The sequence below is a fragment of the Buteo buteo genome, chromosome 1 (assembly GCF_964188355.1).
Source record: "Buteo buteo chromosome 1, bButBut1.hap1.1, whole genome shotgun sequence".
NCBI lineage: Eukaryota > Metazoa > Chordata > Aves > Accipitriformes > Accipitridae > Buteo > Buteo buteo.
Window position 1 is genome coordinate 60,464,914 of NC_134171.1, and position 71,867 is coordinate 60,536,780.

Sequence of the window (71,867 nt, forward strand, 5' to 3'; positions counted from 1 at the left end):
TGATAATAGCATAGAAGGGATTAACCACAAACACATTTTAAAATAAGTCCTCCTCTTGGTTGGTTTTCCTTTTAAAGTTTTCATTTTCTTCATTTGACTTGCTCACCTGGTTTAACACTGCAGGAAGGTATGAAAGTAGCTCCTCTAGGAAGCATGATAATGTAGCTCTCACCATTACAACAACACTGTCCCAAGTTACATTTGCCCGGGGGTCTATCCCTTCATTTTCAGGAAGTCTGGCAACAAAACTGCAAATCTTTTCTTCTAAGCCTGATGAGCCCTGTGCATGTGTCAGGTGTCTGCCAGGTTGCTCCATTCAAGTCTGTAGGATTTGTAGTCTTCTCCAGAAAAATGATCTCACTTGTTCTGTCTGAGGTGCCTTTTACGCCCACGGTTGGAGTAGGTGTGCATGTGCAATCCCTGCAATTGTAACTGTCAAAGAAAAGAGCTGTTGGATGTGGGCCCAGCTTTTGAAAAGTTAGCTCTTCAGTAATTTGTGATTGCAACACTTATGATGGTCTGATGACTCTGCAGCCAGAGACCAGGTTGTGGCTACTGTATGCAGAAGTGAATGATGCAAGAAGACTCCATCGCCCCTGTCTGAGGCATTGAACAGTGCCTCCATGCAGTGGCAGTCCTCCAGAGCTTCAAAATCAAGCAGTGCTCCTCCCTTAAAGCATCAGTCCTCTATCAGCAAAATGAGTGGAGGTACAGAGGGACTAAGTAAAATGCAGAGAACAAATAAATGGTCCTGGGCATAGGGTCAGTCTCTATGTTACTGAATGAAACAGGTCAAGAAAGAGGAGACAGTAACAGCGGCTGGAGTCAGTGGTAGGAGGACAAGCAACAAAAAGGCACAAGGAGAGGGTGACAGGGAAGGGACACTAGCAGATATTGCGTCATGAAAGGACCACAAGGTCAGCAGGGCCAGTGGGGAGAAACACCAGCCATCTAGGAGACAGAGAAGAGTGATTTAGTGGAATAAGAGAGGAAATCCCAACCCTTTGAGAATGACAGACTGTTGGTGACAGAAGCACTTTTCCCGAGTGATTAGTTGATCCATTATGTAGCTTTACTGCAGCTTTTGTATAGACAGATGAAGCACTAGCTGAAAGTAAATCAGTTGCTGACAGAATCTGTGCCCTTCCTTAGATATTGGCAGACATAGGTGTGCCACAACAGGGAAGGGAACTTCATCAGCATTTGGATGAAGCCAGTGGCCACCTGCAACACATAGTTTCACTATCTGAGACCTTTTTTGGTTTCAGATATGGCCTTTATTCAGTTTTATTCCTGCCTCTTAAACTTTAATCCTTGCTCTTCCACTGGCCTGCTGGTTATCTTGGGCATTTTTTTTTTTTAATCTATGTACCTCAGTTTCTACATCTGTATAATAACCACAAAATGACTTCTCTAAGGGTGCTCTTATCAACCAATACGTGCGACCTCTGAACTTAGAAGAGAGAAAAAATATTTTAATTAGATTAAATTACCTTTTTAAAAATCAAAACATTCTTCTAATGCTTTTCCTTTCCATTTGAAATGCATGTTAACAAGTGTTGCATATAATTCGTTAGATGTGACTTGTCTCTTATCTACCTTATTTTAGTTTTTACTTTATTTGACTGCAGAACAATTTGAATAGAATCCAGAGAATACCAAACATTTGGTTCATCTGTCTCTGATATTGAACAGCCACATTACGGGGGTTGCGCCTAGCCAACTAGGAGATGTCTATAATAATGACAGGTCTTGACTCTTTCTGAAAAAACAGGTTTGCTTATCTGACACTAAAATCTCTGGCTCTGACACCCAAAATTGAGAAGCACACTGAATGTCTGAGAAGCATATGTTCCAAATCAGCTGTCATTAAGTGACCGAGCAAATGCATGAAACAACGTAGACATTCTTCACACATTGCAAATGCATAGACACTTTCTCTTATTTTTAACTTTTTCCTTTACGCTGATGTTCAAATGGAAACCTCTCCAAAAGCCAGGTACACAATGGGAAAATAGCAGTGGGAGTGATTGATTGCAAAAAATGGAAGATGTATTGTGTAATCATATGCCGGGAGAAGGAGCAGGCAACATGACTTGGTTTCCATTTCAAATAAATAGACAGTGGAACAATCAAGAAACTGCCAAAGTAAATGAATTCAGCATGGTTGGAACACCAGCACATTGCTGCTTCAGAGAAGGTTTCTGTCACAAGTTACAGCATCAATGGTGAAAGACACAGGTCTTCTGTTTTATTTTTCACTTCCTGAGCCACACTCTGCTCTCTGTTATTCTAACTGACATCTGGAGGAATGCCAGTGAGTTCACTGAAATTAGTCTGGTTTTAAATTATTGTAACACAGATCAGATTCCTGCCCACTGTCCTTGAACCCCTGAGATATGCAAAACATGTGATGGACTCTTTCTCATGGGGATTTATACAGTGATTTAGCTGTTCCCGACAGCTTCTTTACCACATTATGAGCTTTAGGGGAGAAGGAAAAAAATCTTTTAACTATGAAAAAGTGACAGAAATAAAGAAAAATTAGTTACTCTCCATGGAAATTGTAAGAGGTCCCTAGGCCATATCAGAGCACATTATTTAAATTCTTTTAGCTATCATCAGCAGTGCAGAACTTCTATTCCAACATGTCCGAATCTGCATTTGATCATGTAATTTGAGATATGTTAAATTAGAGGTTATCATACTCCTTTACTGTGAGATCTGTCTCAGGGCTTATTGTAAAAAGCTTTGATTTTTCATAAGCTGAATATAAACATTACAACATGCACACCCTTGACTTGCACTAAACACTGTACCTTGACAAACTTCAACGGTGTTGCGTATGTGTGTAAGCAAGGGTTTACCAAAATACTAGGTCATGCACAGCTTGTGGCAGAAGGACAGAGTGCTCAAACAGTATCATGATCTAATACCTGACATGCTTTATGTGAAAGCAGAGCACTCCTTCATTAGCTGAAGGTCATAGATTATAATAATGCTTGGCACTTAAAATCCTGAAGGTGTTGTACTCCATCTAATTAAAATTTGTGGATATGTAGGCTTTTATGCATAGGGAAAGTAAAGTAGAAATTTCCCTAAAGGCATAGACAGAAGAGGAAAGAAGTCATAGGCACAGAATCCTAATTCTAATTCAGTTCCTGGGCACCAGTCCTTCCTCAGATTCCTGGCCACACTTTCTAATAATAAGGGAAGAATTAGAATTTCATCCAAAAAAAACCCCAAATGAGCAATGCGTAATAAATCTATCATTCATGCTAAACCATGGCACAATATTTTGAATAACAAAGAGTTTTTTCAGGAGTATGCATAGACAAGAAAAGCATAACACCCACTGGTGTTATAATTTACAGGATTATTACAAGCCCAAAGTCATCCCTTATTTCCCTTGCTACTTCACATCTTCTTTCCCAGAGCAAAACTATAGACTATGTACCAGCAGCTTTAAAGAATATCACCCTGCTGCATATGAGAATGTGTAACACATTCATCTTATACGGACTTTGCATGTCAATGCATTTATTAAGCTGAAAACCATAACATTACTGTTTAGCTTACATTAACCACGAAAGTAGAAGGGAAAGCCAAATCTAACCAATTCCATTTTTATATTTTAAGAGTTTTTGTTCTCTTTCTACCAAGTTTTACTAATAAGTGCATACTCCATAATGAAATATTCAATACCTCAGAAATCACATGAAAGTATCTTCACTGGCAGTTGTGTGAAGCTCACTTCAGCTGGGAGTACAACTGCCTGTCATTCTTCATACTTGACTACGTGATGTGAGAGGCGTTCACAAAAGCCAGCTCCCTCGGCTCTCCCCATGCTCATTGAGGTTGGCTGTTACTAGTGTTTGGAGCAGCTATGGTCATATCCCTTGTATTGAGTCGCCAACGGAAAGGACGCATCTCCTTTGCTCAGAAAATTCCCTGATATCTGCAAAGTTAAAGAGAAATCAGGTTTACCTTCAGAAGCATTTTGGAATTTTTCTGCAAGCACAGATTCAGCTCTACCTGGCTGAGTTATGCCACTGGTGGTCAGCAAGACCCACTTGCAGTAGTAGGAGCAATGCCCAAGGACAAGTGTTCTCCGTGTTTGGGATGCAACCTTGCAGTGTATATTGAAGCAAAATGCCATGGAGCTTGGCTTAAGTAAGAATGTAGGTTAAGGCCTGTGTACCTTATTAATCAATAAAGAGAGAGGCTGTAGCCTGCAGAGTACACACAGTTGACTGGCTGTAGCTTGCAGTTTATAAAGTCTCCTTTCCTGTTATTCTGTAGGGCAACATCATTAACTAGAAATGTTTAAATAATCACATATATTTTAGTGTGTCTGCTTTTAAAATTGAATACACGCACAACTCTTCTAAAGAGAGTTGCTCCATTTCATTGTATACTAGCTTAGAGAAGGTCTTAGCACTTAATAAATACTATCAACTTTTCAAACCATACTTTGCACTCTTAAAACACTGTGCAAGCATTTGTCTAGTGACATCTGAAAAATATGCAGAGATCAACGTTCAGCAAAGTGCATTACATATGGTTTTTTACCCTTATTCAGTGGCCATAATTTCAATTCTTCTGGAGATAAGGAACAGACAGAGCAGACTGCCACCATCTCTGTTGTATTTTGTGGCTACCATCTTGATTTTTTTATGTCAAACTGGAGAAGTCAGGAAGGTCATTCTTAATAAAAGCAACAACTATAGATTAATTGTATCAAAAAATTAGTTTTTCAAGAAAGCAGAATATTCTCACACAGTGTCTTGCATTTCTCCTTGTGTTTTAAAACAGACCAATACACTGCAATAACTTTTAATAAGCTGTATTTGCTTTTGATAAATTGAAAACAGTGAAAATGATAGTGTGAAAAGCTGAGAAGTTTTTTCCTCAAAGCACTAGCTAGAGAAGATTTCATGTAAAAGTGTGGAAGACATTTTCAGGAGTTGAATAAACAGGCTCAGTTATTTATACTGAAAAATTCCAAAGATTAGGCTTCTGCTTTTTAATGTCTCAGCCCTAAAAGGTATATGATACATGTGTTCGGTTTGTTCTTTTTACATTTGCCCTTTAAGTGCAGAGTCCATTGATAGCCATTTAGAAAGCACCCAGGACTTGAGTGCCATGTGTTTTAGCAAAGCTAACAAGAGAGAGATTTTAGATATAAGGACTAGTGTTTAAAAAAACCTTGTGAAATTGCTGGTTTTTATACACTGCAGGGAATCATCCCAGGATAGTGGGGGGAGCAGGGAAGCTTCAGAGGAAGTCTTAAAGAAATGAGCTGTAGCCAACGCTGTCATCAATGTCAGTGAGAGGCAGACTGGCAGTTCAGTCCGGGTTAAACTAGTGTCTCGAATTTGGAAAGTCCTGACCACAAATCCTTAATGCCAGGGAGCTCTGTAGCTGACTGGCACTTCAGCCAGCCATACAGACATGGAGTGGCTATCCTGCTGCGGATGACATGTCTAAACTTTGGAGAGAGTAAGGGGTCAGATGTACACAGAGATGACAACTAGTTGCTTTTTTCATCCTGTCTCATGGGATGGTCAGAATCATACTTATCCTTCTCTAAGAGTGGATTCACACGTAATCTTTCATCCATCTTATGCCTGTAAGGAGTCATCCTTGCTGCTGAACAGGGCAGGATGCTGCAAAATTATTCAGTACTCCAGAGAGACATTTAAAATGCAAGCCACCAGGTTTAATGAGGGGACAGGCCTTTTCTAGCACTCAGCAGGTCTCCAGAACTTTTCCCTTACTTTCTCTGAAGCAGTCTGATTTTGTGTGGCCTTGCAAGAGACCTTTTTGGAGAGGGTTGTGTGTAACTCAAGAGTTTCTGGAAATGAGTGCAGAGTGTAAAATTTGACCCACTGCTGTGATTTTATTGCAGTATTCATGGCTGCTGAGGATGCCTGAAATGCCTGAAGATGTAGTCATCTTCTGTGTTATTATCTGAATTAGACTACCAAAGTCACGAAATTGAGGGTGGGATTCAGTGAGACTTGCCAGAGCCTCTGTCAGCTGCTGAAGAACAGAGGTCCAGAGGGATTGATGGGAATTGGTGAATCTAGGTGTTTCTCAGGATCAGACCTACAATCCTTTAGGAATAACTATTGCCCCATGTTTGATACGGCTTTCGTAAATTTAGAATATATTTGTACCTTTTTTTTTCTTTTTTTTTTTTTTTTTTTAATCTAAACTAAGATGAGAGCCTTAGTCTGGGGCACTTCAGTGACATGCGAAGTTGGCAAAAACTGGCGGTCTGGGGCACAAGCTTGGACCTCTGACTCCCATTAGTTCCAAGAAATGCCTAGTGATCAGTGTTGCTTAATTAATTTGTGGTGAACTGACAGGAAGATGTGGACCTATTTTCTCCTAATTGTGTTACTTTATAAATATGTCCTTTAAAAACCTTGTTCATATTATTCTTTAGACTTTCGACCTCCCATTCATCTTTCTCCTGCCATACAACAGATGGACTTGAATCTAGCATGAACGATGGCCAAGTCTTCATCTAGTAGGAGCTCTCACCAGGATTGTTCCTAGCTGCTCTGGCTTGCAGATACCCTGTTTCAACAGAAATGAGAAAAATGCCTTTATCCTCATTTGTCTGTGAAATACAATATATTTGGAAGATAAGCCTAGACCTTCATGTTAATCATAAATCAATTATGTTTATCCTTAATGTAGAAAGCATGAAAATTCCTTCTTTCCTTATTGCAAAATCCAGTAGGATATTCACAGTAATTATGCCACTTTTTATACAAATCATAAGCTCATATTGTAATCATTAGAGCTACAACTGAGTAGTTGTCTGTCTTAGAATATTTGAAGTGTCCATTTCAATTGCAGTGGAGGCTTGGGAATTTATTTATTTTTAATAGCTGAAGTAAATCCTTTTATTAACCAGATTTCCCCTTTTTATTCCTCATGTAGCTTTTTGAGTTTAGTCAGATTTTACACGTCAGAATTCTGCATGAAGTGAAAAGGGAACTACAAGGTTAAGCCTGTAAAATACTATCTTTGCCCAGTACTGTTAGCCATTGATTTGGCAGAGAAGCACCCTGCAAGATTGCTCCTTACACCTTGTGTCTGTAAATAGATTATGTCAGTCAAGCTGTCCCCACTGTTTGTTATTACTATTACTTGAACCATCCAATGTGTTTATCAGATGAAGACCTCCTCTGTGTTAAGGGATGTACAAGGACAGTGTAAACCTGAGAAAAGGTGGGATGAAAGAAATATCCTTAATTCTGCTATATACATAAGAAGCTGGGATACAGAGAAAGTAAAGATACTTCACTGTCTTCATGCTCCTAGATTTTTGTGGTTGGGTTTTTTGGTTTTGGGGTTTTGGGGGGGGGGGGGGGTATTTACAGTGCTGATCCTACTTAGAACACAGAGGTTCCAGCTTATACGACAATAGGATTGGGTTAATACACCATCTGTGGCTTGCAGATGCTATTCTATTCCCAACCATGTCTAAAAACTGGCTAGGTTTATCATGGGCTCTCAACTCCCTTAAACCAATTTACCCTGTGTGATGCTGAGGTTCTGGGTTTGGCTCACATTGTGACTAGCAGTGCTAGAAGAATAAATCCACTGCATCTTGCCTCACGGTTTAGTTGGCAAGATATCAAATAAGCACACTTCTTCTTATAAGAGTCCACATTTAATTGTCAATTTCTAGAAATCAAGCACCAGAAATACCCCATTATTCTGTGTGCATTATGAAGTAGGTGTCATGCACTCATTTCTCCTGTTCGTCTCGGACTCTGTGGAATGTAAGCATGATCTTATGGTCAGGCCCTGCTGCCCTTTCCACATTAAGTACTAAACTGTCAGAATGAGTGGAAACAGGTGTATGCAGAGAAAGAAAGATGGCTATATCTGAAAGAGTGATTTTGATTGTTGCAGCCATGGATGAAATTAAATCTGGCTGAGAAGTGCAACCGAAATTTTTCAGGCTCATTTGTGCACCATCATGGCTAGTGACATATGTGCCAGCAAGCATGTTAATAAAAGGGCACTTCAAAAATTCTCACCTCATGGCAATGCCCATTTCAGTTGCATGTTATTACTTCTTGAAGACTCTGAAATATTTTGGCTTTGTTATATCAAACTTTACACGTCTCTGTCCTCTAGTCTATAGTCTCTCATTTCTGCATTGCCCCCTTAATGGTCAGAAAGCATTTTTTTTTAAGATCAGAAAGCCTAATTTATGCTAGCAAAGGCATAAGTGGGAATAGCAACTAGCTTGCCATATTCAGTGGTACAGTAAATGCTAAAACATGCCCTTTGATTAACTGGCATCCTAACAAATGACAATGACGAATTAGAATAAATATTCCAAGTAGTACTCCTGTAAAATATCAAAGATGATAGTTCTGCCCCTGAGATTTCTTTTCTTAGTTCATATTCAGCTTTTTAAAACTATGTAAAGATGCATGAGCTCAGCCCACTTTTTTCGCTTTTAAGTGCAGAAATGACATCTTCCTAATGAGTAGGCCAAAAGATTTAAATGTACTTTTGTCTTTCTTTGACTTCCCTAAAAATATGTGACCAAAATCAGTCCCAGTCGGTTTGCAGGTAATTGCCAGTGCTGGAAAACAGGCATCTGAAGTATCCCCTCATTTCCCATGTGCTGTGAGATAGGCAAGGAGGTATCTGCTCTGCCCGGCTCCAGCTCTCTAGAGGTAAAGCGCACTTTGAGATCACCTACTCTTCCTACAGGCTGAGGCTATTACTACATCATGCATAAAAGCAGCTACTATTTGTGTCAAAGTGCAAGTATGGTAACGAATTTTACAGGATATACAGCGTAATGAAGAACTGAATTAATACAGAGGGGGTTAAATTGCCAGTTGTCTTTTGTCATCACTTTGGTGGGGAAAGGGGGACATCTGGTGGGAGGTCTTTGTAAAAATTGAGCAAGACAATTTCCTACTTGAAGCAGTAGGATATAAATCCCTATGGAAGTGGTATATTCTGAGTAACCGTTAGATTTTGCTTAATTTCTAACCAAGAGTGTTGATTAATTAAGGCATATCAAAATCCCACAGCAGAATGTTTTGCAGTGGTGCATGCTGTAAAGCCCTCACTTCCCTTTCATCAAGTTCACAAAGAAGTATAGCTAAGCCTGGATGAATGCCCCATACCCTCTTGTGAAGAGATTTTCACAAAAGGTCTGAGAGGGAAGGGGTGAGGGGAAGTCTGGTCCAGAAAAAGCACTTAATACTTTTTGCTGGGGGTTAGAAAATAAATATTAGAAATCTGTAAGCATTGCATGAGTACATAAGAAAGCAAGATGTTGTGGCATTCTCTAAGCCTTGAGTAGACATCTTCTCAGGGATTATAACCTGCTTAATCAAGCCTTGGAAATGCAACAAGGCAGGAGGCAAAACATACAGTAATACTTGAGCATGACACTTCAAAAAAAATTGCAGCAGATTAAAAAAAGACACAAGAATGTGGCACATCCAGGGTACAATGCCCAGTATACTTTGACCCATCATGTAAATAATAAGTAATGATTGCATTTATTGATAAAGAGGAGGGGAGCTACAAGTCTTTGTTGTTTCCATCTTCTCTGATCCTTTCCTAGCAACAGTCAGTCTGGAATATGGAGCTTTGTTTCTTCTGCTGACATTTCATAGCTTCTGTCCCATTTTGTGAATGATCCCCTTTAGAAAGCATCCTGCAAAGAGGCAGCACCAGGGTCAAAGCAGTCACGGGGTAAGAGCTTCGATATTGCTGTGGAAGCAGCAGTGCTACACAGGGCTTGAAGGAGAAGACAGCCAGCATGATGGGAGACATTGCCACTCACCCACTGCAACGTGGGTGAATTTCATTTCCATGAAATTCTGTGGCAAAGAGACACATTACTTTTCACCAAAGAGGGCACAAAAGATCTGTTGCAAGCTGAGAATTGAAGTGAATGTACTTCTTTTTCCCCTACTGCACTGCATGCCATATTTCACTTCTTTGTCTGAATCATCTTATATTCTGTGTCCCGTGGCAGCATAGTATACTTTTAGCTGATCATCGTTACAAACTTAGATTTTTTTTCCTATTTCTCTGTTCTCACTACAAGATTGTCTCTGAGCACATTCCAGATTTATCTGCAGTCTTTAAAGTGCAGTAAGGGACTATCAGTGCAGACAATTTATGCTTGCATTTGCATTTAAGTTATTGTTAGCATAAGGTCTTAAATCAGATTATGATTAGCTTGCTTTTGCAAAGCTAAAGCAGAACTTTCTAAGATAAACTGTATCTTGCTACTATCCAAAAAGTTATTTCCATATAAAGTATGTTTATTAAATGTGCTGCACTGTTATAAAGTTCCTTTAAATTTATGAAAAGACTAAGAAACTGCTTGGCAAGAATACTTGAAATGACAATATATATCATAAATGCCTTTCATACTATATAAAGAACAGCACGCAAAAAGAACAAGTAAAAAAGTTCAGCATGCTCACTTATGCTCTGAGTATAACATAAGCCAAGCTGACCTCATTTTATATGAGGCCATTTTATACTCAAATATACCACTAAGCTTTATTTTATCTGTTGTATTTTCATTATTTTTGGCCAAATCTGAAATGAGAGCATTGAGGCTTCTGAGCCGCCTGATAGAGAGGAATTTAAAAATGGAACAAGGTTCAGAACTGACTCCTCTGGTGGATACATAATTTATTTTAAAAGATAGCCTTCTAAGCTAGCACAAAGAAGCGATGCTAATGTTGTGGTCCTATCTGGAATGCACATTTTAATTGTCTGAACTTCTACTGCAGAGTTTCAATTCTCTCTTTCAAAAGTGAGTGATCTCATAGTTTGTTAATTTTGGCAATCAGTCTCTGGGTAGTTTAGTTTTGTAATGCACTACAAGCCATTAGGAAAATTATTAGAGCCAAGTGCCCTTTTACTGTCAAACAACGCAGCATAAGATTTCTTGCACTAAATCTTCAATTCCCATTGGTTCCTGTAGGGTTTTATATCAGTGATGCAAAGTCATTTTTAAAGGCAGGCTCTCACAGCTGATGGTGGATGATGGAGCAGCTCTGTGAAGCACCGTTACTCAACACAGTTATTGCACTGATGACTCTCCAGCAGCATACTAGTTGTTTGAATAACTTTTCTGTTTAGAGATGGGCCCAGACCAAAGTTCCGGATTTGAATGCCCATTAATTAAGGAATAAAGTTTTAGCACCTGAATCTGAATTTGTTTCTGCAGTTGATAGGTGGCAAAGGAAATGGTAGATCGTCTTCACCATTTGTGAGAAAATCTCAGTGAGATTGTTCTCATGGGGACTCCACTGGCTAAGCTGTATAACTAAATTTTCAAAAGCATTCACCAATCTAATTGCCTGTAATTAAAGATTTTAGCATGCTTAGAAAAGTAGTCAGGTTTCAGCATCAGTTTGGTATGTTCTTCTATTTCTACACCATATTCCTTCAATGGGATCTTCTACTTTTCTCTGGGACATTGAATATTTACTGCTTGCAAGTGAAAAATACCAGCCTTGATGGAAAAAATCATGTGATATGTTGTGGTAGGTCCTGCCTTCCCAAGAGCCATGGTAACTTAACAGCTAGGGTGAGTGCTTGCATTACCAAAAGGCCAGCTGGAGGGCCAGTTAATTCCCCGGGCATTGAGAGGCAAGGTATGCAAATGGCATCGTCCCTGAGGATTGCTGGGACTTTCCTTGCAGAGTCCAAAAATGAAAAGGTTTGCATGACTCTGTGTGTGTGTACACATACATATTTTTCAAAATACCTTCAGATCATTTTTGTGGAAGTGTAGCCATCTGTAAACCTGTTCCTTGTCTGACTTGAGCAATTTTAGCTGTCCCAGACTATCCAAGAAATAAACTGGTGACTGAGATGTAGTCACACTAGGGAAAAAATAGGTCCCTTGTAGTAATAGATGGCAGTGATCTTCAGCACAAAACAATAAGTGGCAAGTGTTTGCAATAGAAGCACATATATAAAAGAAATTGTTAATGATTTGGGTTAAAATGATACTAGAGTTAATGCTTGCCCATTCTCTTCTAAGGAACAGTGCAATGAAGATGTATCTATTTTTTAATTAGGGTTTTCTGTCAAATCTTATATAAACAAATCCGAACTCCATTGAACTATACAAATAGAATCCATGCCAGATTAATTTTGTACAGTTTAGGGTTGCTTTTGTACATCATACAACTGGACTTTCTATAGCAGACTGGCTCCCCAGCATAAGTCTGTTGACAACAACTTACATGACATGTGCGCAACGTATAGCCAGCTGAAGGTGTATAATACATGCATACATACTGTTTATTATGAACTCTGCATAGGGGTCTTCCATCTTCCTGGAAGGATAACGCTTTTGCTTTGGCTCCACAGAGGTAAGAGATACTCTGTGGGAGAATTCAGAAAAGGAAACATACATTTGAATTGAAAACACAGACAGGAAAATACATGACATTTATAGCACAACAGTTTATTTCTAAGGGATTAGCTGATGAGATTTTAGGAATAAATACAATGTACATTAGGTTTAGAAAAGGCTTTTCCCTAGATTACCATAAGAACATTATGCCATTGATTTCTGACACTGGATTTGTAAACTTAAAATGTAGTGCTGAATCAGTAAGCACAGCTTTTGTGGAAATTAAAAATCATCTCATGCAGTAATTGTTTCAGCTATAACTCACACTGGCAGAAGTGTGGGAAGTGTGATTTCTGTTCTAACTGTATGATGATTAGGCTGAACTTAGTAATTTCAATGTAATTCCATTGAATTAATGAAGCTACACTAGAAGAAAATTCTTTTCTGGTCTATTTTTCAACTAGGTCTTTTTATTTTTTTAACCAAAGATAATTGTGAGATAGCCATACTGGTTGCATCTGTAAATGCTCAAGCTAACTTTACACCTCTATCGTATCATGCAGTCCTTGTTTAGGTGATAGAAATATTTATAAGCAGGAGGAAAACTCAAAATACCTTTGAGATAGTCCTATGGTCATCATTTGTCAGAAAATAGGATTGACACATAAGATTGCTTGTGAGAATGGTGGCACAACCGTTTGTGAGAAACATCACTGAAACAAGTTCAGGATTAAAGCTGGGATAATTTTTTGCAAACAAGTCTGCTTATTTTAAGCTACCCTACTTGGCAGAAACCATCCCTGCTTGGTCTTTGTTCAGTTTTTTCCAATTTAATGAAAAGAACAGTCATTCTTACATCTTGCATGGAAGTAGCAGTAACAATTAAATATTTTCAGTAATACTAACAGCTAGGGAGATGCAGGAGTCATGTGTTGATACTAAAAACTCTCTAAGCTGCTTCTGCTTAGAGAGTGGCTAGTGGAAAGATAAGGTTGAAAGTAGCACAGAATTCTTCTGTGTGGAAATGCTAACACTCTTCTTACTGGCCTGTTTGTCAGGCTTACCTCGGTGTTGGAAGAATATCTAGGAAAAAGTGCTATTTAAAATCTTTGAACTCATTCAGTGAAACAAAAGCCTGATGTTTCCTGCTACCACAAAGTCTTCACTGTCATCAAGATGAAGTTCACCTTCAGTAAACCAGAAACTCATTTTTCATCATTCTTCTTCCTAATCCTTCTCCTTTTCCTTTGGCCATTGGAGAAACAGATATATATCTATATTTCTACATATGTAGATTTACATATTTTTATACATACATATATATGTTTAAATCTATGTATAAACATGTCTATATATAAGTAACCTTGCAAAACAAAACAATCATCAGTAACTAAAATTCACTTCTCTGGATCAACCGTGCTGAGTAACCATCAGGAACAAGAGAACCCCAAAGCACAGGAGAATTAACAGACTCTTCGAAGGCAACTCAGGCAAACCAGGCCATGTCCTCTCTCAGGACCAGCTCCCACGATACAGATAGAGAAAATGCTGAAGTGCCTGGGCCTGCCTCAGGACACTGCCAATGCTTTGAATCGTTCCAACTTACCACTATATTGTTAGGAGATATTTATATTACAGTAGAGCACAGGAGCATAACTCAAGATAAGGTGCTACTGTGCAAGGCTCTAAAGCGAACTTGGTAATAGCATACCGGCTGCCTAGGAAAGCTTGCAATGATTTAGAGACCCCTCAGCAAAGTCACTCCTGTAATAGAAATTACTCATCCTCCGAACACCAAATACCTCGTTAAGCTCCAAGATGTGCAGTAAGACACAGTAATCACATTTTGCCCTGAAGCGTTTTGGGAGTTAATAATACTTGTAGAGAAAATCTACCTCATTCAATTCTCAGAGGAACTCATTGTCCACACAGCCACCAGATCAGTCCAGTTTTCATCTGGAGATGTTGCTTCAAAGGGACAAAAAGTATTTCATGCTGTATGCTGGAATGTAATTCAGCATCACTAACTCATAAAAAGATAATGAGCAGCGATGTAAGTGGCAAGAACTGCAACAGCGATGGATAATACTTGGCCAGTAGAAGCTGATAAGCACGCGCGGGGTAACAGAGAAACACTGCTCAGGAGCTCAGGCTTTGCGGGGCACACTGGTCTCCATGTACACAACGCTGGGTCCCATATCTGGCACTCTCAGCTGCCCCCCGGGAGGACGAGCTGGGGGCTGCTCACATCTCCCACTCGCGTTGCTGCGAGCATGAAGTGCTTTCTCTCACATCCATGGCTCTGTAATGGTGTAAGCCTACTTGAAGGAAAGGGAAATCAGGCTTTTAGTGTCCCTGTAGGTCAGTTCCTCCTCTTTTAAAATATTGTGAAGGTTTATTTATTTAGTATTGTTTTAAAGTTCAGATGCCTTAGTGACAGAGGCCTTTTACACAAATATTTGGAAACTGTTCTTATGCGAGCTTTTAAAACTTATGTCCTCTGGAGTACTCCAGGGGTCTAGACAGATTTATTCCCTTCACATATGCTTTCTTTCTTTCTCTCTTTCTCTGTTCCTCCCTGTGCCCATGTTCTGTAAAACATATTAACTTCTTTGTCCTGAAAGGTATTTACTTTTAACTTATTCAAGAGATGGTCCTGAAACTCCAGAGCTACATGCATTAAACATTATCTAGTCTTTGGAGCTGCAAATGTTGCTATGTTACCTTGACTCTGTAAGTGGGTACAAAAAAGATGTTTTCCTCCTTTTCAGTGACTCATTAGGCATTATTCTGTATGAAATACCTCCATCCACTGACTTATATATTTTATCCATGGTTATAAATACCCTTTATGGGTATAAGCCAATCAAATAAATAAATACAGCTGATTCCTAGTTCTTGAATGAGATCAAAGACAACGATAATCAACCACATCAGAGCAAAAGTAAGTTTATGCAACTAACTTAAAATTTTAATCCAATATATTTTTAGAGGAGGAGGAAGTGCTTTTAATTCCTACCTTATGCTGCCCCAGAGTTGTAATTATTAATTATTGCACCCCTTCTTCATACTTAATCTTTTTATGATTTTTTTATATCTGCATGTATCTAGTTCATAAATTCCCAGACATTTTTTTCCCACTTTGGATAACTTTACCTCCTTCTGGAATGGCAGACCTCTGTACCATGGAAGTAAAAAATAAGCTGTTGCAGAAGAGACTGAAAGATTGATGAAGCACAGGAACTAATACATTACATGGAGTGAGCATATCCTGCACTTATTTCACATAATTCTTTAAAATTATTATGATGTAATGATTTTTTTTTTTGTTCCATAAAGAGGGCTTTTGGCAAGAACTTGTCCAGTGAACATATTCTAGCAATAACCCTACATCCACTTTTTTGTTTGTTTGTTTTTTCCCCTGACAGGAACTGGCCAAAAAAAGCCCTATAACTGGGAGTAGGTCTGCTGGAGGACACCACCACTGCCTGATCTGCATGCTCCTTTATTGGATTCATCCTCATTCAGGTAACCTGCATGCTGTCTAAGAAACCTGCCCCTGCAGAGTTGTGGTATTTAAGTAATTTCACTCAGGTGATTGTTTCGGAGCATTCATCTCAGTAACTTGGTATCTTTCAAGCACCAAACATCTGATTCTGACAAATCCAGTAACCGAAGTAAATGAAGCTGTACTAGAACAAAACTAGGGTAAGATCAAAAGTGGGTAGGAAAATTTCTTGTTTTCAGTCATGGAGTAATCTGTACTGGTAAGTTAAACTAAGAAAATTCAGTGCCATTAACAGGTACTGATTGGTGCTACAAATGGTAAGCAAACAGCAGTAGAAACTAAGGCTGACTGGGTTTGTTATTTTTGGTTGCAACTTGTGTAGCTGTAGATCCATAAACAGTCTCTCTGATTTCAGGAGAACTATCCAAATTCTTCTGTCAATCATGCATGCAGGGGCTTAGCATTTTTTCTGGTTAAAGCAGCTTCACGCATTGTGTCATAAATCTCACCTGTGAAGAAACAATGCATTTAAAGGCAGGCATGAAAGACCTCAACTGCAGAGCTCCAAACAAGACGTTTACATTGAATTAAGGGTGGAAATGGTTTGGGCCCTTCCAGAAGCACCATCTGTTTCTATGGCTGGTCATTGTTCGGATTATTTATGACCATGATTTTAAATTTACCTGGTTAACCTTTGGATAGCCTCCTAAAATAGCTATTGACTCTTTGAGCTTTCAAGGTAATACATTAAGATGTGAGGGATTAATATTATTCTTTTACAGAAAGAACCTCAAGCCTTTTTATGTAATATATCACTATCTACAAAACCAGGAAATAGCTATACTATCACACAGCAAAGGGAACTGCAGCGTCACATGTTTGTTGTTCACACCACAACCCATGCTAATTGAAATTTCTTCATGGGAAAAACAGAAAAGCAAAGGACAGCTTGTTGGTTTTTTTTTGAGACCTCCCCCCCACAGTACTTACCACAACATCTGTCTTCATGTTGTGGTTCAACAGAGAAAGAGAAATAGATGGGATGAAGCTCCTCCAAAAAGAATAGAAAATAAAAAGGAAAAGGGTCTTGAGGATTCATGACTTATATCAGACTTAAAATGGATGAAAGGAGATGGAAAAAAGACTTTTCCATATTAGCCTGTATGATCTCTTCCTGCACTATTAGAGGTGCTGGGAGTCTTTCCATTTTCCCTGAGGGATCAGGTCCCACAATTCAAAAATATTGTGCTAAAATAAAAATGGACAGAACCCTGGCTGGTTTTGCAAACATTCATCAAGGATGGTTCAAATTCAGGATGAAAATAAGCTAGTACAAATTAGTATTTGTGGGAAGGTTTTGTTAGACTGAGGTAGTTTTAGTTGGAGTATAATTACTCTTTTCATGCTTGCTAGCTTATGCATACCATATAGAATTCAGAATAAGGAGCATGAACTTTCATGAATTTGTTTGTATTTAAAGGGCAGTACTCCAGTCAAATGAGAACGTTTATAGGATTTATTCTTCAAAAAGGGTGAGCCCACACTCTCATGTAGCTTTTGGCTCCTCTCTGCATAACAGGCTAAAACAAACCCTGAAATTAAAACACCTTACTGTTTCATTTTGGACTTTATGGCCTGGTTTAAAATTCATTTTACAATACTCTGAATCCACACAGCACTCTACAAAATGCACATTGATAAGGATGTTGCCAACCATTAAGAAAACAAACTTCTGAAAAATATACTGCAAAGGAAAGTTAGTCTTTTCTTAGCAAAAGAAGTATAAATTGGGGAGAACTTTTTAATCTTCCTAATAATGTACTGTATTCCTCTTCCCACCAGAGAAAATATTCTTAAATGATGGAACTCTAAAAAAGGCTTTCTTCCTGGTGATCTCCCTGCATTCCCCCATCAATAAAAAATAAATCCAAGAGAGATACTGCAGTACAGTGCTACAGTAAACAATAGCCCCAGGTATTTTAGGAGGAACTATACATGCCTGGTAGAACAAAAGAACATTAGATGAGGATCTCAAAAAAAGCATGTATTCAGGTCTCCCAGGTGGTGCTGCAGAAAGACCTGATTGTTTCTTTTGCATGAAAAAGAGCCAAAATGCTTCATACCTATCCTTTTTGTTATCCAAATTCATTTTTGGCATAACATTTTTAGCACTCAATGAAGGCAATCAACTACATTATCACATGAGCGCTGAGAAATCAAACACAGCAGAGGAAGTGAACCAGGCTTACTCTATTACAGCTGGGAGCTTCCCAAAACGCACTCACTATTTCGTACTGTAGACATATAATCTTCCTTTTTATGCTTCTAACCCTATAAAATTAATTTGTCATATTAGACACAAATTGAAATTTCCATATTTATCTGAAACTCTAGCAAAAATGAAATTAAGAGACTTAGGAGGTTTTATCGATGTGTATAAAGAACTGATGGGAGGGAATAAAGAAGAGGGAGCCAGGCTTTTTTCAGTCATGCTCACTGACAGAAGAAGATGCAATGAGCACAGATTAAAAAACATGAAATCTGAACGCAAGAAAAACCTTTCTTACTCTGATGTTGGTCAAACACTGGCACAGGTTGCCCAGAGAGGTTGTGGAGTCTCCATCCTTGGAAGTATTCAAAACCCAGCTGGACATGGTCCTGGGCAACTCGCTCCAGGTGGCCGTGCTTGAGCAGGAGGCACAGACTAGATGACGACCAGAAGCATCTTCCAACCTCAGCCATTCAGTGATTCTGTGAAAAGAGGGACTTATCCAATATTTAGTCTATTGAGTTTAGCTCTGGTGTAAGACTGATGGCACACTGTGAAGAAGTTGATCATATTGTAGTTCTTTAATCTAAATAAGATTCCGCAATGGCTAAACTGCATTTTTTGAACCTTACTAATCACAAACATATAAGGTGAAGGAAAAAGACAGGGGGATTTTAGGTACCGTTTGTCCTTGTGGTTAATTGGCTTCAAATAATGCATTTAACCCACTGTGGAATCTTGTGAGACGTATTTTTCTTCCAAGTGTCTTCCTGATTTGATAAAGAAGCAAGAAAATGTTTTACAAAATTTCTTAGGGAGCGGGCATGTGTTTCAGAGTTTGCTACAAAATGAATACAAAACTACCTGTTATTTTTACATGAGTTAATCTTATACTACCGCCTAGTGGCTAAGATCTAAATGAGTCTCTGTACATCTTCATTATGCTTTATATATGGATACAGATATATAGTAGTTATGTATCTTATAGTATTATTTTCATTCATTTTTAGAAACCATATTACGTGTATTATATGTCCACACAGTAACAGTGTTGCCAAATATAGTGAAGACCAGAGAAGTTTCCATGCTGAAGGACACTAATACTCATGTTGAGCACTACTAGTGATTGAGTGCAGTCTTAATGTCAACAGGATCTCCCTTTTAATGTAGTTACGGTTTGAGATAGAATTACTTTTAAAATGAGCTCTAGAGAAAGACTTCAGCCATCATGTTTGAGATATCTTATCAGTTGTCATTGTTAGAAAGAAACATTCTTGGGGTAGATTGTGTTATAGATGTCCAGTGAGGAGTTTCTTGCATCTTCCTACAAAGCTCTTGTGGCCCAAACATTCATGGGCTTAGTGGTGAATAGAGTTTATCTTGCTCAGTGTAACAGATCCAGATACAATAAGCCCTCAGGCATTTACTTCCCATTGATTGCTGGTGTTCCTGTACCTGCCTAAGTTCACAAAATCAAGCCCATGAGTGTATTGAGCTTGAAGTGTAAATCATTCAGGAGTTCCAGGTTTTCCCATTTCCTCCCAACCCCATGCCATGGATCCTAGCAGCAATATACAAATTCGCAAAAAATCAGGCTCTTGCAGAAGCTTAGAGGAAAACACTAGCAGTAAAAACTACTTCTACAGCTGACAGTGATAACAGCTAGTTGGAGGAAAGGATTCCTCCTTAGGAAGATGAGTTTCCAGCTACTCACACTACATGACTTTTAATTCTTGGCATTTTGCATGCCTGCCACAGAAGATGCTCCTACTAGAACTGTCAGTATTCTTTGTGACAGCAGGAGTTACGGTAGCAAGGAACAATAGATGGGCACCTTGACTACTTCTAAATTTTTTTTTAAAACCGACGTATCTATAGGTAGAGCTAGATATAGGTAGAGAAATTTAAAATTAATTTATTTAGGTCTCTTCCCTAGAGGCTTCTATAGCTCAGGTCTTGCTGGAAGAACAACTTTTAGTATGCAGTTAGGTGTGGAACAGAAAAAAAACGTCATTTTGTCCACCAGGCGGCACTTTGTTATCGGCCTTCTGTGTTTAAAAAATCACCTGAAGGCAAAACAAACTAGGTTATGATTATACCAGGTGTGAAGTAGTATTGAGCAAGGATCTGACTGTTTCTGGAAATGCAGTCAGATCTCTTCTGGGGAGAGGATTTTGATCTTAATGAAGGGAATGGGATTTCTGTCATTGACTTAGAAGAAAAGCAATTTGGCCTCAATTAGGTGGAACCATTAGGGAAACAAAATCTATTTGCAGTTTGCAGGACAGACTATTTTTCTTCACTCTGATTTGTTAGAAGAGCTATATGAGTGATGGTGAGTGATTTATATCTAATGCAACAGAGAAGGGAAATGGAAAAGGGGACAGTCACTGACTAGCACAAACTCAGAATTTTGGACAACGAGTAAACCAAAGAGATAGTACTGCAAGTGTGCAGATTTACACATTCTGCAAGATCTTCCCACCCTGATGGAAAACATCCTAGTATAGAACTCATAAACCTTTATTTTGGTGCAGTTTTAGTCCAACACACACGGTGTCTGATGTTCCTTTTCCACCATACCAGCTGGAAGTTAGGCTGCAGACATTAGTACAGTGTAAAGATATTTGTACAGTGTAAATGAGGAAAAAAAAAATCTCTGGTGGGAGCAGCACAGTTTGAGTTTGGAAACTGTCTCTTTACCAGTCATCTGTGCAAAACCTGTAGTTTAATCTTGTTTAAAAATGTTTTATTCTATTCTGCACCGTTTGCATGATTATGTATATTTAGGTAAATGCAGGAATGTAAGGTGTAGGTGATGTGCAGTATACTGATGGGATCTGAAACTGTTTCCCCAGTGGAACAGATCCACCTCAAGTGGTAGCAGCCAGTGCACCCCAGTACCTGCAACCAATACACTCCCAGACAGACAACATCAGGCCTTACCTCTAGACCCTCTCAATCCTTTCCTCTCTTTCCGTAGCAGCTCTCTGACAGAGATGGCTTTCCCAGAAGCAACACGGTGAGATCACAGAGAGGATCTGCCAAGGCCTTTGTGCTACAACAGGTCTCTGACACTGTCTCAGCTGGTGATTAGGGAATATTGCATTGAAGACATGGAACTGGAGAAGAGTTTCATTTCCCAACTAGCCAGTTCACATTTTGGCCTTATATTTCTGTTCATTTTCATCAAGAGTGATTTAGAACCATTCGTGCTTTGCTTCTCCATTTACTTTCCAGGCTTCTCAGAGGCTGCTGAAAGCACTCTGTATACATAACTTCTCGTTAAAATAATGAAAGTTTCTGTCTCCTTAGTGCAATACATGTACAATTATTAATGTTTCCTGAACACTGGCTAGTGTTGTTCTGCTGAAAAAGCAGGGTTCAATATCAATAGCTTGTAAGTGAGCTGGAAAAAGGCTTCAAGTGGGCAAGTAATGATTGTAAGAGCACATACAAGAAAACAGTATCTAAAATATCTAGTTCTCTTTCTTGGAAACAATAAAAAGCTTCATCTTGTCAATGCACAAAACTGGCATAAAAATCCCATTTACTATGACCAATTTGTTTCTGTTAAGGACAACTGTTTCCAGGGCATTTGCTTAAATCAGCTTTTTCTACAAAGTGCAATTGTGTGCTAATCTACACTATGGGGTAAGAATCTGCCTGACCCTGTACCGTCACTGGAAGCAGACACTGAACTGGAAATGATAGGCCCAATTAGTTAACAGTTGTAGAAAATAAGCAGCTCAAGCAATTCCCAGAAACATAACAGCATCCTGGAATCATGCTGTTGCTATTTCTGATCTGAAACACTTTGCTAGTGTTCTCATGATAAGTTTTAGCTGAGTTGTTAAAAACAAATACTGAAATGAAAACTGACACTTGGGTCTTGCCTACAGAGATAGGCTACTTCGCTTAAAATTTGCTCTATCCGCTGTGCCTTAGATCCTCAAGATGTCGTTGTATTATTCTAATTATCCGGCCACAACGGAAGTGTTTGAGGGCCTCTGCACAGATCTTCATTGAACATCTCAGACGAACATCTTCTGATGTAAAACCTTTCTGCAAAGGAACAATTTCTAGCCTTCTCTTTGCTGTCATCTCCACCTCCTTTCACACCTCCAATCCTGCCAGTTCCACCCTACTTCTACTTCTCCCTCAACCTAGAATTAATATTGGAATGCTTTACAAAAGGAATTAAAGGGAAAAATTTCTTACCTTTACCAAATTCACTCCAAAAAGTACTACAGGAATGGTACTCTAAAACGGGAAATAAGACTATACTTTATCATTGTAGCCATGGTGATCAAAATTAGGGCAGTACCTTTTTTTTTTTCATTTTTCAGCCTGTACTTCTGTTATGCTAAAGAACTTGGTCCCTGGACGGGAGTCTGATTAACTGCAGAAAACCAAACAAATCTCTGAGCCATGAAAAAGAAAAGAAATTAAATGTTTGAGACTTTTATGATAGTATCTCCGAAGAGGAAAGAGAAAAAAGGGCAGGGGTGAGAATGTGCTCCTCCTAAGAAAGGAGAGAGAGGTCACAAAAGAGAGGAAGGAGGAGGTTAAGACATGGACATACAGAAACAACATTTTCAGTTGATGAGAAGCAGGCAGTCCCCTTAATGTTTTAGGATTCCTCCTAATGCCACCCAGTGCCAGACTCTTGACCCAGGATCTCAGAGGAACAACACTACTAAGGAGTCATAGACCAATTTCCTTGACATATTGTTCCAGGCACATATATTCCCTTTCCAGACCTCACTTCAAAGGAAAGAGATTGGTGAACACTTGGTTCCAACATCAGTCCTGGAGCTGCAGATGACAATATATTTTTTTCACATTCTCCACACGAAGGCAAGGACTAAAAGCAAAGTTTAAGCTTACACACATTTTTTACAAGACTAGAGATGTGTCAGTATTGCTCATCTGTGGACTCGATACACAAGTAAGTCTCATAATGGCTACATTTTTAGCTGCTTTGATCAGTAAAGGGTTTCTTATAGTGATATGCACTATTTGATTGCTATTTTAAAGGATTCAGTGGTGTTTCATAGAATCACACATATACCATAGCCATTACTAAACAATTGCATAAAACAATGAAAACCATAGTCAAAGTTCAGTGCAGCTTTTTAGCACACAACCTCATAATTTTATACTGTGGTTTGCAGAAATGCCTCTCTATAAAGTTCATCAAGTTACAAAATCTCTCAGCTGACATCAAGAAAAAAAAGCCAATCAGATAGGAAGGACAAGGAATGCTAATTGAAAAACTAAGGATCATATAACTTGATAAGAAATTCAAAATGAAGAAAAAAAGCAGGAAAGGCATTGAATTGAGCAAGTAATTTGAATTTAAATGGGGTTTAGCTTAATTTCACAGCACTTGCCTTTCCAAATGTAAAGATCAGAAGCTTTATTGGATAATATATTTAGGAACATTTCAGCATAACCGTTTCTTAAAATTTCTGACATTTTCTCCTTATAAAAATACTTCCAAAATAAAGGATTTTTTGCATTACGCAGTCAGGCTTTGCTGCTTTGGAGCAACACGAGTTCTCCTTATTCTTTTGCTTGGTCATACCCTCAGTCACATGACAGTGACAAAACTGACTGGGAGTTTCTATAGTGAGTGAAGTCAGGTTGAGGTTGCATGTGTAGTACTGCAGGTAAAGTAGCACTTTTCAAATAATCGGTTGCAGTATCAAAGGCACTGTAATTTCACGTTAAACTTGCGCCACATCTGTAGCTTTGTCCTGGTTTCAGCTGGGATAGAGTTAACTGTCTATCAGTTGGTACAGTGCTATGTTTTGAGTTCAGTATGCGAAGAATGTTGATAACACACTGATGTTTTCAGTTGTTGCTCAGTAGTGTTTAGACTATAGTCAAGGATTTTTCAGCTTCTCATGCCCAGCCAGCGAGAAAGCTGGAGGGGCACAAGAAGTTGGCACAGGACACAGCCAGGGCACCTGACCCAAACTGGCCAAAGGGGTATTCCATACCATGGGACGTCCCATCTAGTTTAGGAACTGGGAAGTGGGGGCGGGGGATCGCTGCTCAGGGACTAGCTGGGTGTTGATCGGCAGGTGGTGAGCAATTGCCCTGCGCATCATTTGTACATTCCAATCCTTCTGTTACTACTGTTGTCATTTTATTAGTGTTATCATTATCATTATTAGTTTCTTCTTTTCTGTTCTATTAAACCGTTCTTATCTCAACCCATGAGTTTTACTTCTTTTTCCCAATTTTCTCCCCCATCCCACTGGATGGGGTGGGGAGTGAGTGAGCAGCTGCATGGTGCTTAGTTGTTGGCTGGGGTTAAACCACGACAAGCTTTTAGCGTCAGTTCTCCTCTCTAACAACCATGCACCAAACATTTCCTTCAAGCCTCAAAATACGGTGCTGCTGCCTACTACTCCTCTGATTCCTATTGCTCTAGCCATGTTGAGCGTGAGCAGCACATTTCTGCCTGGCAGCTGGCTTTTGGGTGACACTGGCACCGCACTTAGAAGGAAAGGCTATGGGGTGCTAAATGTGCCCAAGGTCATAATACAGTTTAAACAAAACTTTGGATTAACAACAGGCATGGGTTCAACAGCTTGCCTCCTTCTTGACTAGGTGTCTTAATTTAATGAGCGTCTCTCTCTTAAAATCATTGCCCTGAGTTCATCTAAATTGAATAACTATTTTAGCATCTGTTAGATCAGCAAAGCTGGTCTGACGGGCTGGTGCCTGTGAGGTCGGACTGGAATAAGCTGTCTTACTACGAATGTTCCAGGATAGCTGTGCAGAGTGGAAACCCCATTAAAAATAAATAAAATAGCTTTACTCCACTAGTGTTATGTTCTGATATTTTTTAGAGTTAAAGACCTATGTAGTTTTAGTAATTAAAAAGGGAGGAATGAGGACACAAACAAGAATATGAAACAGCTTTTAGAAAAACTTTTCACTGACTTCCCTTTCCATTGTTTTCCCCCTTGGAATTAGTCATTTTCTTTCCTTTTTTTTAACAAGGAAAATAGACATGCAGTACTGAAACAGACTTACAGTTCTTTGGTGGTGATAACTTTGCTCCGTTCTGTTTGGATATCTCCCCTCAATATGAAGTACAAAAATAATCTGAAAAGGCAAAAATCCTAGGGTATTTTAAAAGTTAAAAGTCTTCAGTTAGTTTTTTTATGAACTACACCAGCTCTCCATAATTAGACGATAAGTCATCTAGGCATGGTAAGTCTTTTCATTCTGTCTAAGTACAACCTCCACTGAAGCCGAATCACAATCCCTGAGTGGCTTTAAAGACTTAATAGCTGTTTCTCTAATGTAAGTTCATAATAATCTTTTATATTAGCCCTCCAACACTGATGTGGAAGGAAAAACAAAGTTTAAAAAAATAATAGTCATTTCAAAGCAGAACTCATTCAGTATTCTCAGTATCTTAATAGATAATATTTAAGCCAATTTGCTTAGGAGATGAGGAACAGAAAGTTTGACAGACATGAAAAACTCAATTATTTGGGATGGGGGGGGTGTCCTTCATATTTCTGAGTTTCTCTTTTCCCATTTGCTATGTTTGTCTTTGTTGCCCCAAGGAGAAATTGTAGTAGCAATAGTAGCTTCTTTGCATTTCTTTAATTAAATTCTGAAAGTGCCAGATGTTTCCATTTGCAATCTCCCTTTCTCTTATTAAAGCACAGAGGAGTTAATCGTATAGTAGGCTTTAGTTTACTCTGAACCCAGGCTGGGGCAGTGTTAATTAAGTCTTGCCATTTAGTTAAAGTATAGCCTGTCATCACAACAGGTCTCTGCTGCATTGTTTTGTATTGTTTTTTCAATCTGGTAGAGAATTCTGAGATTTTAGCTCTCTGTAGTTTAAATTATTAAAGACTTGACCTGTAATCGTTTCTTCTTGTCCAAGAACTAAGTGTTACAATTTGGCCGTTAGGAAGTGCCTGGTTCAGTCATACTGAAAAGTAGATAGCTAGGGCTTGAAGAAAGAGCAGGAAAATTTCAAAGGGTGATGGTTCATATTACTTGTAACCAGATTTAAAGGTTATTCATGTCCCCAAAGGTACAAGTAGATGTTCCCTGGGATTTTCACAAACATCTCAGGCCACTTTTAAAAATCCAGCTGTGGCATTATGTGCATCCTTAGGTGTCTAAACACTCTGACTATGTTCTTGATTCTTGCATCCTCTTTCCGAGGCTACTACAGTCTTAAGCAAGGCAAATGTTAGGCGGCTATTTTGGCATATACCCCAGAAACAGCCAATGAGTTCACAGTCTTTACCTTTCATAATGGAAATTTTATCCAAATAAATAGTGCAGCTGGGATGCAGATCACTTCCCAGGGACATCCTCAGGCTGACAAGATGAGTTTTTTATCACTTTATCCACATCTGATTTCTCGGGGAAGGAAATGTGGGCGCATGAGCCAGAAGAGACGCGCGCAGCACTCCAAGTGGGTCCCCACCTGAGGGACTTGGGCACTCAGTAAACAAGAGACCCCAGTCAGGAAAACATATCCTGCTCTATCTTCCTGTCACACAAGATGACTGTCAGATATTCACAGAGATTTATTCATGGATGAGCTGCAGACCCAGAACTTTAGTTAAAGAAAAGAATAAATAATTTTTAATAACTAACACATTTGAGGAAAACTTGCTCTGCTTGGGGACAATTAGCAAAGAAGAGAGGTAAAATTCATTAGATAAATTATCCATTATGAATTATTCACATAATTTTATGGAAAACTTTAAATTAGTGCATGATAAAGACCATAATTTATTACTCCCTTCCCTGAAGCACAAGAGTATGTGAGAGCTTCAAGTAACTAGGCTCTGTTAAAAAAAAAAAATTAAAAAATGAAGTTTAAAGCATATCACTTAGGCCTTTCTGAGTCTTTAATAACTCACTTGGATGAACTTTATCAGATTTGTAGTTATGTTAAAATAATTACAGAAAATGAAACTGGAGCCACATAAACTGAAGTCATCACCAAGCATAGCCCTGACTCCTCAAGCCTGACTTGAGTCTTACACACATGCACACACACACGGAGCTTTCTCACAGGCTGCTATTGTCAGAAAATAAAATACTGTCTCTACTGCAGGCAAAAAAAAAAAAAAAAAAAAAGGCTCAGCCAGGCTGAAAACAATACATGAATTGTGTGTGGGTTTTGTCAGTCTTTCTCCCAATGTCTGTTCATCTGCCCTCTCTGGGGTGCCAGGAAGCCTTCTCAATGAAGTACTTTGAGTAAGGTCATTCATCTTCATTTTATCCTGTCTACTTTGTGCTCATATAAATTCATCGCTATTTCTTTGAGAATATCGGGTTACCGCAATCCCTTTTGCTTGCCTGGATGCTTGGGATTTTAATCAGGAATTAACGTAACCTTTCCCAATTTTAACAAAAAGACCTTTCCTGCTGCCACATATCTAGCATCTCTTTTGTTCTCTCTGTAGTTAAGTTTTATATACTCAGAATCACTTAAACCCATAATTCATTTGTCCACATGAGATTTAACACACATGCACACACAAACCCCCCATAGAGCACCCTGCCATTCTGGCCTGTCCTTACTTGCACTTGGACAAATGACAGCACAAGGTGCAACATTAAGGAAAGCGTGGGGTTTATTTTAGCCTAACAAATTTTACATTACAAGCTCATACTTGTTAAGGTGCCCATAGCCTGAATATCCTTGTTCTCAAAATAAAAAGAAAGAAAAAAAAAAACGCATTTTTTTTCATCTAAACACAGATTGTCGGTGGAGGAGAGGAAGCATAATTAAACGTTGGGGATGAGGCTATAGATCCATGATGTAAAGTGTTCAGCACCAGTGCCTTATTAAGGAGTTTCCCTCTCCCTTCTCTTTCTCGTGCCTCAAGCCATTTGTTTCTGTTCCTATGACTGAAAGCACCATCTTGCTTTAGTGGCAACAAAACTGTTCATGGGGCTAGGCTAGGAATGATCACGAGCCCTTTATAATACTTGGCCGATATATTTCTCTCCAGGCCCACAGCACGGACCCCTGTGCAGTCTGTGGGAACAGCTGTGGGAGGGCGATGGGCCACCAGCGTGGATGAGGAAGGGAGAGGCAGGGAGGGACTTGTGAAACTGGTATGGCACACAAATGGGTTTGCACTGCAAAGACAAAGCATCGTATTAGGAGCCCGTCAGACTTATTTCAACTTAAAGACGAACTGAGAGAACAATTATATTGCTATCGAACACAGCAAAGAGGACTGCAAAAAGAAAAGGCTATATTACTGTGCGGAACTGCTGGCAGCACAAGAGTTTTGTGAGTGGCAGCAAGCAGCAAACCGGACCCATACTTCCAGTGTCCTGCAGTAATAAACAAATAAATAAATACACTGCTGTGAATTTGGACTGTCTATACATTTTCAAAGCTTTTTTTTTTTTTTTGCCTGCTTTGAGCTTATACTGCAGTGGAGTAAATGCTTATAAAAGGCTCATGGCAAGAAAAAAAATCAAAACTCTTCTCAAATGGTAGCCAAGAAGAAAGGTCTTAAAGTGAGAAAGATCAGAGCGATCGGAGTAAGCAAAATTAAGGTTCTGTTTTGCAAACCTACTAATCCTAATAGGGTTAGAGGTAAATATTGATCATGCAAGCTGGCTGTGCAGAAAATCAGGCTTTCATCAAGGATGAAAAATTAACCTAACCTAATAATAGAATGAAATAAAAAAAGGAAAAATTTAGACTTGATAGCTAGGGGGGAGCCTTTTGTCAAATTTTTTTATGCTGTGAAATAATATCCAAGGGAAATGGCAGAATTCACTTGAGACGTTAAAAAAAAAAAAAATTAGACTGGTGAATGCATTAGAAAAGGTAGTGCAGAAAACTACCCTCCAATGCCTGGGAGTGCTCCAGGTGACCTTTTGTAATAGAACTTCTCCGTTACTGTTTTGTTTCTCTCTTTCTGAGCCCATATATATGAGCCCATGTGTATTTTGCTTTGGCCCTTAAATGAGATTGCATGATATATATCAACTATTGGAGAATAGGGATTGCTAATGGGGGCTGATCTTCAATGTCCTTTTGTCATTACACATGGAAGAAAAAGGAACCAAATTAATTGTTTCATTCCATTTTTATTCAGTATACTCTAATATATTTTCATGGTTTGAATTCCAATTTCTCCTAGTTCACTTTGTATCCAGTGTTGGAAAAGCCATTTCTTGTATTTCTTAATATGCTTGAAGGATCTGAGGAAATTACAGAATTTAACAGCTTTACTTCAAAAATCCATGTAAGAGCTCCAATGACCACCATAAGCTGCATGGTCATACTGGACAAATTGTCTGAGAGTTTAGAGAATTTACTTATATTAGCATCTGGAATATAAAGTAGATAAAACCCATCAGAGAGTTTGCAATGTTCCATTCATCAGTAAATCCATTATACTGTACAAAACCACATTGACCTCTTCCCAGTTATGACAAAAGTTTCCATTACCAGAGGTTTAAAGAACCTCTGTTTTTTCCAAGTCTTTTAATAGTTAGATGAACTCTGGAGTTTGGAAAGATTTGGGATTAAACTGTGCACTCAGCAATCTGAGTGAATCTCATATTGAAGTCAGTTACATCCGTTAGGTGCATATGAAGAAAAAAATAGTCTTTTCTTCTTTCTTTTTTTTTTTTCTGAAGTCCTTAACCACATACTTAGTAGAGGAAGTTAGCTGAGTTGCCACTGATAGGAAATGGCAGGTAGCAAGCAGGTGAGAACTCAGCGCAGCCACTGTATCTTGTCCCTGTCCTTTCCGAGCCCCCACAAGGGTAAGTTTTGTGTTGAGAATAACCCCAAAGGCCCAACTCAGTCTGGAGCAGATGCAGGCACACAGTCGTGTATCTGTTGAATCGGCTAGTGTATGAGGCCCAATTTTAGGCTGGTGGTAGGCGTTCATGCCAGCTTTCTGCCAGCTGAGAGAAGGCACGTGCTGTGGCGTAAGACCTGTACACACAGTACTAACCAATGAAAAATTTTTGACCTGTTTGCACCAGCAAGGTGTCTCTGTGTTGCATGGCTATGGCCTTTTCAATCTGGAATTAAATGGCCTAAAACTGGTTTTATTGTATCATCACACCACAGCCTGCACTCTGGCAGCCTTCATCTTTGCCTTCCTGCTCTCGGGCAGGTAGGTGGGATGGGGAAGTCCTGAGGGCCGGAGCAGCCGACATCCCTGGAGAGGGGATGCTCACTGCCCCAGCCATGACAGCAGTCTAAGGAGGCCCTAGTGAATGCCAGGGACATGGGGGAAAAAAAAAATGCGCAGGATGAAAGGGATACATTCCCCTGGGCAACAAGACCAATACAAGCAGTCTGGATGACTTGGCTGCATGTGATCCCTGTGGTAGCATGCCTTCCCTCGGCTGCCTTTGATCCCACAACCGAAATACTGCCCTCACTATCCAACTCGGCGCCTGGGCTCGGGAAGTCTTTGAACCTCAGATTAGTGGAAGCCAAAAGAATACTCTCAAGAAGTATTGCTGCAGCATCTGTTACTCTTTCCCCGGCACCTACTACTGGCTACAGTTAAAGAGCAGATACCCATCTAGAGGGAGTTTTACTCTCACTGACCCCAGCTGTTTCTATGTTTTGCAGTCTAGAGACGTGTTTCAGAAAGGCCAGTGTGCTCAGCCTGTCCTAGCTCTGAGCAAAGCTGCAGCATTCAGTCTTCCTCCTACTGCAAGCACCTGTTTTTCCAGAAAAATCCTTTAATTACAGATTTTTACCATGAGGTTCTGACTTTCCTTAGTGATCCCCAAATGACAGTCGTGCAAGAGGACCTCTCTTTACCCCATGGGAGGTATTTGGTCTGTGCCTGTATTACAAATCGACCACAAGTTGCCCCATGCAAAACAACTATTTTACAGAATCCGCCCTTTAACTTGCATCTCTGCAATTTCCTTTGGCACATGGCTTTTTTTGCCTACCATTAAGTCATGCTGGGATTTATCCTGGTATTTTCTGAGATTATTGATCCTGGGAGAAGGTACCATCAGCAGGTCAGCCATGTCCAGAGGTCTGAGGGGGTGCGAAACTTCACTCGGACAATGATCTCGAAAGGAAAGTTGCTAAGTTGTAGGGATCTTTTTTGGTGACATAGATCCTTCAGCTTATTCTTGTGATTAGATCCTTATGAAGCTACCACATGCTTGGGAATAATTGGAAAGAATCCTGATTTCAGTAAGACAAAGTCGAAACGTCAGCCACTCAAAGCAGTTTTGCAGCAGCTCAGCTACATTCACAGACCCAGGCACCAGTGCTCACAGCACATGAAGCTCAGGAAAGTTGGTGTCGTGGTTTAACCCCAGCCAGCAACCAAGCATCGTGCAGCTGCTCACTCACCTCCCTCACAGTGGGAGGGGGAGAGAATCAGAAGGGTGAAAGTGAGAAAACCCATGGGCTGAGATAAAGACCGTTTAACAGGTAAAGCAAAAGCCACACACACAAGCAAAGCAAAACAGGGAATTCACTCACCACTTCCCATGGGCAGGCAAGTGTTCAGCCATCTCCAGGAAAGCAGGGCTCCATCACGCATAACAGTTACTTGGGAAGGTGAATGCCATCACTCTGAACATCCCCCCTTTCCTTCTTCTTCCCCCAGCTTTATCTGCTGAGCATGACATCATATGGTCTGGGATGTCCCTTTGGTCTGTTGGGGTCAGCTGTCCCAGCTGTGTCCCCTCCCAAATTCTTGTGCCCCCCCAGCCTCCTCGCTGGTGGGGTGGGGTGAGAAGCAGAAAAGGCCTTGGAGATGTGTGAGCACTGCTCAGCAATAATGAAAACACCTCTGTGTTATCAACACTGTTTTCAGCACAAATCCCAAACACAGCCCCATACTAGCAACTATGAAGAAAATTAACTCCATCCCAGCCAAAACCAGCACGGTTGGTTATAGGAAGACCTAGAGATAGTGATGTGATTGTGGCATTGCTTTTACTATGAGTGTTTGCTATGAAAGGGGAACAGGTGTCTTTGAGGTTACTGAAGTTGTGCAGGCTGTAATGGTGCCTGCATCCTAACAAATCTCAGTGAGGGCTTCCGAGTCCCCGTTCTTCCCCTGGACACTGGCACTATTGCCCCCAGAGGTGCTTCCCCCCCCGGAGAGTGCCAGGGAGCCGGAGGCAGTTCCTGTGCACTGGGCATCTGGCTGTTGCTCAGGGCGTGACGAGGCAGTCAAAGGCTGATAGCTGCAGTGGGGAGCAGTGCAGCTTTTTCTGGAGTACAATGAGCTTTCCTGCACTGCGGAAGCGATGGAAGAATCTTCCTCTACGGGGAGATCAACATCAAACCGGTAGGACGGCAGATAGGTGAGGAGGAAACTGTAGCACCAAACCAGCCAGCACACGTTAGAGTACTCCTGGCACAACGGTCGCTGGTCCCCGAGAGGCAGCAGGGATCAGAGGCTGTGCTGTAAAGAACAACAGTGGCCTCAGCATCAACTTTTTCTTGAAAAAATATTCTACTGCACGTTTTTGCGATCCACAAACCAGCAAAGGTTTATGGATTTAAGTGTACTAAAAAGTTCACTGAAAGGGACACCTAATCAAAGCTTTATTTAAGACCTTTTTTCCAGAGAAAGTTTACTGAATGTCAGTACTATGTGTGACACTTCATTTCTTCACAAATCACCTGAGGAGCAGAGAACCTCAGGGATGTTTTACAGACCTGCTGCTAGGCAGTCAATGTCACGCGCAGAACATACCACCACGGCCCTCGGTGGTGAAGTCCGTGGGATTTTTCCTGGTGTCCAGTACCTCCCCATGCTAGCGGGATTGCAACGGTTTATGGGCACTGTTTCAACAGCTTGATATTCCTCCAAGCCTGTCCCCATTCCTGAGAAACACTACTAACAAACGGATCATGGACCAGAACTCTGGGCAAGCAACTAGTCATCAGGGCAAACTGCTTTTGGCCAGCCTGCACCTCGGGGAGCTGCCGGGGCCAGCTGCTCCGTCAGAGGAGCTGCAGCCGAGTGCGGCAAGGCGGGCAGAGCAGTGGCCCTTTGAGAAGTGCCCCGTCCCAGCTGTCCCTGCCCTGGCCCTCAGCCCCCGCAGCCAAACCGAGGGGCCTGACAATTGGTGCGGCTTGTGTATTGTTTCGCATTTTTGAAGAACACTTGCTTGCATCTGAAGATGCGACTATACCACAACACATTGAACGTCTCTTGGCGACGGTTTTAGGTTTGCTGCAGCTATTGGCTGTTCGTTGCCCAACAATAATGACAGGAAAAGCAAAAAGCAGGCAGAATTCCCTCCGAGTAACAGTGGGACCCACTCCCAACCACCAGAAAGCCCTACGAAATTCATCTGAATGTCTGATTTCCACAGAATCCTACTGTCAACGCAACCCGTTAGCGCCTCTGGTAATTGCCCGTGGAGACAAAACTGGGCGAAGCAGACCTGCCACAATTAATGCATGAACTGCCTTCTGGTGAGGAGAAAAGACGCACAAAGGTGCCGCCAGCGGTCCCACCACGGCTCGGGAGTGCCACACGCTGAAGTCCAGCTGCCCTTTCTGCTGCGCCGGGGTGGACGGCATCGGTGACCGGCAGAAGCGAGGTCTCTCTCTGCCGGGGTACAGTGCTGCTCCACCACGGGCAGCGGGAGCCCGGCGCACCCCTGCGCCGTGGCACGTCTCCATCAACGCCGCAGTCCTCCCTACCGGCCCTCAGCTTTGCTGGATGCCGAGTCTCATCTTCTGGGTTTGCTGTTGCGTTTCCTTCCTCCTCGTGTGCGTTAGCTCGTTTTTAAGAGAGGAGGACCAGATTCAGGCCGCTTCAGAAGAGCGAGGCCGGTGTTTCCTCTTTGGGGAAGAGCAGCAAACACCGCATCTCGCACCGCCACACGCCTGCCGGTCAGGACATTCCTCCCCGGTGACACGCCAAGAGGGAGCGGTGCTAAAATTAACACCTGGCCTTTCCTGGGTTTAAATACAAGCTTGGGGGATGGGGTTGTTGGGGTTGGGTTTTCTTTTTTTTTTTTTTTAAATTGCTTTTGCTTTGCTTTTGCTTTGCTTTCGCTCTGCTTTTGCTTTTGCTCTGCTTTTGCTTTTGCTCTGCTTTCGCTCTGCCTTCCCCAGGACCAAGGCGGGGCGGGGTTCCCTTCCCCGGCCCCCCCCCCCCCGCTGCCAGGGGCCGCCCCCTCGCTCCCCGCCCTCCCGCACCCCGTGACGCTCCCCCCACGCCCCGCCAGGCGGTACCGGCGGGGGAACGTGCGGTTCTTTTCGGCCCGCAACGAGCCATGGGCTCGGCGGCGGAGCTCCTGCCGCCGCTCCTCGGGGAATGCGAGCGGGAAGCGGGGGCGGCGTTCGCACGGTACCGGCGGCGCACGGAGGAGCAGGTGGGTGTCAGCGGGGGGGGGCTGGGCCGAGGTTTTTGGGGCTACACCGGGGCGGGGGCGAGGCGCCGGGGGGCGAGGGGGGGGGGCGTCCGCCCCCCCCCCTCGCCCCCCGGCGCCTCGCCCCCGCCTTCAAGCAGGAGAAAACCGTAAACGCCTGGGGTTGTTGCCCACGCGTGGTGCTGGAGTAACCCCCAGTGGACTCGCCCGCCCCCCTCCGCGGGGCTTAGTCCGCGTGGGAGAGGGTGGGAGCGGATGCGGGAGGGCGGTAAGCGGGGTGCCGCTGCCATCCCCGGAATTCCACGGTCGTTCAGCTCTCGGCCTGTCTTTTTAAAGACTTGGCGCTTGTTCGCTCGACTGTTTCAAGCTTTCGGTCTCTTCGTTGCTCCGTGAAATCGAGTGTGTTGTAATTGGGGGGGGCGGGGGAGGGGGGGGGAACACCGAGTCGTTGTTTCGACTTGCCGGCTTTCTTCGGGGTATGCGTTTTTATGGCGTGGTGGGTGGAAGTGGGCTTTTCGCTTAGGAAAGGAAAGGAGCCGCGTACGGTTCCCTATTGTTAATTGTAAAATGGCTTTTCCACGCACTCTTTGTTTTGCAGACAGCGCTGTCCCGGTGCTCAGACAAAGGCAGTGGTCTTAATGCACCTCTGTTGACGTTTCATTTAAAGAAAAAAAAGAACACGACCTTTTTCAGATTCAGTACTTAAAAATGATCCGCTCCAGATGCCTCGAGCGGTTGAGTAAGAGAAATGCACTAGCGCTGATAATTGCACAAACAGAGCTGCTAGAGTACATCCCAAAGTAATTTCCAGACAGTTTTGTTTGATTTGTTAATCGTTTCTGTTGAAAAATCTTTTAAGATGGTCGTGACCGCGCTCAACCGTAAGCGAGCCCTTTCGCAGCTAGAATAGCTTAATATTTGCAAGTATCTGGTAGTACTTGCCTGACGTTACAGCTAGGAGCGGGCCGCTTCTGAAAGACGCTGGTGCTTGAGAGTTCTCTCGGTGACCATTTCTGTAAGTCAGTGCATCTCCCTTAGCCCTTTCTCTAGAAAAATGGGGCAGAGCAGGGCCCATACCTGAATTCAGGTGAGGCCGGGTGCGCCAAGAGAGGCGCAGCAGTTGCCCTCTCTGTGTCCACAAGCCCTTCTGCAGGATATCGCAGGGGGAAGAGTCAGAAATACTCACTGGTTCTGGCTGCTGGCTTCCCTGAAAAGAGAGGTTCAAAAGTTGCGTCAGATCATCTCGGATATTGCTGCTCTGAAACCGGTTGTAACTCCTCGTTCCCCGCAGGTTGCCGCTGCGGCTCCCTCAGTGATGTGTGTGGTGGTGTGGTTTCAGGGGATGGCGCGGGCTGAAGAACTGCTTTCCAGTGTTGCCTAAACACATTTCAAAATGAAGCTGGTAAAGGTACCGCTTGGGTGGCCACAGGCACACTTGGCTGAGAAACTCTCTTCCCGCTTTTCTCAGGCACAGGGAGTGATCGCGGCCCTTTCTGACAAGTTGGGGCGTAACATCAGGATAGCAAGGCAGAAATTTTAAATAGGCCATGAGGAAGAAAGAGAAAATCCTTCCTGTTTACTGGCAATGTCGCACTGTCATAGTGTGAAGTATTTTTTCTGCATACTGAGGTGCCCGCAGCTGGACAAATAATAAACTAGATTTGGAAATAAGGAGTATCAGTTGCCTTTATTAATATACATGGAGAATGTGAATATTGTATAACAATAAAAATAATCCTAATTCGTTAAGTAAATGGGAGTATTTTATTTTTATATGTGCAGGGAATACTAAAGCTAGGTGAGGAGTTAGCGGTACATACACTTGCTGCAAACTTTGACTGTCACAGTCCCAGATTCTCTTGTTCAAAGGAAGCACAGACACATAGTTTGATTTGGAGGGGCTCCTAGGTCATCAAGCCTGATCACGTGCTGTCACTTTTTTGCTTTCATGAATGTGTCCAGATTTCTCTCAAAATAATTGCCCTCCCGCCCGGCCTCTCTGCTCGCATGGAGGGGCTGTTGCTGAACTCTGCCATTCCTGTTTCCAGGCTGGGTCCTTACCTGGAGTCCCTCATGGAGGCCTGGTGTTTTTGCTGTGTTTGCTGAGGGTGTTTGCACTGTTAACGCAACTGCAGGTCCTCAGCCTGTGTTTTCCTGTTTCTTGTTCTCTCCTGAAGTATAAATTTGTGCGCCACCTTAGTGTTACATGCGATGCAAAAGAAATGGGTCAAAATCTGCTTTGACGATGGTGTAAATTCCTAGTTCTCTCAGCTGGTGTAAAGCCAAGCCTGCGTGAGACCAAATCCTTGGGCCTTTTTTGAGAGGTTTTTTTAGGTGACACTCTGGGGCTGGTAACCTGGGTGTGATTTGTTTTTTCCCCGTTTCCTCCAACATAAACTCAGTTTGTGTAGGATCATACCTGGTAACATAATGCTAAAAGAATACCTTCCTGACAAGCAGGACCAAAATCATAATCTATACACACTTTAATATATTTTTAAAAGAGAGTACTCTGTAGGAAAGAAGTCTATTTATTTAATGCCAAACCCTCTGGCTTTAATTTTCTATTGAAGCTTATTACTATGTCAGCAAGGACATGCTTAATGAAATTACTGACAGGTACATTTTTAAAAGAATAGAAGGATATGGTACTAAATGTTATACATAGCCTTTGGAATTCATGATTGCAATAGACTGTAGAATTATGTAGTTCAGTGATTAGATTGAAAAGCTGAACTGGATGATAACGTGATTAATGTCCTTTATAAGTTTGCATGCAAAGGTGAGAATAATTGCGCTTACTTCAGTCTTCAAAGCGCTGCAGAACCTGGGTAGTTTCTTCCACCTCTTCTGTATTGCATTGCTGGTGTTCACAAGTGGTATGTGAAGGCACTGAAAGATTCAGGTGCTCCTGAAGCCACGGGAGTAGGTTGCTGCTTCACCCTACGAGTTCACAATTTTTTCCTAACTGTTGATAGTTAGACGCACAAGTTGTCCTGTATTTTCAACATTGCTAGAGTTAAGGACCTCTAATTGCCTTCCCTAACCCACTTTCTAAAATAGGTTAGCCTTTGTCATGTTACTACAGTCTAAATCTCATCAACACCTATAAATTAAATGACAAAATAAAATTAGAAAAGTGGAATGCATGCGAGTGTGTTATAATAAAAGGGGAGGCAAAAGTCCTGCATTACACTAGGGCACGAGGCGTGGTGTTAGCAGGAGACACACCACCTGGTCCATCCATAGGGACTTTGGAGCCAAGCTGTGTTACAGCAGGCAGGGCTCCTGAAAGCTGTGGCACTGTGGCTGTTTTCTGTACTGAAAATTGTCTGTCTAGGCAGTCATGGGTTTTAGTCTCTTGTAATCTTAAGTTGAAGGCAATGGCAAAATTCCCAGTTGCTTCAGCGAGGCCAGGATCTCCACCTCGCGCTGGTTTAGGATGCATAGATTCCGAAGTGCTGTCCAACAGCTAAGCTAAAAACAATGCTTCTCTTAGAAAATGTCTGAATGCAGAGTTAATATGTGATACGTGTATTTGCAAGTAGATAAATTAGCTTAGACAGTCACCTTTTCATTGATGTTGTATTATTAGTTAGAACAGCGTTTTATCTCTGTAAGTGGAATATTTTATCTTCTAATAGATGGGTTCAGATTTAGAGGAGCTATTATAAAAGGGTTTTGGTGTTTTCCATTGAGAATTATGTTGAAGAGGTATGGGTGTCTTAACGAAGTTCAAGTCCTGAACTTTTTGAGTAAGCTTCCAGTATCACTAGTATTTCTCCAGCATGGCAAGAATGAGCAGAAACAAAACTAGAGGGTAGTAGCAACAGCCTTGTGGTATCCCTCATGTAAATGTTTCATTGTTCATCGGACTGTAGGATGGATGTGTGCTGTGTTGCCTCGAACGGTATCATTCCAGTCGTAAGTCAGTAGAGGCCAAGAATGTTTTAAAGTAAGCTTGTGTGTGTGGAAACTGTGGTGCCTATCCTGGTTTTGGCTGGGATAGAGTTAATTTTCTTCCTAGTAGCTGGTATAGTACTATGTTTTGGGTTCAGTATGAGAAGAATGTTGATAACACACTGATGTTTTCAGTTGTTGCCAAGTAGTGTTTAGACTAAAGTCAAGGATTTTTCAGCTTCTCATGCCCAACCAGCAAGAAGGCTGGAGGGGCACAAGAAGTTGGGAGGGGACACAGCCAGGGCAGCTGACCCAAACTGGCCAAAGGGGTATTCCGTACCGTGTGACGTCATGTCCAGTATATAAACTGGGGGGAGTTGGCCTGGTGGGGGCTGGATCGCTGCTCGGGAACTAACTGGGCATCGTTAGTGGTGAGGAAGTGGTGAGCCATCACTTGGCTCTCTTGGGTTATATTTCACTCTCTTTTTGTTATCTTCCTTTTCATTATTATTGTTTCAATTATTGAACTGTTCTTATCTCACCCATGAGCTTTATTCCCATCCCACCCCACCAGGGTGGGAGGGAAAGGAGTGAGTGAGTGGCTGCGCGGTGCTTAGTTGCTGTCTGGGGTTAAACCATGACAGTGCCTAAGGCTAGAAATCTATTTCTAATTTATTCCACACTGAGATAATCTGAAAATTGTAGGTTTCTCCTGCTTGCAGTTGTTGGGATTTGTTTCTGAACCGAAAATAGTAATACCTGACAGGGAGGGCTTAATCACAAATGTGTTCTGGCTCTACAAATAATTTAACTCTGCTGCAGAGGTTCATAGCTACAAAATAATATGTGGTAATAACTTTCTAAAAAGTATTAGTGGGTGTTCTGAGGCTTGACAGCATTTGAAGAAAAACAACAAAAAACCCCTTCAGACGTATCTGTAGCACCTACAATTGATAGGATAGCATGCTGCTTGAATAACGTGAAGATCCCATTTTCTTAAAGAAAAAAAGTATTCTGGAGATAGAAGCGAGTAGAAATTTCTTCTCCTTAAAAGGCAAAATTAACAGCTGTTGGTTTTCAGCAAGCCAGTGCATCGATACCACGCTGAATATACGGTGGTGGATTGCAAGCCTTTTGCTGGGTCAAGCTGACCAGTTTTAGTGGGGGAACCTTGATAAACAAAATCCTATGGAAATGAAGCGTTGCAGGTGTAAGGAGAAGGTGGATTAGAAATTGGTTTTGATCTAGTCTCTATTTAAAATTGCAGCGTGGGTGGGATCAATTTACAGGGACAGTAGCAGGAGGGGAAGGAGGAGTGTAAACAGCAGCCTAAAATGGGGGAGAGAGGCAGCAGATCTTAACGGGGGCGGGGGGGGGGAGGCAGGATTCCTCTCCCTCGGACCCTCCCGTGCTGGGTTCTTGTCTGTGACACTTTCTCATCTGGTGCCGCATTAGTGGGGAAATTTACTCCTGAAATTATGGGACTCAATCACAGTTTATCGAGGGAAGCCTCTGTTGCTCTTGAAGCTGTCTCTGCTCTGCACACGCGCAAGTTCAGTATCTGGAAAAGTCTTTTCATCTCCTTAACATAAATCCGCTCCTGGTATTTCGAAGTTTGTTCCAGCAACTGTTGATTCTAAACTTGAGTTGCCATAAAAGCAGACTAAAGGGAATCCAGTGCAGTTGCTTTTCTTATGTTGTTGCTTGTTTCTATAGAAACATCTTGTTTCTATTTTGTAAATGGTGTCTGGATTCTTGCTGTGAAATGAACTTTAACCCAATCTTTGTTCTGCAATTTTTTATTTAAACTCCCTCTAAGTATGTCACTTTTATTGGTAGCTGTTTTAAAGCACTTTTGGTATTAAGAATTTTTCTAGTTTTCTTGCATTTGCCTTTTTTTCCCAGAGGAACAAGTTAAACTTATTTTTTTTCTGTCTTGTTTTTCATCTGGAAGTGAGGTATGATTTTTTTCCCCCTCATTTCCTAATCTATTAGTCTTTTCATATTTAAACATCAGATTAAAATTAGCCTAGAGAACTGAACCCTTTTTTTCTTTTCTCCAGACAGTTGAAATTAATTTTATTGTCTTAATAGTCTGTTGGCTGAGTATCAAGATCTTTTTACTGCTTACATTTACAAGGTTAAATACTGATCGTTAGTTTCATGCTAGCAAAGGACACGATGGGATACTGTTCTCTTCCTCCTGTAGTAGAAGAGGAAGAAAATCGGAAACTTTATTCCAATAAAATTATTTGCCCTTCTTGGGCAAATTTCACTTTATTTAATTAAACGTAAGAAATCCTTCTAAGTACGGGAAGGCAGGGTGAAATCCCGGTCACGTGCCAGGTGTTACTAATAAGAAAACTCTCTGGTTTGCATATGCGGAGGAGTAGGAGGCAGAAAGCCTGCGCCCGGCCGTCCCATGCGTCGCAGGGTTTTGTGCTGGTGCCCTGTGATGGGGCGAGGCTGTGGTTCGGAGAAAGAGGAGGCCACGGCCTGGAACTTGCCATTTGCCGAAACTCTTCAAAGCCGGTCCATGGGCAGTCGGTACGCTGGGCGGTCGGATGGGGCTGAGTACCAGCGAGAGTGGTTAATTCATTCCTCTGGGACTTACCTAACTATAAAATACCTGTAGCTGTGTGTTGGCTGGTACGTGTCCCTGTCTGCACCCAACAGAAGTTGGGCTCTTATTTTGGAGGGGAGGGAACTTGTGGTTTCTTCCATCCTGGTCTCTGTCATCTGCTCGCTTTCTTCTCATATTTTTCGGTAAGATTGAGCTTGAAGTATTTTCAGTTTTAGTTTGCATCCTCTAAAAAGAGATGACTTTGTGAGGTGCTCTCTTCTGAACGTTAATGTTCCGGCTTTCAAAAATACAGAAGTATTTTTCAGTTTCTCAGTTCCTAAAGTCACATCTCTGGCTTTTTTGACATTTAAGTGCCTGTGGGCTTCAGCTATCAGACACACCACCTGTTCCCTGGAGCAAAAATAACCATGACTGGAGTGAAATAGATAGTGAGCAGTTAAATACTGCAGAGGAAACAGTTTACTTGAAAAAAAGGAAAATGTGCAGGTGGGTATGTAAATGTGATATCCCTGTGTTTCTTTAATGTCTCAGATGTTGTTAAACACGTGTTTGCTACTAAACTCAAAAGAGGTTTCTTTTCTATCTAATGTGGAAGTAATTCTCTTAAATATGCCATCTCTTTTTTTCTTTCTTTTATAACTATAAATGTGACCGATTGTGATCTGAAGCATGTTACAAATAATTTGGAGACACTGCTGCTTTTCTGTGTTGGAGATGAACTTTGTGGATACCTTTTTCCCACTCCTCTTTCTCTTTGCTTTCTTTGCCTAGCAGCAGCTACTCAACTGTAAAATCACGAGGTTTTACATGGAGAGCAGTTATTTTCCCAGTCCACTGGACTCTTCTCCTCCATTGCTGGAGTTCACATTTGTGTAATGTGCCTTTTGGGCAGTTGATGTAAGAAGAGAGAAGACCGATAGACTTGTACTCCACATGGTGCTGTTGTCAAGTTGAGTGCAGGGTGGGAATTTTTCAAGTTGTCTGAGCAACAGAAGACTGTTGGGGTTTCTTCGATTCATTAGTCATGAAACATAGGAAGACGGATATTATTTGGTTTGTTTTGAAGGATCTTGTACCTTCAGAGTAGTTGAATGGATTTTATTTTCTCTTTAACAAAACATCCTGAATCTTTAGGTGGAGCAGGTCCCTTATGTTCACCCACTCCCTCCTCCCACAGAATGAAGGCTGTTGAACTTCATCCAGCTATTTCACTCAAGTCAGTGACTTAGGACTTTTTTTCCACACACGCAAGAAAGTCGCAAACCATGCAAACCATCTCAAGATCCTTAGGCTAAGTATGGAATAGTCTGGACCAAGCTGCTGCTTCAGCAGATGAAATGCCTGGAAGGCAAGACCACAACTACACCTGTTTTCCTCACGGCTAGTGCAGTGGTGAGGTTACAGGACTGAGAATCATTGCAATCGCTTCAGAGCCCTTCAGTTTGTGTTCCTCCCAGACAATTCATCCAGCCCTCTGCTGCCTTTCCTGGTGGCCCCGCAGCACCTCACCCATCACGCTAGCCTTGTGGCAGAGGGCTGTGTGATGAAGCAGGGCTGTCTTTCTTCCAGGAGGCTGGCAGGAGGCACCGGCCGCAGCTGCTGGAGCAGCTGGGGTCGCTCCTTTCAGACCTCTGTCCAAGGATGAGCCCTGGGAGACCCAAGTTCTTCTGGCAGGGTTGGCAACCCTGAGCACACAGAGATTCACCTGCACACAGATGTTGCAGTGGTTTGTCACATGTGATCTGCACGTGGCCAGCAAATCCACCACATCCAGCAAGCGTGGGGTGCCCTGAGCGTGGGCACTGGGCTCCATCTCTTGTCGAGGGAAGTGCTGCAGCAGCGGCCGTGCCCCTAAGAGAAGCTGCAGGGACTTCCAAGCAGAGCCTGTTGGCAACGCTGTGTAAGGACATCTAGTCTTTGTGTAAGGGCATCATTGATACTGTCCTTCAGTGAGCTAGCGCTGCTGATAGCAGAAAAAAGAAATGCTAAATCTGTGCTTCCATGCTGTTTTGATGAGCCACAGGAGAACAGCTTTCGAAGCATGTTGGGTAGGTTCGTGTCCCCTTTGGATCCATTTGTGTTCTGCATCCTCTGAGGGCTTGGCGAAGTTACTTGGTGTGATCTGCAAACAGTCAGGGGCAGGAACTTTGTGCTCCCAGCGATTTGGAGGGAAAAGACCTTGAGCTAGCTGCATTATACTTAGGAGGTGCAGACAGGGATCAGCCTTAAATGACTGTGAAAAGTTCAGTGCTAACTTTATCCTTCTCTCCTAGTGAGTAGCGTATGAATCATTGCAAAGGTGGATTCTTTGCAGGGGGGTATGTTCTGATGGGCTCTCCTGTTTCTCTGCATGGTCAAAACACCCTTAATGGGAAGGGGGTAAGCAAGAAAAAGTTCCTGCTGTCAGACCAGTGTGGAGCGGCCTCTGCTTGTGACTTACCATGTGCTTTCCTGAATTTAGGCAACAGTGAGTTTGAGTGTGGAAGTTTGCCATAACCAAGGGTAGTCAGTGGTCAGAACACACGTAATTTTGCGTGTTATGTTGATGACAAACATAATTGGTGAAGCCACAGCCGGATGTTTGTTGGGTTTAGTATGCTGAGTTGACTTTACCTTCTCTGTTGTTTCAACGCTAGTCCAGGAAAACATTCAATTACACAGGAGATTTTTTGTCAGAAGCATTTCAGGGATGTAGGAATACTAGCTGTGGTGGAAGTGGACAGAACTTGAGCTTAGTATCTCCTCTGCAACCTCCTCGGAGACTTTAATTCTGAAAAAGGTCCTTTTATGGCATCCTGCATCTGAGAGGGCACGTCATGGTTCTCCTTAAAGCATCCAAGCCCCTAAGCCCTTTGGTCATAACAGCTGGGTAAATTTCGTTACAGTTTCCGTAGTAAAGTTCTTCAGAGTGTGGATCTTCAAGTTCTGACTTTCTGCCAGTAAACAGTGGGAGACAGCAGACAACAGCTTTGCTGATGCAAATGTGCCAGTTTGAATAGGGAGGGAAATTTTATAATACTAAACATCTGAAAAGACAAGAGAAAACTGGGTGCTTGGTGGGAACCCTCAGGTACTTCAGTAGGCTTGCAAAGAACATTGTTTGTGCATACGTGCTGAGCAACAGCACAGATCAGACACTTCCCTTTCTGTTCTATATGATAACTCCATTTTTAATTTTAAATAATTTAAAGTAAAAAAATAGAAACCAAATATGAAAAGGAGTATGGAGTACTGTGTCCAGCTCTGGAGCCCCCAGCACAGGAAAGACTCGGACCTGTTGGAGTGGGTCCAGAGGAGGGCCGTGAAGATGATCAGCGGGATGGAACACCTCTCCTGTGAGGGAAAGCCGAGAGAGTTGGGGTTGTTCAGCCTGGAGAAGAGAAGGCTCTGGGGAGACCTTATTGCAGCCTTTCACAGCTTAAAGGGGGAGTATAAGAAAGATGGGGACAGGCTTTTCAGCAGGGCCTGTTGCAGTAAGACAGCAGGTAACGGTTTTAAACTAAAAGAGGGTAGATTCAGACTAGATGTAAGGAAGAAGTTTTTTACAATGAAGGTGGTGAAACACTGGAACAGGTTGCCCAGAGAGGTGGCAGATGCCCCATCCGTGGAAACGTTCAAGGTCAGGCTGGACGGGGCTCTGAGCAACCTGATCTAGTTGAAGGTGTCCCTGCTTACTGCAGGGGGGTTGGACTAGATGATCTTTAAAGGTCCCTTCCAACCCAAACTATTCTGTGATTCTATGAAATATTTTTAAATGACAAAAAAAATTATTACACTATATGAAAGCATTTAAGGAATATAAAATGAAAAGGCAATTGAGGCAATGAAGCCATGCACTGTGGTTGTATGTTTGTATAAAGGAATCTGCTAGTGTAATTTGCTCTGAGGGTGTTGATGATGCCAGTATGTCTAAAATAAAATCACTTAGATGTAAAATTAATTTAAATTACAGTAACGAGTAATTCATTACAGCAATTTGATAAGAAACCTTAGGTTAGGAAATAAATTCAATCAGCATTTCTAATATATTCTTTTTTAGCTTCATTCACACAGGAAAGTCCCATTCTCCTTTCGCCTTCAGGAATAATCCCGTATGTCTGTATCTGGTGAGTGTCTTTCAGCCAGTTCGAGGAAGGAGGGGAGGGAAGCTGGGGAGACAGTACTGCTGTTCCTCCCTTTTCAGGAGACATTTTGGGCATCCATCTATATCCATCTAGTTCTCTGGCGGCACTTCTGCTCCCCAAGCCCCTCTGAACTTCTTCATCACTCCTGTCTTTCAAAGGGTGAGGATAGGCAAACAAATTACTGGAGATGAAGTAGACAGACCTCTCTTAGGTTCCCTCCTGCATTGAGGCAGATGAAGTCTGGGGGTGCCGCCTGCATAGCGCATGTTAGCTATGAGGAGAAGAGCTGCTGTAAAGGCCTTGAAAGCACGCTTTCTCTGGGGCTAGTGCAGGTAAAGAAATTCCCTCTGCTCTCTCTTGATACACAAAAAATTCTTAAAAGTTACAAAACCAAGGCAGTGGCATTGATTTTTAAAACTACCAACTTTGAAACAGAAACTTCTTTTGCTTTTAAATGAGGAAGCTCTGTTTTGTTGGAGGCAGGGGCCGCTCAGGATGGGTACATTCCTCTTTCCGCATTTTTCTGTTATGGTAGTGTCTGACCAGCTTCAGGCTAATTCAGCAAGGTTTATTATGAAAACAGTTCTATGGAAATTAAGGGTCAGCAGGGAACTGTGTGCTTGGTGAAGACAGACAATTTCTAAAAACATTTAGAAAAGTACTTTTTCTGGGGAAAAAAAAGTATTTTGTTCTAAGGATACGGTTTGAGAGCTACTGGCACAGATGCGGGACTGTACACTGTTCTGCTATCGCCCTGAAAATTAGTGAGAGAACTTCTAGCTGCAATGTTAAAGCTTATTTAATTTTTTTTAGCAATTCGGAGTATTGTAACATTACTGCTGTTTGTCCTAATGGTACTATTTTAGCTACACCTCTGAAGAAACATATTTGTCCAGCATGTGAGATATTATGCAATAGTAAAGAAAAATGTCATGTGTGTTTTATGGCTGATCATCTGTTTTACGCTTCACTTGTTTTTTGCTGAGTTGCCTGAAGCAAGATGTACTCAGCCTGAATTAACTGAAGCAGACTTTGAAATCTTGAGAATTTCCATGATCATTCTGAAAGGTTTTGTAAGCTCTTGAAAATATTTGGAAAAATAACTTGACGCTTGTTTTGTAATTACATACTTGTCAGTCTCCATGCCTAGAAGCTTTGCATAATCACTTTAGGATTTCGTGAATCTAACCTTGTTTGAGAAGGAGAGGGTGAGATAACGTCTTGCTTTAAAAAAAATAAAAAAGACCTGGGCAGCCTAAGTAAGGTGGTATTTACTCTGTAACCTGCTTAAGAGACTCTGTGCAACTTCTTGCTGTTATCTTATCAAAGCAGAGTGGGGCTGCTCGGGAAATCCCGTGTCTTACAGCTGCCTCATACCAGGAGAGACGTCGTCAGCGTGGACAGGTACAGTTAATCGTGTTTAGCTGGGCCGGTGAGACGGAGCTGGTGGACACGTGCCTGCTGGCGGTCTCCTTGCCAGCACTGCACTCTGCTTGCTCTGTGCAAAGGCTTCCAGGACGTTGCTGAGTACCATTAATAATCCAGAGGCAAAGAAGTGATTCGTTCGTTTTCCCTCTCCTAGTTGCACTGGCCGCTGGCTCAAAGCCTAAGCTACTTTGCTAGAAAATACAGTGATTTCTCCTGCACACATTGCCTGTTTCTCTCAGAAGTGGTCTCCGCGCTGCTTGATGTGAGCTGCGCGCTGAGCCCCTCCGCCGTTATCCTGTAGGCACGTGTTCCCTGGGGTCTCTGCATGCAGGGAGCAAGCAAACACATCTACCCTTCCCAGCACATCCTTTCTCTTTTCCCTAATCGTTGTGATCAATATACCACTTAGGCTAATAGTTTGTTTGTCTCCCTGTGCTCTGTGGGAGCTGAGGGATGAGCGTTTCCGTAATAACACTGTGTCCCCGGGGTGGCAAGGCCCCTGCCCTGCCGAGTCTGCGGGAGCTCACAAGAGGCTCTGCCCTTCTTGAGGAGACTAGTCTGGAAACGCTGGAATTAATGAGGCATCAACATTCATCTGAATTAAATAAAGCACAGCTAAAGCCAAAATGCTGAAAATTGGGGTTTCCATATCCAGTGAGGGGGAGAAAACAACCTGGGCCTGAGAAGCAGGCGGAAAAGAGGCAAGGCGGGGCCTGTCAGCACGGAACCTCCAGTACTGCAGTTCTCCACAGTCAGGCTCCTGTGTAGGCCACAGAAAAACTGAACACAATATTCGTTACTGTTTAGGCTTCTTGCACCCCTCCCTTCCTGGGATTCAGTGCTGAAGCTTAAACCAAAATCTTTATGAATAAGCAAATAAAAAAAATACGCAAGCACACACAGCTGAGGGACCGTAGGGGTTTTGTTGGGGTTTTTTTCAGTAGCGGCTGTGGTGCTTTACCCAACCCTCATTCAGTTAGAAGGTTCTGCATCGTGACCTAAAGTCTGGCCTAGAAAAAATATACGAGCTTCCTTTGGTCTTTGCTGGATGTTTTTTCCATAGGAATGGGAGTTCACTTTATTACTTGCTCTCTAATGAAGAGCCTGGCACTGCTGTGGGAGGGAATGTCTGTTTCCCCACCGAGACCGTGCTGTATAACCAGGGACATAGAATAGCTTTCATCCTTGAATTAAGGACTAAAGATACATGTTTGCTTTGAATCCAGGAGTAGACTAATTGCACATAGAGTTTGCAGGCAATTTGTTGGACCTATTGATCAGTTGACTGAAATATTGATGAGTACCTGCCGCATGTGTTTTCGTTGTTGCCTAATGGAAGGATTAGAAAACTCATGTTCATCATCTTGAAAGCATGTTCTCCCTGTCGTACCCAAACACAAGGCAATAAGGTTTTGTGCAAAGGATCTCTGGACACTGGGGAAGGAGAGATGGGATTTCAAGCTCTAATCTAGTTACAGTTTACATGTTGAAACAATAACATGTTTTCTGCAGTGATATTTAAATATGGCATCTTCATCTAAAGATGTGCTTCTGCCTTCCTATGCATTTGCCCCGTCATTTTTCTTTTGGGGAAAAGTACAGAACTTGTTTCCCCTACCCTTTGCTTCTTTGTACCACCACTTTGCATCTGTGCGGTCCTTGGGTCTGTCTGCATTTGCCTGACTTTCACAGCTTTCTATGCCAATGTGGGGATGGATGTTTGCCTTCTTCCCAGTCAAATCCAGTGCCCTTCTTTCAGTGGTGATAGCAGCCCTTCAGTTCCCTTTGCTTTGGTGTGAAATAGTTCATGCTTAATAGTTTTGTATTGTTCTTGTGGTTCTGAAGATACTCTGGAAATAATTTACAACAAATCTACTTCAGTCAAATCCCCTCCCTGAAATTACAAGCATCTAATTCCATTTTGGTTGCCCTGACATCCACGTTGCACAGACAGGTAAGATGTATGACCTACAGGAGAGCTTTACCCCTCTAGAGTGGCATTCGGAGGGGCTACAGGCTGTCATATGTTTGTAATATCACTTCAGATGCCCCAAGTCTGGACAAGTGAGTGTCATCCTTAACGTTGTACTGAAGTCACAAGCTACATAACACTTTCAATTTCTTGATTTAAGGAGTAGCTTTATACCACGTATATCTTACTTTTACACTTTTGAATAGAAACAGCTGAGACTCGTTCAGAATCACAGTAATAAGAATTGATTGTACAACATATTTCCTAATTTTGTCTTCTGTCCACAGGTCCAGCAAGAACCAAGAAACCACACCACAGAACCTGTAATAGATGACTATAAAAAGATGGGGACTCTCTTTGGTGAACTGAACAAAAGCCTTATCAGAATAGGCTTCACAAGGATGTACTTTGGAGAACGGATAGTAGAACCTGTAATAATTATATTCTTCTGGCTGATGCTCTGGTTTCTTGGCCTACAAGCTCTTGGACTGGTTGCTGTTCTGTGCCTTGTCATTATTTATGTACAACAGTAAAATTTTATAGATGCTGTTCAAATTATGTATTTCAACACTGTCACTATGTCAGTGGATTTATGTGTTTAGGTAAATGGGTGGCATATCAAAAGCTGCAATGCTTCGAATTGCATTTCACTGAACTTCCAACATTTGGGGTGAGGGGTGCTAAAATTATGCTTATTAAGCAAAGTCAGCAGTGCCCTACTACATCTTTGAAGGGCAAAAAAGGAGATGTTTGAAATATAATGATGTCCAATGTACTGTTCTCAGCACTCTTGGGGCCTTAGTCCAAGGATTGGCTTTTTGTTCCCCTCCCCCAGTGTTCTTGCTTTGTATAGTGAAAATTTCTTGTCTGGTTATAAGAGAACACTTCATGTGAGTGTCCTCTTTCACTGTTGGGGGGGGCTTGTGTACTGTTTGTTCCCTGAATCTGCATAATTTGCTAGGTTTTTGCTGAAAAGCTAAATCTGCACAAGGGAGGTTTGCTAACAAACCTACAATGGCAAACATTCATAAGGTGAATACAACTTCCCAACACAAAAGCACCTTTGGTTAGTTTAGTTTATAGCAAGCTTTCCCCCAGGAAACAAGCTATGCCAGCAAAATGCTTTTATACTAATACTAGTGACTTCACACAAGGCTTCAGCTGTTGTTTAGGAGGAATCGCAGTCCTATATTGGCCAAATGGTCTAATGTAGCTCTGCCTTGTTTTTGGAAACATACTCGGCTCCTGCTGCTATTTTTCTTTCTTTTGTTTTATATTTGCTCTTTCCCCCAGCCCTTGTTCTGAAGATAAATACTGGGATAAATATTTGGATAATTCGTGGACTTTGTAGGTAGTTACAGCTGCAGTGTTGGAGAGTTGCCATTCCAGACGGCAATGCTAGAATATTGTCTGCTTCCTCTGGGTCGTGTGTGAACCATCTGAACAACCAGATATGTATCAGACCAGATCTCTTAACGCTCCCCTAATTTGCTGCAGTGTGGACCCAATACAAGCTAGAAGCTTTGCATACATAAGCAAATCAGACCTGTTTCCTCACGCAAGGCAAGAAAGTAGTTGAAATCAGGTGGTCATTTTATTTAGTAGTCTTAACTGATTGATTTCCACGTGTGGCAACAAAAATGCATATCTATAGGTGCATATCATGCGCAACACAAATTGGAGGATAGGATATATACATTCAACAGTAGGTGCAAAATTCACTCTGGCTCCCCAGGAGCCACACCAGGGGTATATTGAATATTTCCAAGTTGAACCTGCTTGTTTAAAGCAAAACAGTAAAATGAGACAGAATCTTTACTAAATAGGCTACCAATTTCATATTTGCTGTACATTACTTTTAGTAAGAAACTTAATTGCAAAATTGACTTCATCTATGGTGGAGTGCGATTATACATTTACTGAAAGAGATATAATAGAAGATGTGAAATTTACAGAAAACTACTTAACCTTTTGCAGTGACTTTTTTCCTAAACATTTTTATACTAGCAGAGATCAACAATAGATTAGTTGAAAATGTTGTCTTATCCAGAGACTTTTGAAGTTAAGGGGAGCTTCTTTATGTTCCCAGTCCTGCAACTGGATTCTGAAGGCTGATTTTATGCCTACATGGATCATGTTGGTTGCTGGGTTCTATTTCCAGGATCCTTGGCCCCAATCTGTACAGATTTTCCTATTAGTGAAATAATTGTTATTTAGGGCAGCGAATGTGAAGGCCCAGCTCCTCTAAAGCCTCTATGTGCCTATAAACGCCATCTGTAGACATGTCTCTGTGCTTTTCTAATGGATGCGTAGTTACCTTCTGAGAAGCCAGGTCTCCTCTCCAGACCTTCAGATGACCTTGGCTGCGGATCCCAGATGCTCTGCTGGACCGGCAGGACTGCGGGCGAGTGGGACTGAGGCTCAGCTGTGTGTTTAGATGGCAGCCAGCGTTGAGTGGCACCTCGTTAAATAGTTACACTGGTGACAGGGAAATGTTTGACAACAGAAGGTGATCCTGGATACAGGGGTTTCTTATTCACAGCTGGAAGCCCCAGAGCAAACAGCAAGTACAGGCTGAACTCAGAGGCAGGAGCTCTGTACTCACAAGTGCCTAGGGGTAAACTTTGGTTTTGTTTCAAGAAACTCAGAAAGCAGAACATCTGTTTACACCTTTGCATATTTGTATAGATATAATGGTGGGTTTATGTGTATTCTTCTCTTGTATAAGGGCTGTACTACAAAAGCATCTTGTCATTTAAAAAAAAAAAAAAAATCCTTCCTTTCTTCCCACAGTCAGGTCACTGTTCAGAGGATCTCATCCATTTCCTTTTGTCCTGTCGGAAGAAGTGTTTCTGTGATATCCTTGTGGCAGTAATACTCTTGTGTAAAGACACTGTGCTGTGAGATGGCATGTAGTATTTCCTTGAAGTGGTGATTTTGTTCTGTACATAAGGAATAGGGAACAATGCAGCAAGGGTGTGACTGACAAGTTCAGTGAGGACATTGTTTATATGCATGTTACCTTTTAGTATGTGCGTAACTATGACTGTTTCACTCTTGAAGTCATTTCAGTTGTTCTTTCAATGTTCCATGTTTGTATACAGGTAGCTTTTGGAGTGTGTACAGTGAACGATTTATATGGTTTCTCTTAAGGGTAACTTAATAACATCTTGTCCTTCACAGAAGTTTTTCATTTCTATAAACCTGAAAAAACAGCCCTCCTAATGGAGTTAGGTTGACTGAAAATGAAAAAAGAAAAATAACGTATTGCATGGAAGATACCCCTCACCTGTTTGGTTTCATACATTCCATTGTATATAAGAATTTGCACTGAATCATCTGTCCTAATTTTGTGCTATTGCTATGACTTTTCCTGTCATTTGGAGGAAAGGAAAGAGCAGTCAAGGAAAAAAGGGGACTAGGACAGAATCAGACAGAAAGAGTTGGAAAATGGAATGCAGTGAAATGATGCATATGTGTGTCAAAAGAAATCTGATCGTAAAAGTGTGCCAAAAGTGAGAGGGGAATGGGTGAACAGTCCTTGCATTGTGTTCTTCCTTCCATCCATAGTTCCAAGGCAGAGGAAGCACCAAACATTCAAAGGATGTCCCTAGCTAAAAAGCAAGTGGTTAATAAAAAAAAAACCAGACAATTTCACTGTTGTCTATATAGTAAAAATTGATAATGTTATTTATATTGGTATATGTGATTATTATTGTTGATAGAACTGAAAGCACCTTTATGCATCTGTGTGTAGGACTGTATGAAGGAATTATGTCCCTTAAATCTGTGTTAAACAACAAATTATGTAATTCCTGTTGGTCAGTGTTAAAATATTGAAAGCTTTTTACATAACAGCTGTTTTTTAAAGGATGGACTCTTCAGTACTGTTTCACACCTGCCAAATGCATAAATGCTTGAACAACTGTGTACGGAGAAGAAACTCTATGTGTAGGAGAATCTTGGAGAACCCTGTTTGCACTGAAAAATCATCACATCGAAACTGTCCATATAAAAAGGAAAAATCATATTTCTTAAAAACTCTGTATTAAATGAATCCTATGGAAAGCACTTTGTTATTCTTTCTAATAAAAAGTATTGCCATCAATGGGAGCTGTGAATTCTTTGTGGTGCTTTGTTCAAGGTTACTTGACTCCTTTCAAAATTTCATGGTAGGCCCAGATGAAACGAGGCAGCGTTCAGATATCCACTGAAATCCGTTAACTTGCAGCTAGTGGAGAAATAATTGCAGTAGAAGAGCTGAATAAACTGTGTCAGGTCTCTGTGGTTGAGTATGCAGCAAGTTACGCTGAATTAAAAAAAAGTAGTAGAGATAGATGTTAACAAATAATGGCAACTTTATGGTGTAAAGTAGCTTGAATTTCACAGCATATCTATTTTGTATCCAGAGCAGCCTCTGAAGGAATCAGATGTGGTCAGAGGTGTGAAAAATCCTTTAAAGTGACAATTGCTGTGCCACAGAAAGGTCTGGGTGTTTTCATTTGTGTTTTTTTTAAATATGCATAGAACAGCATATGGTGTCTAAACAAATCCTCTTCAAACTGTTCATTCTTTTTTTTTTTTTTTTTTTTTCAGGTCAGAAGAGTGGTCATTCTGCCAGATCCAACAGACATCTAAATGTATCTGTGTTGCTCAGGCTACACAGTGAGTTAAGCAGTATAGGTTTCCTGAAAGTAGCAAAGTTGAATTTTGGTCTTTCAAACTCATACTGGTGGTTGTGCACAAATAAGTAAGGCTCACTGCTTGAATAAATTCAAGCCTTCAGGTTCTATTTCTGATAAAGTATCTTGGTCAGGCCTTTTATAGGGTGCATGCAAATTCAAGAACAACCTGGCTTTGACTCTTTGATTCTTTCTGTCCTGGGCTTTACTCTATGTTTTGGAAGTTTCTTTCTTAGCCCCTCCCCTCTGCCAGAAATGACAGCTTTATCTATCCCCTTTTTACTTTCCTCCTTTTACTCTGTAGCATTGCCTTCTCTAGGGCTGTTCTCTTAGAACAGTCTCTCTCTGTGCCAAGGGTTCAGGCTTTTTCATCATTTAGTCTTCTTAAAAGCTACCTAGGCAGAAAAATCTATTTTTAGTTGGATATTTTGTTTTACTGTGTGCCTGCTTAACACCAGAGGGGAGGAAACTAGAGGATTTTAAAAAATACATATATGCTGGGTAGTCACTTCTTTTATAGGGTGTAGGGTAAAGAATTGTTAGTAGATTGGCACCAGGATTTTGAGAATAGATGGTCAAGCAGCATGTGGCTTAGGCTTGTTTCAAGCTTACACAGGCAGGTAGACTGCTAACTTCCCCTTAACTCTTGCGAATACCTCAGTTTCTTCCAAGAATGTCTCCAAATGCATATAAAATCAATATTCCTTTTGCACTCACTCTGAAGAAACTGAGCTTTCATCAGCTGTTTTACGTAGAGGAACCAAAGGGAGATGAGAATGGGAAAGGGGAATTGGAGTTACAATAGTGTTTTTAACTTGTGTGCGAGCTTGTGGTCTTTTCAAATTTTAGTCTTGTATTATCCAGATAATGTTCTTGTCTTGTATGCAGTTGTCAGAAGTCTTTATATCAGCCCCAGCCTGTATATTTTTCCCAATTAATACAGAAGTGAAACAGCAGAGATAATATATGCTTTTTCCCCGAAGAATTTATTAAAAACAACTCCCCCTCTACCCCCAAGTGGCAGGAGGGGTTTGACAGGATAAAGCCCTTCTGATGAGAGGAGCTGCTCTTGGTGTAGCCTCAGGTGAACCGGCTCCTTCCCAAGGTACAGAAGGCTACCAGAGTGCCAGGGAAAACATCTTGCCCAGCCCCAGGCATCACTGAAATAGCAGGAGTCCAAGTGGCATGGAAGGGGAAGGAATGCTACGCCACAGTCCAAGGGATTTGATCGGACGGTGTTTGTGACAGAGCTGTTATGGAATACGGTGTCTAGGTTGGTTTTATGTTCATTAAATGTAAATTAATTAAGCCCAATTGTTTCTTGGCTTGGCCTGGCACATCACCTTGTGTTCAGAATGAACACTGCTTGCAGCAAATGTTTCTGCTTCTGGAACCTGTCTGTGTCTGCCTAGGCTTATTTTAGACATACCGTTTACTGTTAATTGCATTTTAAAGCCTTACAAGGGAAAAGCGTTCATCCTCCAGTCCTCATTTGGATGAGGGTTTAATTAATATGTGTGAGAAGGGAGCCAAATTAGTCACTGGCAAACTGTTGAGGGCTTCCTTGTAGAAGAAGAAGCTGTTAACTGATGTGCGGGTGACAAATGTACAAGAGACGTGGGTTTGCATGCTGTCCAGAATGGGTGGCGGAAAGTGACCATTTTTCTGTCCTAATTCACAAATAATTGAATTATCTGTTTTCTAATGTAGTGATCTTCCTCAAGCTAGCTGGAACATACTTCCCAGGTACAAGAGGTCTGTAGCAAAGAGATGAATTATTAGGTAAGGAAAATCCTTTGGCAACCAAAATCTTATTCTGTAAGTATCAGACACTGAGAAGTCTCTTCTTGACTTGAATGAGATTTGAGCTCTTTAGTGTTTTGGCTTGTTAATTCCTTATCTTGAACATTTTACCTGGTTATCTTTTTAAGTCATTCTTTCACTGATGTTCTTTCTAAAAGCTGTTAGTTAAAAATCTTGAAAGCTGCTCCTCTGTCAATAGCTGTTACCAGCAGGGCTGAAGATAGCCTGCGCATACAGGATGGCAGGTCACAAGGAGAGACTGACGTGTCTTTAGTGCTCCCTGGCTGGTGTCACAAAGCCTTAAAGCAGGTCTCCAGCATTTCCTTTGCTGTCACTTTCTGTAGTCATGCATCTTGTTAGGCGCGTAGCGAGAGCTGACATTAGCCAAGTACCTCATTTCCTCAGGCATTTGAGTCTTCTGAGCTTGGGACTTTCTGCTACTGAACAGACTCTGCCTATCATCTCCACTGGGCATCTACAGAACTGCCCTTCACTTCTTGTTAAGAGTGGAAACATACTCGGGCATACTGTGGTCATGTCCTCATCCTAATAAGATTAGGAAGAGTGTGATGATGCAGTTTTCCTGAGAGAACAAACATTTCTATGCCTTTAAGCTGACTTCAGTAAGTCTGTGAATCTTCCTGTTGCAGAGAGGATAAAAAATTTAACAGTCTTGAGTCTGTTGCCCATTTTTGATGCTTAGTAGATAAGAGAACCAAAGGCATGCAAGTGTTTGAATAAAAAAAATTTTCATTTTGATTCCTAGTTTCTTCATTCCATCTGTGATTAGATAAGAAGGTATTTGGCTGAGCTCTATTAGCAATGGAGTTAACCTGGCTCTTAGTTAACAAATTCTTATCCCAGGGTCTTCAACGGGTACATACAAATTGCTGTATTTTTTTAGCTTTCCTTCACAGCCTCCATTTTTTCTCGTGCTAATGCATTAGCCTAGCTTTTTTGGCTTTTTAACATGTTTTGGGGAGAGTCTGTTCCTTGCTCTGCATATACCTCAGTGGAGATGGGACTGTTGGACAATTTAGCATCTTGACCCTGCACTCAGCGTGGCTTTCAGCATTGTTGAGACCTGTCTTGTCAGCTGGGCTTTACCAGCTGGGGGGATTTCTGTGCAAAGAAGCAAGTAGGTTTTAAAGTCTAGTTAAGGCTTGAGGCGATTAATAGAATTTACTTGAGCAGTGGTGGCTATGCTGCAGTTTCCCAGGAGACTAAGCAATGTGTTGTAATGACAGTGTTTTGCAAGGGACTCTAGAAAATAAGCTAAAGACTCCGTAAAAAGAATTCAGGTCGTCATGAGCAACTCTGCCATAAATGCTCTGTTATTCCTTTGTTACTAAAAAAAAAATCCAATGCATTTTTAAATCCTCCACTGAAATTTTGAGACTGGTAGCACGGATCCTTTTTGACACTACCCTTCTCACATCTTTTCTGAAAGCTTCCTGACTGCCACCTTTATTTTTTTCCCGTCCAAAGCCCTGTGTAATAATACAGACAGTAGAGGAAAAAAGTGTGGGTATTGTCAGGTAGAAGGCACTTGCTTCCAGTGTAGTGGTAGTGCAGGCTGCTTTTTCCTTCCTAAGTAAGTGCTTCAGACATCTCCTGGGGAAAATCAGAACCCATTTAACTCGGAATCAGCTCTGTTTCAGTATAATTATATATGCTGTTTCTTTTTACTTGCATCGATGAGTAACATTTAAAAGCAGGATTCTGACTGAGCTTATTTGGGTCTGCTGCTGCGTTCTAAACAACCCCCACTGTAGGGGTCCCTAAAGGAAGAATTTGTCCTGCGTGCCCAATTGTACTGCTTTTGCACAAAGTCCCCCGGGTTAAATTCAAATCGTAATGGAAGGAGCTTATTTCAAACCCCAGCATAGCTCTTGGTCCCACTCCTCTAACTGGTCTTGTCCTTTTATTCTCCTTTAAGAAGCTGTCCAAAACCCCCTTGCTGCAAAATCACTGTGAAAATTCAAAGGTGGTTTTCAGCCTGCGATAACCTTCTCTGTAACACAAAGTCATGAAGAAGTGTGCCAGAATTGAGACGTTTAACTGTCATGGGATCTGATAAGAAGCAAAAAGGGTTGTTGGAGTTTCCCATAAAACACTGAAGTAGTGAAATCTTTCATTCCCTCCACTTTCAGCACTGTTAATGATTTATTTGCTACACGCCTGGTAGGTTTTTTTTCATGTTTGTGTTCAATGAACGTTAGAGTTAATTTTTATCTCCTGAGTAGTGTTTGAGCTATGACGTTTTCCGTCTTGACATTTTTGCGCTGTTTTTATTCAATCACATCATTGTCACTCCTGATGAAAGCTTGTTAGATGCTGCTGTTCACAGGGGATCGAAGACAGCAGTCCTGCCCTTTCTAGTCCTGCCTAGAAAAATGTCCTTGTGTGTCACCTGTGTCAGCCTGGGATCCAAGGTGTGTTTCCAGTGAGGCTTATGCTATGGTGGGTTTGAAAAGCAAACCTGCATCCTGGGTTTTCTGCACTCTAGGAAAAAGCCCCTTGGGACTGTTTCATGAGAGTGCTGTTTCAAAGGCTAATGTGTTTTGTTACAGAAGTCACCCGCATCTCCAGTGACCTTAAACAGGGGAAGTGGTGTGCTGCCTTTCCTCTGTCTCTGTGCCGGTGTCTGGGCAAGGATAATTTTGGCACTCTATGGAATTGTAAAGCCTTTACCTAGATTTCTGATTGATGGTTTAAGAGGAATCCTTTGCCAAGTGCATAGTTGTATGGACTGAAATAGAACAGACTCTGAACTTTAAAACCAAACTAAGCATAGGCTTCTGCCTTTTTCTTCTTTGGGGCTTTTTATAAGGAATACATAGAATAGGTTCTTTCTCAAATAAAGAAGTAGCATTTGAACTATCCATTTTTAAAATGAAAATACAGTGAGTCTTTAAAAAACACTTCTAATTCCACCTCCTGGGACATCCTGGGGTTTCCAGATGTCTTACAGCTGCCTGAAGAGCTGTGCTATGGCCTGTTTCCTAGCAGTGGCTGGTTCAGCAGCTGAATGCACGTGGGTGTCTCCTGTGTGTTTCTGAATCAACATTGTTCATTGCTGAATTCTGAAAAGCATTTTATCTTGTGGAGGAGAAATGGAGCTTACTGTATCGAATATGTACACAGGCACAAGAGTCCATGCCTTTATTACTGTAAAAGCACTCCACTGAAAAATTTAACAGTTAATAGTGCCATATATTGGGATGATCATCCTTGCTCATCTCTTCCTGCTTCAAAGATTTTATTAACAGCAAAAATTTGCAAAATCATTCTAGTGTTGCAGTTCACAGATGCGTAATATCTGTTACCTTTCCATCTGGCCATTGAGCTGTCACAAGCAAAAAACTTACTAACCCTTGGATTTGTTCCTTTTAGGAGTGCCCACTTCATATTCTGCTAGTAGTAATATATACGTGAATGGAAACCACTGTATTATTTAGGCTGACACTACAAAAATCCAGTCTGAAATGTCTTCACAAAGGATTTTTAAAAAGATACTGCAGGCAGTATATTAATTTATGTAGGATCTTATTTCTTGAAACATAGGTCCTTCATCTCATGCATCAGGGAAGGGGCTGCCTCCTTCCTTGAGCTGTGCCTGGCATTTCCCTGGCTCCCATTCTGGTCCCCAGCCCAGCTGCAAGTACAGGGTTGTGCACTTCTCTCTTTATCATAGTCACATAGAACTGTTCTTGAAAAGTGTCCTGCAGATACAAAACAAAAGCTCATGTGAGGATGGGAACGAATCATCAAATGACTTTAAGGATCACAAAGAGGGGTGTTCAGCAATGAAAGGCAGTGACATTAGAAACCCAATAGGTACAACTCATACAAGCATGTTATTTGTCAGTTTAGAACAAAATCAGCTGTAGATGACTTGACTTAAAATAGGACTGGACTGATGCTGAGTTCTGGGTGGCCTGAAGAGCTATTGGTTGTGTAATTACATTGAGCTTTTATTTGGTTTGTGTATGTAGGCTGTGTTGTGTACGGTCTCTCAAAACATCTCCAGCTCTTCTCAGCAATGCACAGGTTGGACGCGTGCGAGCCAAACTGCAAATTTGTCCTGGTTCTGAGAAAAGTCTTCTGTAGTGCCTCTCTGCATCAGTTCAGTCACTGTTTTCTCCAAAAATTAACTACTCCAGAGCATTTTTTTAATACTTTTGGACTCTTTTAACAGGCTAAAACATGTTCCTGCTTAGTCTCAGAAGAGCCATTTCTGTTCTTCAGAGGGGGTCCCTGCTTGTTTGTGGTAAGTGCAAAGCAGGAACCAAGCTCTGCAGTAGCATTAACTTGTGCTGGATGCAGAGTGTCAAAAAAGGAATTTCAATTATGTATGTGCCTCATGGCTCACTTTTGAGCTTATCTTCAGCAAGCTCAGCTTTTTTGAGCCTGGTGCGATCATAATGGGGCTTTGACACTTTCATATGCAAGTCTTCTCCTTTAAGAAACAAAATAAAAATAGCTTTAAGCCTTTTCCTGTATTTGGCTTTTCCAGGAAGTTTAGCACTTTTGTATCTTTTGCTTGTGTTTCCTAGTTTGCCTTTTGAACAGTGAAATTGTTGAACCAATCGCCTGAAGCCCAGACTCCTTAGAGTTATTAGGAAGGTGCTGTGCTTTTCTAAAATTGCTTACTTGAGACTTCCCACATGCGTGCTCTATGTGTTATTTCCATAAAAGAAAACTTACTTACCTTATTCACAAAACTAGATAAAATATAATGTGAATTTATTTCTTAGAGCTGTATATTTTTGATAACTGATTTCATAGCCAGGAGAAATGTGGCAGATCTAGCCTACCTGTAAATCAGTAAAGTAGTTAGTTACACTATGTGGGAAGAAAAGTGTAAAATAACTCAAACTGAGACAAGGCAAATGAAGAAAAAGCTGTCAGACTGGAAGAAATTTTATAGGAGAATTCTTCACAGTGGGGTCTGTACACCTATCATGTTCATATTTGCAGTAGTGATGGTAGCAGGAGAATTAGGCATGTAATAAACTTACAGAAGCAACAGGAAGGATTATGCAAGAATGCCTCGGAGTTAAAAAAAGGGAGGGGGTGGTAAATTTCATAGTATGCTGTGCAAGATCATATAGTTCTGAATTCATAACGCACTCTAAGAGCTTATCTGTTGAAAGTGACAAAGGAGGATAGCTGAAGCTTTAGCTGAACACAAGATAAACAGGAACTAAGAATAAGATGTGGCTGTCAGAAAATATAATCCTAGCATGTTCTGGAAAATATATTTTTACTATAGACATGTAACAAGTCATAGCATTGCACTGAATTTTGTTAATTTTTTTTTATATACATATAAAAAAAAATAACAAACTCAGTCTGGTACAGAAGAGGAGAGTTCCTGAAAATGAAAATCCTATGGAAGCTGGCTTGTTTGTAAAGGTAAAATGAAGTCATATGGCAAAACATAGTGGGGGAAACTAACCAAAAGGGTGACGTTTGCTGAAGGGTAATTAGGTTAAAACTGTTAGTAACTTTAGTCCAGATATTAGGAAAAATTTCAAACCCTCATTTGAGTAAGATTCTGAAGCAGTAGCATCAGTGACAGCAAGAACTGGAAACAGCTTTTAGCATAAAGCTTGATTGTTTCCATAAGAGCTGCTGTGGGATGGTTGCATGCAAGAGGGCAAGACAGGACTCTGGCTCTGAAGCAGATTTTTTCCAGTTCTCTGGTACAGCTACAACTAAAAGCTAAGCTGAGTTTTGCTTGTGCTTTTCGAGAGATGTCAGTGCAGGGTGGGTATGTTAAGTAGTCTGGAGAGATTGCCTTTTTGCTCGTTTCCCCTGTCCTAGTTGTTGTCAACATGCTGCACTACTGTTTATCACACAGAGATTATCTAACCCTATCTTTGCTCTGATTTTGGCTGGTTTAACTGATTCATTTCTGAGATAACACAGTTTATAATTTACTTAATACTGTTCTGCTTCCAAATATCTGATTTCTCCAGCTTGGAGGCAGGAGTGATATTACTTCCTGTTGAACAATCATGCTGATAATGATCTGTGTTAGCATCACTGCAGTGGAAGAAAGAAAGGAGTTAAATGATTAGGCTCTTAAGTTACTGCCAAATTCTGCTTGCTTGCTTGCTTTTGGTTTGCTCAATAAACTGTATGTTGTAGCAATGTGCCCCCAGCATCCTGGGTTGGACATTAAATTACTTGTGACCATAAAAGCTGATAATCTCATGGCCAATGATGTGAGCAACACTTCCCTTTTCAGTTTAACAAAAATTGCTCAACAGTTACAGCACATACCTCCCCTTCCACGTGCAGTTCAGCAGCACACAGATGCCTGGGCAGAAACAGCCTTTCGTGAGAGCCATAGCACAAGGGAAACCTTTTCAGCTCTAGCTAACAATTCAGATCTAATCCAAGTCACCAGGAAAACCACAACTGCTATCACCTCAGGGCTTATTGTAGGGCTTCTGCAGTTGGACTAAATGACTCAAACCCAGTTCCTACTCAGTAAATCCACAGGCTGCAAAGCAACTGTTACAGGTGCCATTATTTACTGTACTTCATTCAGTGAGCCAAAAAATACAGGCTTAGGAAAACACAGGAGTCTGAATTCAGCTTTAAAGGAGGGGTAGCCCAAAGATTAGAACTTTGGGTAAGCATATCATATAACTTTGATTAATTCCGCCTTACTTCTGTTGAAGGAGAAAGACTTGACTTCATCTCCCCTTTTGTAAAGGTGGAAGGAAGAGGGACATATATAAAATAGGTCACTTAAGGGAATATCAAAGCTAAGTGGGATGACATTCTGAGACCGGCAAGTTTATGCTGCTTCAACATGCATATTAAAAGTTCTCCATCTCTGTGATGTGCTCTTCAGAGCACAGAGTTCTCTGGAAAACATACAACAGCAATGCAGACCTGTAGTCCAAGCTTGTTGGTAGGTGTGGTTAAAACATCTATGCATGCCCTCTTTAAAAACATGTATGTGGGTTTTTTTGCGGCTGAAGAGAACACACTGAAAAGATGTCATTTAAGAAATTCACTTCCAGATAACTTATTAGACATGTCATACTATGTCAACATACACAATGTTATTGTAGGGTGATCAGTGATCCCCCTTGTGGCAGAGTCCACTACCACAAAGGCTGTACATGAAGGAAGCATATGTTATTATTTACTTGCCATCAGTACCTGCAAACCTCTATGCATCTGATGCTGTAAAATCCTGCTGTAAGAAGCTGTAGCTGTTTCTAAAGGCTTATATCTAAGGAAATGAAAAAAGGCAGAGGGTTGAAAACAGTATTTTTCTTGGGGAGGTATGGAGTGGTCATAGTTGGAGCCGAGAGACTTGTCTGAGATCACAGGAATCTATGGGAGAGCTGGGAACTGAGCATTGCCCTCCAGAGTCCCAGTCTAGTACCTCACCATGATTCCCAGTCATACTTCTGCTGGAGGCCCATGCTTCAGGAGCTTATTTCAAGATCTGTGAAAATGTAGGTAACCAGTCTGAATTCAGCTCAGTAACAAATTACTGGTCTCAGTTCCAGTAAGAAGAATAAATGTTTCTACTGGCCTGAATGTTCCTCAACTACATCATTAGAAAACACCAGCTCTGCTGGTGAACCTGCTGGGCAGGCACAGCCTGAACTCTGTCTGCCTGGGCAGCTGTTGGCAGGACATGGGGAGCTCTGCAGAAAGGATAGTGCTATCATCCAACAGTGGTTACATCCTGTGCAGTTGGCTGTTTCGATTCCAATGGGAATACCTAGAAATGAGATTCAAGAGTTTTAGTGCACCAATAGAAAAATCATTATCTTGCGCATGGGAGCCTCATTCAAAGATACAGTTCTTGCTCAAAAAACAAGCTTGACTTTCAAGATCTGCTATTAGGTAAAGCTATGAACCCTCAAAATATCAGCCAGTGGGATTTGACTGAAATAAATGATGAAATGGTGCCAGACAGCGTGCTAGGAAGTAAAAAGAAGTCTGCCACAGTAGACTGAAGAAACAGGTAATCTTTACTACCTGATGAAATACAGCAGGGGTTCATTTGTCACAGCTTAGTTTGTTGTTAAAAAGTCATCACAACTGTGGCTGCAGCACTGTGAGCTGTGCTGCATTACCTTTTCAGAGGAGTCCAGATGCTGTGATGGATTTTTTCCAAATACATGCTTGGGGGGGGGCGGCCTCTGTTGCCCAGTGATGTGTCCCCTGGTAAATCGGTGCTTCTGGGAGGGAGGTAACCTATTGTTTAAAGCCACAGCCTTTCAGTAACAGCACTTACGGCAGTGACTAGCAGGTCAAGCATCAGCGTTTAACCACCGATCTTTGTAATTCTGATCCAACCTGCAGGTGAGGGATCAAAAGAAAAAGCAGAGTGGCATGACCACATCAGTCTGACAGAATACGCACAAGGTTCTCCCTGCCCCGCTTCTCCCCCCCCCCCCCCCAAAAAAAAAACCCCAGCAATGATTCCTAACAGCACATGGGCATCCCTGAAGTACCACATATCAGTAAATCATCCAGCTGATCTCCTCACCTAACAGTGGCTCTTATTAACAGTTTAATAATAAACTTCCTGGCTATTTTTGGGCTGTCAGTAAAACATTCCTTCCCGTCTTTTTCCTGTCCTGTCTAGGTAAGAAAGACATGAAACATTATCAATCAGATGCACAGAAAATAAATATTTGTGCCAGGGTACATGTCCCCTGGGGGAAATGGAAACCTGGTGGGGCTGGGGGTCTCCCAGGGTGGACGGTGACCCCTCTTGCCCCTGGGCTCCCTTCTCCCGGCCGCTCGCTTCTCCCCAGCTCTTTTCCAGAGCAGCTGCCAGCAAGACAAACCCCTCCGGCCCGGGGAGAGCTCGAACCGGTGCGTGTGGGAGCTGCTGCTGGGGGGAACCGGTTTCCGCCGGGGTTCAGCCCTTCAGCCCTGCCCGGCGTCACCCTCGCAGGCGATGCCCGAGGGCCGGAGCCGGCAGCGTCGGGCACTGCCACGGTGGGGCCTTGGGGCGGCTCCGGGCCCCGCACGAAGCCCTGCTTCTACTGAAAACCACCTTTTCCTGCTCAAAACGTGCTGCGGTGGGAGCAGAGGCCGCTCCAGGGATCCGCGCCGGCGCCTGCAGCCCCACGGGTGACACGGTGAAGCCGGCCTGGCCGGGCACGGGGAGCTACGGCCGTCCCGGTGCTGCCGGTCCCTCGGGAGGTGTTGGCGGCACAGGCGAGGCCGCGTGGCTGGGCCGGAGCGTGGGGAAGGCTCATCCCGGCGCCTGGGCGAGCACGGCGGAGAGTGCCGGGGCCAAGGTGGGGAACAGATGCCGGTGGTAAGGACGTGCTGGGTGAGGGGAGAGCCCTGAGGCGGCAGCTGAGTGGACCTGCTTGGAGGGACCGACTGTGCCAGCGGGACCTGGGGAATCTCCGGTGCCACAGGAGGGGATGGGTCCCTGCAGGGTCCCTGCGGGTGGAGGGGTGGGCAGGGGTCATCGGTCATGTCCCCGGCCCTGGGAGCGGGATGCTGGGACCGAGCGGGCACAAGGGAGCCAGACCTGGCCAGAGCTTGGGGAGTGGTTTTGTGCTCGGGGCACTTTGGCTTTGCCCCTCGTCCTGCCAGTGGTGTGGCCAAGGGATGGGGAAGGCAGATGCCATCTCCTGGCAGGGCTCCCTGCTGGGCCCTTAAGGGAAAGGAGGGGTCCCAGTGCCAGAGGGGCAGAGCTGGTGGGTCACTGTGGGTGCTGGTGCATGTCCCCAGGGAAGCTCAGGACCAGGGCCTGTGCCCACCCAGGTGGGTTCCCCCCATGGCCACAGGCTGTTTGTGAGCACAGGGGGGACTCCAGGCGGCCCCACAGCTCCCATCCCCGCAGCCCACCCTGAGCCCAGGCCAGGCAGGTCAGTGCCATGTGTTTGGCAGGGCCACAGCTGCAAGGGGTTAGTCAGGGAGGTGGGAGCAAGCACTGTCAGGGTCCATCCCCATCCTCAGGGCTGCTGGTCATAGGTCTGTGCTGCTGCTGCTGCACAGGGCAGGTGGGTTTTCAGCCAGATGCTGGCTCTCACCCACTCTCCCTAGGGAGAAATGGGATGTTTCTGGTGGCACATCCCCGTTTCTCCTTCCCCTCCCATTGTGGGTGTGCAGCACCAGAGAGCCACTGCCAAAACCACTGGCTAGGGGCTGGGAAGAGCTGCCTGTGCCCAGGAGGCAGCAGTGGTTGCAGGGGCAGCAGCTCTGGGGGTGTTTTGGGCCATGCCACACCGCAGGGAGCTCTGACTATCCCACATCTCTCTCTGTGCAGGGATGGACACAGGAACCCCAGCCATGCCAGAAGCCACCCATACCAGACAGACCTGATGTGGGGTGTGGAGCCCCCAGGAAGAAGCCAGGATGCCTGCGCCAAGGACTATGCTGCCGCCTACCCTGCACATGGCTGGGGACAGCCCTGCCTGCACCCACCTGGCTCTGCCCACTCAGATACACTGCAGGGACTTCGCGGCTCCAGCTTGGTTGTGGCTTCAGCTCAGTTGCTTCTGCCCCTGGTTTGTTTGTTTCTGCCCCAGCTTGTGGACAGCTCCAGTTCATTTGTGGCTCCAGCTCATGGACAGCTCTGGCTCATTTCAGCTCCAGTTCATTTCAGGTCCAGCTCATGGATGGCTCCAGTTTGTTTGCGGCTCCAGCTCATTTGTTTCTGCCCCTGGCTTGTTTCAGGTCCACCCCCAGCTTGTTCTTGCTTCCAGCAAGTTTTAGGTTCCACTTGGGTTTCATCTTCTCTGGCTTCATTTCAGCTCCAGCTGGTCTGTGGTTCCAGCTCCAGTTCATTTCCGCTTCAGCTCATTACAGCTTGTGCTTGTACAAACAACCTTGGCTTTTGACAGGGTCATAAATCAATCACTGTCACAACCTGAATATGAACAGTCAGAATTGTACATTGTCTAAATATGGACTAATGAGTTAATGACTATTCTGGCTGTTGTACACACCTCTAATAAAGAGCTGGACACGCGAAGATGGTGTGAAAAGCGCCTTTTCCCCCAGAGACTGTCTCAGTCATTGAGTTCGGCTTGGTGCACACCGGCCTCCCAAGCTTTGGGGACCAACGTGACCAGACCCCCGACCTCCAGCGGGGGTCCAGGCACCCTGCCCAGCCCCCAGCGCCCTCCCACCCCCCTGCGCCAGCGGGCAACCTGGCCCCCGGGTGTGACCCCCGAAACGGCCGAGGCGGTCTCCGTTCCCGAGCCCGAACACGCAGGACTCGGTCCCTGCTCCAACCCCCAGCCCAGCCCAGGAGCCCGTTCCCCAGCCCCCAAACCGCAGGACCTGGGCTCCGCTTCCAAGCCTGGGAAACGCCCGGCTCGGTCCGTGCCGCGGAGCCCCAACACCGGCCCCAGGAGCCGGGTCTCCGTCCCACAGACGCCCGGCTGAGCCCCCGGGGCTGAGCCCCGACGCCCCCAGCCCCGCGTGTGGTGCCGGGGACGGCCCCGGGAGCCCCGGGCGGTGCTTGGGAACCGGCCGGGGGAACCCCGGCCCCGCGTGGCCGCGGGCGAGGACGGCGGGCGCCGGGCTGCGGCCCTCCGGGCTTTATTCCGCCGAGCCCCGCGGCTCCCCTTGCTCCTCGGCGGAGCCACCGGCAGCGCGGCCGCCCGGGCACCGGCCCCGAGACGCCCCCTCCGGGGCCGCGGCCCCTTCCCCGTGCTCCTGGCCTCCTCCCCCCCATCCCGGCGCGGCCGGTCCCCAGGCCGAGCCCCCCGCGCCTCACCTAGGCCCCGCCGGGGGAGCCGGGCCCGGCCGCTGCCGCCCTCGGCCGGCGGAATCCTCTGCGCGGCACCGTGCCGGGGCCGGCCTACCCCGAGCGCCCGGAGCCGCCAGCCCGGCCTCGCCGCCTCCGTCCTGGCTCCGGGTCCGGGTCCGGGCCCGGGCGCGGGCCCGAGCACACCACACGCCGAGGCCTGGAGCGGCAGCGGGGGCCCGGTTCCAAGCCCCAAAGCACAGGACTCGGTCTCTGCTTCCGACCCCAACAACGCGGGACTTGGTCTCTGTTTTCCAGGCCCCAGAACTGCCCAAAATTTAGAGCCTGGTTTCAAGCCCCCAAAAACGCAACAGTAGTCTCTGTTTCTGCGTCCCCAAAACTCAGCATTTCGTCTCGATTTCTGGGCCGTAAACTTGGCCAAATGAGCCAAGCCTCCAAAAACCACATGACTGTTTCTGAGCCCAACAACACAGGACTTGGCGTCCATTTTCAAACCCCAAAGCTGCCCGGATGAGCCTGCTTCCAAGCCCCAACAACGCAGCACTTGGGCTCTGTTTTTCAAGCAGTAAAAACACAGGACTTGGGCTCTGTTTTCAAGACCCTAAGCTGCCCAAATGAGCCTGGTTTCAAACTCCCAAAACACAGGACTTGGGCTCTGTTTTTAAAGCCCCCCCCCCAAATGCAGGACTTATTCTCTGAGCCCTAAACCTGGTCAACCTGGAAGTTGGAGAAGCCTTACAAGTTGCAATAAGAAGACTGAAGAGCAGATGAAAGGAAAAGGTAAATTCAATTAAAACCTCATCTAAGCCAACTTCTTCCTTTTTTTAAGACAGTAAAGAGAGGCAGGCAATTTCCATCCTACTGCTGTGAGATGCCACTTCTCTGCCATTGAGATTTCCAACACCATTACCTCTGATCCTCCGAACCTTTGCACGGTAGCTCAACCTGTTACATACAGACCATTAGTCTCACTGAACTCTGGGCCCACTTTCCCTGAGGAAGGTTTACATACATAAACAGAGATGCTTGAAAGCTGCTGTGTTTAATAATACATGTTTGGGAGCTAGCTTTCCATGAATTGGAGTCTTTTTATTCATTTTTGCAGGCTTGGTGTAGGGCTTACAGCAAATATAGCTAGATCATGAGTACATATGGGATGCTGCCTGTAACACTGCCTTCAGCTTTGATGACCCTTCTTTGATACAGATCTGTTAGCAGCAAACTTCAGACCAACTTCTACAGAACGTGAGAGCCTGGGCCAATCTGGGTGCAGAGGACTGTGCATCACATCATTATCCACACTGGGAAGAACAGAAAAGCTCGTTTAAGGTTTGCTTTTTAAAGAGGAAAAAAAAAAGAAGTCTGGGTGTTACAATAGAAGAGCTGAAGAGCAGAGGGTGAATTGCCCTTTCCATGAACCAGCATTGCAGTCACTCGAGCCTGACAAGACAGGACTGCTCACCATGGCAGTGGGGAGGTGGCATCTTGGAAGAGGCTGGGAAGCTCTGGTGTTCACTTTCTTTGACCACTTTAACCTGAGAAGCAGAGTCTGTGCTTTACTTTCCAAGCCTGCCATGTCTTAGCCATACCTTCACCTATCAGCGGTTTACTTTTCCAACAGCATTTGCAGTGAGGGGAGAATAACTGCAATTTTAATAATGAACGCTTTCAGCTGTGTCTTTATTTTTAGTAAACACTCTGTTCCTCCCTCCTTTCCTTGCTTTCCCAGGTAATTGGGTACATATCTCCTACTAAATTACCTTTCATTCTTTGCCATTGTCTTCTGATGAACTTTTCCCTGTCACTCACACTTCGCTGGTAGTTTAGAAAGTCTGTCAGTATGCAATATGTTTTACTGTTTGTTTTATGATACTAATAATGAAACTCCCTTTGTTTTTTTTTCCCATTTTCCTGGACTACAAATTATATAGCATGCAAATACAGTCATTTATAATCTTTGCAAAGTTTTCCCTCTAGCCATTTAACTCTTGGAAGCAATGTTCCTCTATTTGACATACAGTTTGTTGCCATTTCCTCTCTTCCTCTGCTTTCCTATCTGCAGCTCCATGTAAATAGTGGTAATAAAGAGAACACAACACCTGGATATTTCAGCATGCCAGTATTACAGATACTCCCCAAGGAGTAAATGAGGGCCCCCTTTATGCTTCTGGGACTTTTTTGCCAGGGGAGGTTGGCTGTGGGTGAGAAGACAAAACCAGACAGATATCCCAGCTCAGCGACCATGGATAACTGTTTTGAATGTAAGTCTTCACAAGTAGTGAAAAAGAGGAAAGCTGGATGTTTCCTAGTGCTTTTGACAATGAGAACAAGCTGCTTTGGAAAGGACGTTTTTGTTCGCTTTTAGAAAATAAACAATTGTCATCCTGATTCAAACATCTCTCTGTTGCTAACCACAAACTACTGGTGTTCTCCAAACAATCTTTCGGCTATTGCTCATATTTTTCTTTTTCCTTCACATTTTCCTATTCTGTTATTTCAAATGACTGCTTCAACACAGCTGTGACTACCTGCTAATCACACACTGTCTTGCAGAGTTGCACTCTAACACAGTTGCATTACCTTTTTTCATCAAAGGAAGCAGGCAGTGTTGAGATGTGTTTGGCATCAGGCAATATCAAGGGAAAAAATCTGCATAGGGGATCTGCTGCTGAGCTCCACCAGGATTGAAAATGCAGTGGTAACTCATAAGTTTATATATATATAAAAATATATATATATATAAAAATATATATGAGGTAAAAGCAAATATATGCCAGCCTCGTCTGAAAACTAGCAGATCTACTTTATGATGCTCTTGGTTTTACCATCCACTACACCCAGGGCTGGGGAAACAGTGGGTTTGTGCAATGTATGTACTTGTATGCTCTGAGGCATATTGCCTAATACTGTATTTGTAAAGGTATTTAGGGGCAGTTAACTTCTAGTGATTTTACTGAGTACAGGTGCCTTAACAGCTGTTGAAGTATGGCCTTTCCCTTGTATGTGCTCAAGTAACCTGGATGTAAAAAAAAAAAAGGCAGTAAAACATTTCCCCATAGTAACAGAGGGATTGATGCATTCAGGTTTGAGATACTGAGGTCGTTTGGTGATGGAAGGGGTGTAGGTCCCTCAGAAATCCCCAGCAAGGATTCTTCATGTCCTTAAATTAATCCCTTTGTATCCCTGACCCCAATCGGACATTTCTGAGCTTAACTCATCAGCTCCAGCATGGCTGGAAGCAATGCAAGGAGGAGAACGGAGGATCTCCTGGTATCCCCACATAGGTGTACAGGTCTCTCACCAGCCAGGCACTACCAGCAGGTCCCAGATGACAGTGGCAGTTTCCCTTCTGGGCTGAATTGAGCTGCATTGAAATCAGCATCATCTGTCTGAACAAGTCATGCTGCTCGTCAGTTCCTCAGAAGGGTCATTCAGGAGCTGCTTTGTTCTGTTATGTGGGACATACACCACACTGTATGATAATTAGGGCCTTTGGCAGGCTTTAAAAAGGTTGGATTTTTATATAAGCCTGTTACAAGAGCCTCAAAGCCTGTTGAATTAACAGACATTTGCCCCTGTAGTTAGATGCCCAGTAACCCCAGCCATAGAGCTCTTTCCCACCTAGTGTTATGTGGCATATCAATATTTGTCACTTGTTATTTACGGTTAAAACCGTGGCATTTCAGGAGGCACTAGGTCTCCTGTATTTAATAGGCTTAAGCTAGAGGATCAGTTCTTGGCCAAGTTCTTTCTTGCTGTACCACTTGATGGCACTCTTGCATTAGCACACTGCAGGCTGAAGGTAGGACAAATCAAGCGGCAAATCCTGTCCAAAGTTATTCCACTTAATTTGTTTTGCATCGTGAATGTACCTGTTTAATTGATTAAAGGAATCTAACACTGTAGTATTGAGTAGGAATAAGCAGGGCATACAAAATAATTACACCAAGACAGCCCTGTATTTTGCAATTTTAATCTCAGATACTGTCTGGATAATTCATTAGTTTTTCATTCTTTCAGCAAGTTTGGTAAGAAATTTGCCTTTGTATTACTGAGTCTTTTCTTCCAAGGGTGGCAAATTTTCCTTGCCCAGTATTTTCTTCTTTCTCTATCAGAAGGTTTGTAGCAGGTTTGTTCATTGCATGTGTTCATGCATGGTTCAGGAGTTTCTTTTGTCCTTTTGGTTCAAAAGCAATTAATTGCTACTGAAAGTAAACAATGATACCTTCTGTTTGGCTAGATGGTGAATGGAGATTAAATTATGTCCTCTGAGTAATAAATTATGATTCAACTTCATATCAAAGGAACATTCTCCAGTGGGCTATATGAGGTTACCAAATGAGTATGAAGTGCTATCACATATGCCGCTTATCTCTAGATGGTTATAAATACATCAGTGAGCGCTGCAGATGGTTACAGGCTGCAGGTAGAAACAACTTGCTGGTCTGTTGGATTTTATGGCTTCATGAAAAATGTATTAAAACATTTGTTAACACTTTATATGCAGAATCTTAATGGCAAATGTAACTGACCAGGATCTGAAGTGAAAACGTTTCAGACTGGGAACCTCACAAATAAGTGTTATGGGTAGGTAGCACCTGAGAGGTTTTGAAGCATATACTGTCCTGACTTCCTCCATTACCCGCTGGATTGCATTGGCAGCAATAATTGCAGCTTCAGGAAAAATAACTGCTAAATGATGATAGCAGTAAAGCCATACAGCCTTTCTCAGTTAAATTAAGTGGAAATGTAGTCCTTGAGTACTACTGCTGAAACTGGCTGAGCAGAATAAGAGCAAGTGCTCTGGTGGGTTGGAGGATAGTTCAGGGCAGGGGAAGGACTGCTGGCTTTGCACTGTGACCACCTTCCCTGTGCCTCCATCCGAAATGTGTGGCCACCTCTGCCCTATATCTAAAGCTGGCATGAGAATAAAAGCAACAGATTGCAAGTTGAATCTACTCTAACCAAGGCCATGTAAGCTGGTGAATTTAGGGGAGGGCCACTGTCATCTCTGTAGCCATCATTTCTCTTCTGGTTTTGCATCACCAGCTTGTACTTCCACCACTATTTGTGCATCTCAGCTGCAACCTCTTGATCTTTGAAG

At 42.7% G+C, this 71,867-nt stretch overlaps 1 protein-coding gene and 1 long non-coding RNA gene across 3 annotated transcripts; one reads left to right on the forward strand and one right to left on the reverse strand.

Moving 5' to 3' along the window:
* The first annotated feature begins 34,359 nt into the window (after positions 1–34,359).
* On the forward strand, positions 34,360–52,660 carry FAM241A (family with sequence similarity 241 member A). The gene is made up of 2 exons (XM_075033031.1): positions 34,360–34,542; positions 48,835–52,660. The coding sequence occupies exons 1-2, from the start codon at positions 34,444–34,446 to the stop codon at positions 49,078–49,080; spliced, it is 345 nt and encodes a 114-aa protein (XP_074889132.1). The 5' UTR covers positions 34,360–34,443; the 3' UTR covers positions 49,081–52,660.
* A 5,511-nt stretch (positions 52,661–58,171) lies between these two features.
* Positions 58,172–66,873, reverse strand: LOC142033227 (uncharacterized). Of its 2 annotated transcripts, XR_012651125.1 has the most exons (4): positions 66,773–66,873; positions 65,473–65,917; positions 63,153–63,375; positions 58,172–58,757 (listed from the first exon to the last, which is right to left on the reverse strand). It is a non-coding gene; the product is annotated as an uncharacterized LOC142033227 (long non-coding RNA). The 2 variants fall into 2 exon arrangements; XR_012651123.1 differs by lacking the exon at positions 58,172–58,757 and having other exon boundaries at positions 61,658–63,375.
* Positions 66,874–71,867: the final 4,994 nt, after the last annotated feature.

Bases quoted from the DNA above. Each gene is read 5' to 3' on its own strand.
- FAM241A (XM_075033031.1), top strand. From the start codon at position 34,444: ATGGGCTCGGCGGCGGAGCTCCTGCCGCCGCTCCTCGGGGAATGCGAG. The intron at 34,543-48,834 runs GTGGGTGTCAGC...TTCTGTCCACAG, and splicing joins GGCGGCGCACGGAGGAGCAG to GTCCAGCAAGAACCAAGAAA.